This window comes from Hesperophylax consimilis, chromosome 5 (assembly GCF_061612785.1).
Source record: "Hesperophylax consimilis isolate HC1 chromosome 5, BYU_Hcon_1.0, whole genome shotgun sequence".
Taxonomy (NCBI): Eukaryota; Metazoa; Arthropoda; class Insecta; order Trichoptera; family Limnephilidae; genus Hesperophylax; species Hesperophylax consimilis.
The window spans coordinates 38,434,589-38,506,677 of record NC_142840.1 but is presented as its reverse complement, the minus strand read 5'-3'; the positions used below and the strand labels follow the sequence as shown (position 1 = coordinate 38,506,677).

At 35.5% G+C, this 72,089-nt stretch overlaps 1 protein-coding gene across 1 annotated transcript; it reads right to left on the bottom strand.

Annotated features, from left to right (window-relative positions):
• Window positions 1-43,466: 43,466 nt before the first annotated feature.
• Window positions 43,467-69,392, bottom strand: LOC149423930 (uncharacterized). Its single transcript, XM_089632195.1, has 4 exons — window positions 68,535-69,392; window positions 62,108-62,285; window positions 45,937-46,015; window positions 43,467-44,189 (listed from the first exon to the last, which is right to left on the bottom strand). The coding sequence occupies exons 1-4, from the start codon at window positions 69,137-69,139 to the stop codon at window positions 44,119-44,121; spliced, it is 933 nt and encodes a 310-aa protein (XP_089488321.1). The 5' UTR covers window positions 69,140-69,392; the 3' UTR covers window positions 43,467-44,118.
• Between the last annotated feature and the right edge of the window lie 2,697 nt (window positions 69,393-72,089).

Below are 72,089 nucleotides of genomic sequence, written 5' to 3'. Positions count from 1 at the left end.
TGAATTGAATTGTCTATAGCGAATTTCATGTACTTGTAATTAATTGTCTCATTATATTAGCACATTATCAACTGCAGCAACCGGAAACGTTTGGGCGAGCAAACAAGGTAGGAAAAGGTAGTTAAAATCAGGGTAGTCGGTCATTGTCTTATTTTCAAACCATACAGAATGTAACACGCCTCATCTAAAAAGAACCAAAGTTACCACAACCAATTAAAAGGATCCTTCAATGAATTAATCCCTGTCGAAACAAAAAATTGACACAACGTGACATATTGATTCGTTAAGAAGATCTATCTGGCTTCTTTCCTTTGGTTTCGATCAAAGGAACGGTGAAAACATTACACAGTATAGTAGATAGGTACTGTCTTTAGTACCCGACATTTTTTCTCTCTCTTTGTTCAATATAGTAGATCGGTACTGTATTTCGTGCCAGATATCTTTTCTCTTTCTTTTTTCGCAATCATCAGTTGAAAACATGATGTAAACATTTTGGGTAAATTTGAATTTAACAGCCAACGAAGGAAATGATAATACATGCTAAAACAGATGCTGCTAATAATTCCATAAACGGAAACTAATGTGCAATTTCATGACGAGTTTTTCTGTTTGAGTAGAACAAAAAATGATTTTGTGCAAAAAGGATATGAGAATTAATCACACTATGGAAAATATCGTTTTCAGGTAGAACTTGTGTTTTTAATGGCATCGTTATTCTTCTAACGGCTACATTAACAGGATCTTAGCTCGACATCTTCAAAGAATTAATACCATACGTCTTCGTGCTCCGGTGAAATTATCGGTAAAATTAAAAATAATGTTTTCCAACATTGGCCCTTGGAAAGCCATTGATAAAATTCTAATCGCCCGCTGTACGTTGGCTGCCACTTTTTTTCATATAACTTACTAGCATTTTTAAAAACGATGTTTTTTTTAATTGGTCTTAAAGACATTCGGTGAAAACGTGGTGAAAAAATTAATCAATTCATGAACGACCGTGTATATGAAAACCTTAATAATAAAAAATTGACATAAAATAATTCACGATATATACATTGTTATCCAGTCAAAGTGGGTTGTTTATCTGTTGTATAAACTGGAAATAATAATAATTTCTCATTGAATTTCAGAATTTTTCCAAATTTAAAATGTTCCATATTTTTCTTTATTTTGAAAATGACGTAAAAACAAATACCTTTTTAGAAACTAGATAAACCTGTTTAGATTTTTGTATGTAAAATATTCTTTAGTATGTAATAAGTGCAATAATTTAAGGAAAACGATATGAGTGATTGACGTATGAATCCATCACTCCCACTGCGGTGCAAGGTTTTGGGTCGAGATTGCCTGGCTGGAGAGGCCAAAGGGTCTCCTTCAACCATCCTCTCCCGAACAACCCGCCACGCGGCTGGTAGTAAACGCATACGCCACCAAGACCTGGAAAAACCTAACCCCGCAAACCTGACCACCCCTGCTAAGTCTCCAAACGAAGCGAACCACTTGGGGTGGGTCACTAGTGTCACTACCAAACTGAACATCACGGACGCTTTAAACTGCCTCGTAAATTCTAGTCCGCCATCAATAGGAAAAGGTCCTCCCACAGCCGCTGTCCTCAAATGATGCACAGGTTATTTTCCTTAAGTAGTTGGCAAATGTGTGAATGCGGTGCGGTACACACTACCGACCATGTGGTCAAAGAATGCCCGCTTAATTCATTCCCGGCGGGATTGATGAGGTCCACAGGGTGACGCATGAAGTCCTAGACTGGCTTACTGGCATAGATGTTCCGCTCTGACCCCCTACCATACGAAATAAGAAGACGGACGCTTTTAAACAAATGCGAGAAATACATTAATTCTCGGGTATTAACAACAATTTTTTTATAAGAATACTTAGCGTTAGATGCTTTTAAAGCCTTATTTATACATCTTTTTATGTGAAAGCATCCCAATTTTTATGTATTTTTTTATTCAAGAAAAAAGAAACTTCTTTGATAAAAAAGTAAGCGAAGCGCTGCGTGAGAACGAACACACTTCCATTTTCCTATTTGGCCTCAAATATATTGAATAGCCCTGACTAGATTCCCAAACTGTACTCTAAATGGGGAAGTATTGGAAATCTATAACATGATGCTTGTTGCTGTTCTATTAATTTGAGTATTTCTCGTTTCTTCGTATTCTGAATAACCGAGAATTTCCAAGTTGATTCTACTAGCGAACTATGTGGATTGAGTAAACCTTTCGTAATAATTTAATATATTATCTTACAGTGTCTGTAAGTGCTTGATGTCTATGATATTAACTGGATTACAGGATGTTCCATTTTAAATACGTAATAAAACTAGTTGTATTGCTCGTCTACTCTCATTGAGTCAATATATTTATCTGCTCTCGAGAACGCTCGTTTTCTAATTTATTTATTTAGAACAAGATTTTTTATGCATAGTGCAAAGGATAACGTATTATTTTGAAACACATTTATAAATTGAAAAAATCTTCCGATAAAAATTATATGCCGCCGACGGGAATTGAAATCGCAGCCTTCTTATCGCCGGTCAGGTGCTCTACTATTTTTTCTAGGATTTTTTTTTCAATTTATATAGGTGTTTCAGGCTAATAAATATTGCTTAAAAATAATATATTTAAACTTTTCGAAAGAAATTCTTTAAATGATATTTAAAACCCTATCAATGTCAGTTGGGTAGTTTATAAGAACTAAGCGCACAAACAGACAGACGCGGATAGCGACTTTATTGTATTCTATTTAGAGATTAACGGCACAAGTTTCATTTACATACTTGATAATTATTGACAGTCCTAGTACAATATAGAAAGAAAAAAGAAAAAAATGATAAGTTTATATAAATAAAAAAACAAAAGAAAAAATTACATACATTAGTACATAGTTAAAGAAAGAAATGAAGAAGCAACAACAACAACAACAACAACAACAACCAAAACCTGTAATGCAGTAACCTCGTTATAATGTGCACTGCTAATTTTTTTCATTAGTATAGCTATGAGCTTTAATAGAGATGTATTAAAAACATCAGGTAACATAGCATAGAGTTACCATTGGAGTGTAATCTATTTATAACAGGACTAGCTAAAGTGTTAACCGACATTGCTCGGGTACTTATAAATGGTTTGGGGTAAAGTTCTGAGGTTGTAAATTCCAGAGTTCCTAACAACTGGGTGCATTTTTAAGGTGGAAATCATTTTATTGTATTGAAATAAGTATTTCTTTCACTTTATCGTGCCATGTCTTCTTGGGGCGTCCCCGACTTCTTCTTCCAGTGAAACTACACTTTAAACACTCCTGGCACTAGTCTATAAGGCACAAAAAATTAACCTTATTTTTATATACTTATATATAATTGTATAAATAGATATAATTATCACAATAATACATACTGGGGAACCTTGATCTAATGGTAGGAATATGAAAGTAAATCAAATATTTTCTGTCAGGGTTATCTTAAATTATAAATCTAATATGGTTAAAATAAATTTAAAAACATCCTGTTATCGTTTTTTTACATTTAATAGAATAACATAAAAAATATTAAAAACCTCGTGTTATTTTTTTTATTTTTATTTAAATGGATAGTCCAAAGATCTACGGTCTGGAAATACGTCCAGAATTTTTTTTTCAATTTTATCACACTAGAACTCACCCACTCATATTATGAGTGGATGAGTAGACTATTTATTTTTGCTATTGGTTTATTTTTAAAAAATACTGTCCTCAACACAGGTTTGTCCTATTGGGGTTAAAATTCTAACGTAAAAACAATGTCTTCAACACAGGCTTGTCCTAGTAGGGTTAAAAATTCTAACGTAAAAACACTGTCTTCAACACAGGCTTGTCCTAGTGGGGTTAAAAATTCTAACGTAAAAACACTGTCCTCAACACCGGCTTGTCCTAGTGGGGTTAATAATTATAACGTAAAAAAAAGGTTCAATATTATACCTACCCTTACCTATGCATGTTATTTAGTACAATGTTTTTTGTTCTTGAATACTTTTCTACATTTTCAACCTTTCCGAATTTTGCTCTCAGAGCCGTAAATCCTTCCAATTTTACACCAAAGCCATCAAAAGCCTGGTTCAGTAATATTTATTTATGTTATTCATTTTATGCCTTAGGATTTTTTTCTACCATCGTGGTACGAAAACACCCAATAGTAGGCAGGAAAATTATTTCTTAGATTTTTCCTTACATTAGTTTATTTTAATAAAATATAAACACAAATGATACTATCTATCAGCCCCAGCTGATTTCCTAATTTAAGCGTCTAATTTACCTTAATCAGTAGTGATATTCTACTTCCCGTTTCTGACAGACTACTGTCACAGACTCTCAGACACTGACTCTCCAAAACTGCTTTCTCCGATACTGACCCTCAATACTCGGGGTATCTGCTCTTTTAAATTAAAAATACCAAGAAACACATTTTTAAAAAGTTGGACTTACTAAGGCTATTTTCTCCCACACCTTGGTTGGCGGGTGTGAAATACATTATTCTTAGACTAACATTAATTTCAAAAGAACGCGTGGAAGACATTGTGATTATAAAATACCAGTCTGTTAAATTATTTTATTTGGGATTTTACATTGTAGATGTAAGGAAAAAATATTTTATTGTGAATGTTAAAAATGGTGCGAAAATAAATCTTACGTCTAAATTATTTGCAATAGGTATTGTCGCATTCATTTTGGAATGAACAGGACTCTCACATTAGTATATGTGGTATAATTTTGACATGATGATTAAAGTAGAATATGAGAAAGAAATAAGAAAAATAAAATTACAATAGACAAAAATACAAGAAACAAGCAAAGGTTCGAGAATAGGGTTGCAATCGGTTTTTAGTTTTTTCCACAAAATTCACCAAGTTAACAATATATTGACATTATTGATATCACCTAAGAATTGATTTTTCATAGTGTGAAACCGCTGTATCGGAAAATTGCGGTGGGATAAGTTATTATGTCGTGTTGTTTTGTGGGTATATGTAAGTCTATAATTTGCACGAGTTCGCAGCAGTCTAATTTAGAGTTCATTATTTTAAATAAGAAAGTAAAATATTACTAGCCTTTCATTCATTTACCATACTAAGATTTTTTATACAATTTGGAAGGCGGGAATGGGTACCGCCGCCCCACGAACCATTCATTGGATAACCAACACCTTTGCATCTGCTCACCAGCTACATGGTGGGCCGGATCGGTAGAGGCCGGTTTAGAGAGACCCCTTGTACTGGACGGGAGTCCGCACAAGACTGTAGATTTAGGCGCCGGGTCCAAACCGTGTCTTCAACCGATGAGATGCTCCTTTACGGCCGATGATGATGATTGTAGTTGATATTGTGATGAAATCTGCCTCCCGCACCCAGGCTTGGTGAATGTTGGGCACTGGGTGTGCTGTTGTCTCTGCTCGCTTCTGGTGTTGGCGGTTTTCCAAAGGAGGGCCGGCTGGTCTTGAAGAGGTAACACCAGAAGATCTTGGAGCAGAAGACTCGGCGAGGTGAGGCAGATGTTGGGCAGGAGTCACTTGTAGATAAATAAAACGCTTGGTTTCGGTGGTAAAGATGAACTGATTTATTTTATATATCATATTGTTACATTCTGCGAGGTGCAGTCCATCTAAGGACTATTTCTCGCGGCCTGAGGGTAAGTCACCTGGGGGATGGTTTTTTTCTGCCCTAATGCTTGGGCTGCCTTGACAACTTGGGGGCTTTAAAATACTATGCTTTTTTGTATTTTATACTATATTTTTTGTATTTGAGACTGAATTTTTTGTCGGTATTAGTTTAGGGTTTAACTAATCGAATACTATCTTTTTTGTATCGGTTGTACTTTGAATATTCTTTTTTTAGAGCCAGCATTAGGGTGGGTAGATGATGGATACTGGGTGGGGGTAGGAAGGGTTCTCGTAGGGGCTAGGTTTACCTAGGCACGAAATGCTAGGGTTCGGGTGGGAAGTTAATTTTTTATAAAATGGTATGGCTAAATCCACCATGTGTTTGCGGAGTGGGGGGATGTTCGAGCCTTTATTAATTATGCTGTTTCGTACGAACCAAGGGCTTTTGGTGTACCGTCTGAGTGAGGCATTCTGGAATTGCTCGAGTCGCTTTGTGTTTCCGCTGGCCCATATAGGGCTAGCGTAGGTAATGATGGGGCGGATTTGGGATTTGTATATGAGGAGTTTATTGGATATTGAAGTTTTTGAGTTTTTGTGTAGTAGTGGTGATAAAGCGCCGGCGGTTTGCCGGGCTTTTGTTAAAGTGTTTTTGATGTGGGGTGACCAAGTTAATCTCCTGTCTAGTGTGACTCCAAGATATTTGGCGGTCTTTTGCCATGGTATGACTTGGCCGTACATCGTGATGGTCCCTCTCTGAGCGGTAGTTCGTCCATTTCTGGAGAAATAGACGGCTACGCTCTTTGAGGGATTGACGTCTATGCGCCAGCGGTCATACCACTCTTGGAGTCTGTTTACGTCTTGCTGAAGGCGATGTGTAACCATCCTGGGCGAACCGTGGGTGACCATGAGGGTTGAGTCGTCGGCGTAGAGCATTACTTTGGAGTTTGGGTTGTCTGGGAGGGGGATATCATGAGTGTAAATGTTGAAGAGGGTGGGGGACAGCAGGGAGCCTTGGGGTACTCCTGCTGTCATGAAACGTGGGGATGAGATTGCATCACGGTATCGCACTTGAAAAGTGCGGTGCCGAAGAAATGATTTTAATACACCAAGCAGTTGGGGATCTATGTCTGTTTGGTGGAGTTTGAGAAGTAGGCCGTTTATCCATACTTTATCGAAGGCTTTGGCTATATCCAGGAAAATGGCGCCTGTGACCCGTAGTAGTTGGTGGAGGGTTGAGTGCTGGGCTCTGAACCCGTGCTGTTCGTCGGGTAGTGTGGATTTTTCATTAATGTGCTTGATGAGCCTAGTGAGGAGGATTTTTTCATAAATTTTCCCAATGTTGGAGAGGAGGCTGATTGGACGGTGGTTTTCGCAGAAAAGTGGATCTTTGCCCGGTTTGGGGAGTACTATGACGTGCGCGTGTTTCCAACTTTTGGGGAAATAGCGCAGTCTGAAAGCTGTATTAATAAGGTTGACTATGGCTAAGATGCCTTTTTGGGGGAGGGCTTTAAGAGCGAAGTTTGTGATTTCATCCGGGCCGGGGGCTTTTTTGTTTTTGCGGCCTTTTATGGCGCTGCGTACCTCGGCCGGGGTAGTGAAGTGGATGTTGTCAGGGGGGAGGGTGTCAAAAATGTGGTTTACGTTGCGGTTGACGTCGGCGATGTGGTCGGGATCTGCGTGTTTGTAACTGGGGCTAAACTGTTTTTCTAAACTGTCTGCGAAAGATTCGGCTTTGTCGAGTGCGTCAAAAACTAGTCCGTTTTCACCGTGTATTGGGTGGTTTGGGGTCGGTGTAGATTTGAGTTGTCTTGATAAGCGCCAGAGGGAGCCGTCCTTTGGGTTAATTTCTTGTATTTTTTTGTTCCAGGATAAGTTTGTGATTTCGGAGAGTCTTTGTCTAATTTGTTTTTGTAGTCTATTAATGGCAGTCTTTATTCTAGGGTCTGGAGTTCTAGTGAAGCGTCGTTTGAGAAAGTTTTTGTTGGAGATAAGGTCGGCTATGTCTTTTGGTAAGTCGTCGGTCGGGCTGTAGGGGAGGCGTACGGGTAAAGGTTTGGATGCGTCATTTATGGCGGTGCGTATTTTGAGGGCTAGATTGTCAACCGCAGAGTCAAGTTCGTCGGTGCTATTAATGTTTGATTTTATAGTGATGTTTTCGTCCACTTTCTGCATAAAGGCCGTCCAATCAGTTTTTTGTTTGGCTTTTGAGGGGGGGGGGTTGGTGAATTTATGTAGGGTTAACAGCACGGGGTTGTGGTCGGAGGAGAGTTCGTTAATGGTTTGTATGCTGTACGCCCAGGATGATTTGTGTATGAGGGCGATATCTAGTACGTCTGGGGTGTGGCCGTGTGACGGGAAATGTGTGGGAGTCACGGGGCCGGCGACTACTAGATCGGGATGGGAAGCGGCGAATTTGTGAAGGATTCTTCCGTTTTTGTTGGTGCGCCTACTATTCCAGGCGGAGTGCTTCGAGTTGAAGTCTCCGGCTAGAATAGTAGGGGTGGGGCCATCAAGAAGCAACTCAAGGTCTTTAGGATCAATTACTTTTTGTGGGGGGTTGTATATTGAGTTGATTCTTAATGGCCCGGAAGATTTTGTGAAGATGGTAATGGAGGTGCTCTCTAGTGTAGAGAGGGTAGGTGTAGTATTGTGTTGGTGTGTGATTTTATTGTTCACGTAGATGGCTGTGCCACCACCTCGTGAGTGTAACCGGTCATTTTTGTACAGTGTGAAGTTGGCGATTTTTGGTGCTTGTGCGGCTGTGAAGTGTGTTTCGTTTATGAGTAGTATGTCTAATTTGTGTGTGTTGGTGAATAGGCGAGCTTCGAGCAGGTTTTTGTCGAAACCATTGGCATTCCAGAATGCCAAACGGAGCGCATGGGGCGGGGTGGTGGTGTTAGCCATAATTTAATTTGAAAAAAGGGCAATAATCTGGGGGGTTGCAGAGAGCAGTATACTAATGTAATCTGATGGATTTTGAGCTGAGAGAAATTTTGGTAAGAGGTCGGCGAGGAGTTCGCCGATTTTTTGTAAGTTTAATTTTTTGAGGAAATCTGTAAATGAAAAGGGTGCTGAGTTTATTGGGGGGGGGGTGTTTGAAGAACCTGAGGGGTTGCGGGTGGGGGGCGGGTTCATGGACTGGGCGTAGGAGATGGAGGGGTTTGTGGGGTTGGATGTGAAGGTGACTTGTGGGTTTACCTCAGGTCGGCGAGCGTAGCGGGTGGAAGGTGCGGGGCGCTTTGGGCAGCCCTGGTAGTTGGCGGGGTGGGGTCCGCCGCAGTTTGTGCATGTTGCGTCTCCGTCCTCGCGATTGTGGGGGCAGGTGGCTGAGAGGTGGTTTTCAGGGCACTTGACGCAGCGGGGGGGCAGGTGACAGCCTCTCGCAGAGTGCCCGAAAAGCTGGCAGCGGTGGCACTGGGAGGGGGCGGTTTTCGGATTTAAGTATTCCACCTTGATTCGCAGCTGGAAGAGGGTTTCCAGCTCAAATATTTTTCTTCCGACTTCTCCGTGGTTTAACTGGACGAGAACCAAGGGGGCCGCCACTCTGTTGGGTCCTGAGCGCATGCGGGTGACGCTGATGACAGGGAGGTTGAGCTCTTCTAGCTCCTCTTGTATTTCCTCCGTGGAGGTGGACGGGGGTATCCCGCGCAGGACTGCTTTCGTCGTCTTATCTTCATAGAGTTGGAAAGTGTGGAAGGGCACTTGGGCTTCTTCGAGAAGGCGGGTGGCTGTGCGAAAGCTTGTGGAGTCTTCTGTATTTAAAACGTAGCCAGTAGGGATTGCCTTTGAATTGGCGACTTTCACACCGGCTGCCTGAAGTTTTTGGCGCATTTGGTTCCAGTTGGTAGTGGTTCTGATGATGATTGGAGGGATTTTTGCCTTGAAAACTTTCGGGGCGGCCGCGGCGGTGGGGTCTGCGTCTGTGGTTTTTGAGCCTGCTGTAGTGATTGTATCGCTAGTCGTTGAGGCTGAGGGCGAGAGGACTTCAAATCGGTTTTGAGAGCAGGATGCGACGGGAGAGATGGGGCGCGGAGAGTTTGCCTTCCTCCTTTTGTTGTTAGTTTTCCCGTAGGGAGTGATCCAGGGTGGCGGCGGAAAGTTTGGATCAGGTTCGTAATCCTCCTGGGTGGTGACGGGCGAGGCCTGGGACGGGAATAGGGAAGCTACGTCCCCGATGTTGAAGTCGTCTGTATTTTTTTGGTAGATTGACGAGTTGGCGGTGGAGCGGGGGTCTTGTTGCGAGTAAGTAGTTTTTGTAACCCTTGTATTTGGCATTGAATTGAGGTACTCGATGAGACTCTCTCTTGATGGGTTGAGTTTTCTCAAGTCGGCCATTGTCTCTTCCATTATATTGAATTGTTGTTTATTTCACTTTTAAAGAAGAATAGTAATTCATGTAGCAACTAGAAATTTACACTTTCTCTGATGACTCACTTTTGGAAATAATAAAAAACATGTAACAATAATAATTCCTTTGAAAATTTCACTATAAAACTGTTTTGTGGCACGGCCGCCGGGCGGATGGCCGCGCGGTCGATTTTGTTTGGTTTCACTTTTTAATTGTTTGTATGGCACTTTATTGTTTTGACACTAACTCACATGCCCTGAGGAACATGTAGACGGGCACAAATACTTAAACTCTGCGTTTAAAGCGGCTCAAACCACGAGAAAACTGTTGTTGAGCTGTAAGTTGTCAACTGTGTGTGTTGTCTGCAGTCGCTAAACTCCTGATTTATTTTGAATTATGGGGCTGCTTATATTTAATTAGCCTGACTCGTGCCCGACATTGGGCTAGGAGCCCAAAAGTGGTGGGGGGTTGTACCCGCGCCAACAATGCGTTTATAGCCTCCGACAAAATGTTGCATATTCATTTTGTCGATAGCAATGGTGATAGTAGTCGCTTAAATTTGCGAGTTAGAAAAGATTTTGAGCGCTTACATGAATGACAATTACATAGTTTAAATGCATAGTAGTTATAGGAATGTGTATCTTGACAACTAGATTTTTTGTTTGTCAAGATACGACAAAAAATAAGAAATGTTTGTAAAATAAATGTGTAAAAATGATCTCAAGCGATCAAATTTGTAAAACATGTTAAGTTAGTATTTTTCCGAGGTCCCCCGTAACATAGCGCTCAGAAAGAGATAAGATTCACTATGCTACGAGGTTCCTGGATTTTTGTACACGCAAAAAGGGTCAAAAATATTGTTCAAAAATGGGTTTACATATGGGTGAAAAACAGCTTTTTTAATATCTCCTCAGCGGTAGTATATCGAAAATAGTGTTTATTTGACTACCGCCGAGGGGATGAACAAGTAAAATACATACATTTGTAACATTTAAAAATTGATTTTTCCTAGTAATTTTTACATAGAAAAAATGCTGGACATTGATCCACGCGGCAGGTAAGCCGGCGACGCGGTATCGATGCCGTTCGTAGACAAAGTTTTCAAGCGGCCTGGGCCGAAAATTGGACAAAATGGCCAGTGGCGGGGAGTGGTGATTTTGCCAGTGGCGTGGGGTAGGCACATTTTATAAAAGTAAAACAATTTTTATGAAATTAAATAATGTGGTCAACTACGTCCGTTACACCCCTGGACTTCTCCATCCGGACTCTCTCTAACCATTCACTTACACCGCAGTAGTAAGAATATTTTCATACATACACCACTCCTGGACCCACCAACCCCCATATTCGTACCTACCCCTCACACTATTTTCTTTCCCAGAACTTCCTCTACTTTCTTCCCTTAAAATGCCCTCTATAAACAGCATTTTCAAATATGATTTAAGATTTTCACGGCCAAAAGTATTTTCGTTATTTGTTTTTGGGGTTTTATGCCGTGTTGCGCTAACTCCTTCTTTAGCCAACGTTTCGGACAGCATTGCAGTGTCCATCATCAGGGCAGATGTGTTATTTGAATCATTATCAAATAACACATCTGCCCTGGTGATGAACACTGCAATGCTGTCCGAAACGTTGGCTAAAGAAGGAGTTAGCGCAACACGGCATAACACCTCAAAAACAAATAACATAAAAAAACCATTTTCAAAGATGATATAGGTACCTGTGTGGAGTTAATGTACAAAATTAATTTATACTGGTGGACAAAAACAGTAAAATTTCATGTTTTTTTTTCTTATTTTACACAATGTTTTTTATTATACTGTGCATTTAGCACGTGATTTAAACGAGACACCCTGTGATGTAAAATATGGACCTATTCAGACGGCGACGCTGCAAACGAGGAATTTCAATTTCCGCCTGAGATAGATGACCCTACAAAAAGCACCCGGTGTTTTCCGTACAGACGGGTAGACCGGAGACAAACAAAACTGTTACAAAAACTATCTGAGAATAGACTGAACTAATGAATTCAAATACCAAAGGAGTCAAGTCTATGTACATAATTTATTAAGAATAAGTCAAGTCAATGTAGATAGTTTATTAAAAATAAGTCAAGTTTTTCCCAATAAAAGTGATTAATTTACAAATAGTTCTTAATCTACTTTTTGAAGCTTTTGGTCATTTGTCTTTTTTATATGAGTACCGCAAAAGTGTTCCAATTGCTTCCATCTGTCTGGAGCTAACGAGGCTATGACATCCCCAATTATTAGGGTATGTTGTATATTTTGAGGCTGAAGGTAGTTTGTAGGGGTGACCAGATAAATCATCACAATGATAATTCATCACATCTTTAAAAAGTCATATAAAGTCATGGAAAGTGATGAAACAAAAACTTTACTAACTGGGTTATGTAGGTTAGGTTAGGTTAAAAAATTTCGTTTCTAATGACTTTATATCACTTTTTAAAAGTGTGTTGAATTGTCACTGTGTTGAGTTATCATGGAACCATTTGTAGGAAGAGGTGGGGAAGTACCTGGCTATTCAGATCTGGTCGCCAAACTCAGCTAAAGTTATTTGAAGCCGCGATTCGATTCTGAATGGTGGCCTTTCATCAGAGCGATACCATCTAGAACAATAAAAAAATGAATGAAATATTTTTACTTGCGCACGCCGGGATTCAATCTACAGCCTCCGTATTCGTAACCACTCAACCACGAAGGCATCATTCAAAATTTAATTCTCTTTTTTAAGAACGATTAGATACTTGATGACCGGATTCGCCAGAATTTAAGCGCTCGTTTTTTTCTAAGCGGATATTTAAAATTCCTGAATAAAAACAACATGGCCTCTTCTCTTATTTTTGAAGTAATAATTGATACGTTAAAGCCAAAGATAATAGAAGAACGAGATGTGCTATGAGCAGTTCGTACTGAGTGGAATTGTTTTGCCGAGTGTCGCCGGTTTTGTTCACCAATACTACTGCACACCTTCGCTTGCGCTAAGGTATCCGCACTAATACATAGAACAGATTTCTGTGCGTACACGTCCCGATACCGTTCAAAGTACCCTAATTAGGTAGTACTCCGGCTACGGTCCGGCGGCCAACATATCATATCTCGTTCTTCTAATATCTTTGGTTAAAGCCGTACTTATAACGTTGTGAAGTGAATATGTGTGCATTAACTCTCAAATTCCAGATAAATAAACCTTTGTTAGTTCCGTAGCTCCGATTTCGTTAGGTTGGCTGGTTTCGCTGTTTCAAATAATTTTACAAAAATAGATTACCTGTTTTCATTTTTTCAGATATTGATATGAGTGTGATTAACATTTATTCATTGCTCAAAAAACAAATTCCGGTAGCTCGTTCCACATACGAGCCGGCTTACACAAAAACGAGTCGAAGAAGCGGCCCGTTCTCATGAAGCCAACATCAACTGTGAACTGCGTGTACGTCGAGTTTCACGCACGTGCACCGGTGCACCGGGGATCAATGCTGCTAGTTCCTTATAACACGCTCCATTAAAATTCCTGTATAACAGACTGCCCACATTGCGCATTAGAGATGGCAATCGGTCGGACCACCTTACTTGTTATTTAATATTAGGGATATGTCTTATACATTGACATTAACAACTTGTACTTTTTATTTTATTTTTATTTATTTGGGAAAATTAACAGATTATTTACATATATAAGAATAAACTAAATAATAAAGATAAAATCCAATAACAGATTTTCACTTAAAATTATAATAATAATAAAAAAATATTAAAACAAGAAACTAAGGGTTCTGTACCCGTGGCCTGAGAAATTTACAAAAAAAACAAAATTGTAAATAATAAATAAAAAATAATAACAGATCTAGGAACACAAATAAATTAAAATTTAAAGTTAACTGATATACTATATACTAATAACCAGCTAAATTTCAAAAATTTAAATTTAAATTTAACTGATATACTAATAACCAACTAAAATTCAAAACAAAATGTATTGTAAAATTTCAACACAGCAGCAATCAATAAAAGCACTACACAATAGCAATAATAACAATATAATAAATGTATACCTACAACTAAATTGAACACATGAGTATAAATTGGAAGGTAAGTAACTGGAAAGGATTCAAAGCAATAACATGATAACTTCAAGTAGAATATTTAAAATTATTTAATGTTAGTTATTACATATCTTTTAAAGGATCCTAAATTACTTGAGAATATGTCCATATCATTAAAATTCTTATTAAATATACTACAGGCTCTGAATATAAACGCATTTTGTCTTATATTAGTAGAACATTTATGGAGATGAAAAAGTGATTTTTCTCTAGTTCTAACGCTCGGGACTCTAAAATTAATTTCAGACAAAAGGGGAGAACAATCAATAAAGCCATTGATAATTTTATGGAGATATATTATATCTGCGGAGTCTCTTCTAGTTTTTAATGGCTTAAGTCCATAAAGGTCCATCGAGCTGTTTACGTCAAGGTTTGAATTTAGTTTGAAATTTAAATGATGGACAAATTTTCTTTGGATGGCTTCAATGCGATTTATGTAAATATTATATTGAGGATTCCATATGGGAGAAGCGAATTCAAGATGACTGCGAACATAAGAAAAATACAATATTTTAAGTGTTATGATATTATTAAATTCTGTCCGTCAATAGTACTGCATTACTATTGACGGCCTGGACGGTTCAAGCACCAATTCAGCAAGAAGCAATTAAGGATCGTTTTCACAAAGAGAAATATCTCTCCCATTTTCACAAATAAAAACATCTCTTCCATTTTCACAATGAGAAATATCTCTGCCATTTTCTTATTCTTATTGAAAATGTCTTGGAAATTCTTAATTCAGATTTACAAAAATCTATATATGTATTTACCTGCTTTGTGAGTTCTAGAAAATGATAATTTAACACAAAGTGAATCATCTACATACCTACATCTATAAAAAATGTAATAAGTAGGAAGGTATTTAAAGAAAAAGAGCCATTATTATCTTATTTAAATATATCAGAGCAGACAAAAATAAATACAAAAAAAATTATATATTTAAATCCAAAAGAAACTGTATTTGTGATTCTCTATCAAAATTTTGCGTAGATATTACTTACGCAGATATTGTGTGTACGTGTCAACAGTGGGTATTATTTGTTAAAAATTCAGGTATTTTTCATGTAAATGTATATTATTAAAAATAATAATAGATATTTCGCAATATAAAAACTTTTATTTTTCAATATGTTAATATTTCTCTTTTGTAAAATTTCACAATTTTCGACTTATTTATTAATAAACATAGCTTTTCGCGAATAAATTGAGTTTTCTTAGTATTCATCGCTTTTAACAGTTAATTAAATGTGCATTTGAAGGTTATCATAAAATATAGACCCCGAATAATTACCAACCTTAACCTCCAGAAAAAAGTTTTTGTAGATATTTCTATTTGTGAAAACGCTCCAAATACAAAATAATATCAGAAGCGAAATGAAAGATGAAAATATGGAATACGAATCAATCTGTTTTCATAAATTGGCTTCTCAAATTAGAATCATATTTCACAGATTTAGCATTAATTAAGGAATCCTCCATACGAGGAAAGTCCCCGATTGCCAATCATTGCAGTAATTGGCGCCCACTCCAAAACCAATGTTTTAAATGTCCTCGCCAACATTGTAAATAAAAGAATTTAAACTCTCGCAACTTATCACCTATTTTAATATTACTAGCAGAATGGACACAGTTATTTAAACATCAATGTGAAGGATTTTTTGTTTGATATCAAACATCTGTGAAAAGTCTTATGAAAAACGTAACCGAATGTGCTTTTGTAGTTACCTTTGTTGTCTTTGAATATAATGTAAACGAAATAAATGAAATCGTACCATTTTTTTTTCTTTTAGAGCGAATCTTTTCCTTTTAATAATTGGCACTTTTTTACAACGTAAATATTTTTAAACGTCTTTTTTTATCAACAACCTAGCTTTTAACAAAAATTCTCTGTTTTAGTTTTTCTGAATTTGGCTAAGAAGAATAAAAAAATCTCTTTGAAGATTGGTTTATTTATGGTTCGATATAAAATTAGGTGTGATAGATTAATTTATTTATTCATTGGGTACATCTATATACGTAAGGTTTACAAATATTTTTACCGTGCTTGTCTCAATGGGAATATCCTATGTCGAGTCAGGCTAGTTTGCATATATATTTTTTAATTTAATAATAATTTATAGTTGCTTATTTAAACATGTGTTTACTTACATTGATTTCATTATTAGTACTATAATACGGTAGGTACATTAAATAAAATTGTTCTTCCTTCAAATTCTTAAAGTTCTCAAAAACGAAAATTATTAAGGGAAAATCGTGAAATTATTTAATAAAACACGACTCGTTTGAAACAGAGCAAAAACCTCTCTAAGAATGTTTTAATTGCATTTAAAGATACACTGTGGATTTGTTCATCCCTATAACGTATTAAATTACAGAAAAAACGTGTTGGAAATACTTTTCGGAGCTTACTTTTGGATTTTTTTCTATCGAGGGAATTTCATATAGTTAACGTTCCGGAATAACGAATGTATTAGATATTATCTTCAAAAATAACTTTTTTTTTTGAAACTTTTTTAAATCGTTATAAATTGGGTATTAATTGGGTATTAATTGGGTATTAATTGGGTATTAATTGTGTATTCGTTAATGGCTATTCTAGTTCCGTCGGATGACAGCGAAAAAGACGTTAATTTTAAAGTTAAGGACAATTCCTTAGCCTTAAGTAGAACCGAAATCGCCTCTCAGGTTCCGTAATAGATAGTGATAGGTATTTAACAACGATTGATTAAAGTATATTTATAAAGCACGTCCGTAAACACTAAAATAAAAATAAGCGGTTGTGGCTTAAATTTGTTACTAAGAGCAATCATTGGGCCCCCGCCGATATTATCAAAAGAAGAAGATAGAAAACAAACAGAATATTTAAATTAATACTGCAAACAAATAATTGTAAGGACTAAAAAATATTCTGGGAAAGTCTATTTGAAAGAAAAATAAATTCCTCAAGAAAAAAAAGATTTTTTCGTTACTTCCCCATCAGACTGAAATCGTCTAAAGTTCACGTTAAGAATTTAATTCCGTTTGTCAATTATTACAAACTAGATGCAGTCCACAGCGTTACTCGGGCTTTTCACAGCCTTTTTAAAAATCAGGCATCAGGGGTCGAGGTTTAAGGCTCTCCACTAGCAAGCCGAAGGCCGCGGGTTCAAATCCCGGCGTGCGCAAGTAAATTTTATTTGATATTTTTTTGTTAAATCACAATTTATTAATTTAAAATAATATAAAGTATACGTGGTGCACGTTTCAGAGTGTAAGATACTCTTAGTATCGCCTTGTGTACACCATTCAGAATTGAAACGTTGCTTGACATGGCTTAAGCCGTCTTTGGTGAAGAGATCTGAATATCCAGGTACTCTCCTACTTTCCTCTTCCCCATCTCATTCTCCCCCCTTTTACCTTCAGCCTCACAACATACCCCAATTGCTTCACTGGCTCCAGACGGTTGGAAGCAGTTGGGACTCTTGTGCGGTGTTCACATAAATTAACAAAAAAATTTAAACTTAAATATAATTTAACTAATATTTAGAAGGCCAAGTGTGCAAAAATTTCATCAATCTCGGAATGAAACTATTGATTTTTATAAAAATCAAACAAACGCCGCCCACCACACATAAATACCTAGAGAGTTGCTCGGGGTTAATAATGGTTTGAAGTAAAATTTAGGGTTGTGAATTCTAATAAACTGGGTGTAGTTTCAAGGCGGAAATAATAATATTTTTAATAAATGAAGAAGTAGGTACATTTTGTAGGTATTTGATTCTCTTCATCATGTCATGTCTTCCCGGGGCCTACCCGGCTTCTGCTACCATTAATTTCCACGTCATATAACACTCCTCTTTTCATTCATCTGCTCTCTATACCCAAACAATATAAGAATTCCTTTCTTAATCTTATCCATTTTGCATACATCAGTCTTATACATACCTCTTAAATCATCGCATCTTCGGACCGGTTCTAGAAAATGGATTTTGGTGCAGACGTTATAACAATGAGCTCTATACTCTGTTTAAGGAGCTAAACGTCACAAAGTTCATTAAACTGGGAAGACTTCGGTGGCTAGGTCATGTGGAGAAAATGACCGAGCATCAAGAACCAAAGTCCCTGCTGAGCTCAAGACCGATAGGCAGAAGGAGCCTGGGAAGGCCAAGGTTAAGATGGAGCGACAACGTCCTCAAAGATTTATCTGCCTTGGAGCTTCGAAACTGGAGAGAGCTGGCGCGGGACCGAGATGAGTGGAGGAAGACTCTTGAGGAGGCCAAGACCCACCAGGGGTTGTAGAGCCAAAAGTGATGATGATGATGATACATACCTACGCCTTGCCTTACCATAGTCGGGTGACCTCGACGTCTTCATTCGCTTCTACGATGTACATTCCGCTTACACACGTTTTTTAAATCATCATATACGCCTCGTTTTACCACACACCATTATTTGATTCACTGATTCGTGCCATATTTCTTCGGGTGTCCAGAACTTTCTCTACTTCATGAACTTAGACTTCATAATTCAATATATTTATCAAATAAACAGACGGTGCAATCTCAGACTGTCTAAAATTATGCAAACTTACATTCCAAGAAAAATAATAGGTTTTAAATGTTTATATAAAATATGTAACAAAATAACTTAAAACTGAGAAGCATTTTTACAAAAAGGAATAAATCTACAAAATTCATTTTCTTCGTGGGAGAGTTTGAAGTGAATAAATCATTCGGGTTAATATTTGATGATAAACTTTAAATGCAAATTCACCTAATTAGACATGATGAATAATAAGAAACCTGAAAATCAACTCAAAGCCATCTTTACTTTAAAATAAGTTGAAAATTGCGAGTATGTACACAAGAGAAAGATCTACGTATTTGAAAATAAGATAAATTGAAAAAAAAAGTTTTCACTGAACGAATTATCAGTACATTTTAGATCTTCAATAAAAAAGTGGTGTAATAATAAAGTGTGTTTTTTCGTTTAATATATTTTATTTTCATATAACAAAATGTATGTTTGCTATATCTTCCAAAGTACCTAATTCTACCAAAAAAATATTTTAAAAATCTTTAACATCTACAAAAAATCATTTAGTAATTAATACCTCAACCAAAATTTTTGATAGGGAATAAGAATTATTTTTTATTTTTTCATAACTTTACAGTAATGTAATATTTTTATATTCAGATACATTGAAATATGCTAACAGTAGCTCTTTTTCATTAGTTACTTACTTACCTAGACACTTTTATCACTTTTATATCGATGTAGGTACGTAGATGTTACACTTAGTGAACTTTTATCATTTTCTATTACACATTGTTATAGTACGTGGGGCCCCAATTTCATAGTAAATATTTGAGTAGGTGTCAAATGTTATGGAGTTTGGGCCAATCTACGTTGGTGCCAATATTACAAAGGATTATCGTGCCAAATTGTTTGTAAGAGCTGAAGGCCTCTTATTTATATTTATGAAATGGGCGCAAGGCTTCCTTAAGATGATATCCAGACCTACAGTTTCAGTAGAACTGAGATTTTGTTTGCTGGGAACTGTTTTGCATTGGTTTCTGGGATAATATTGTTAATAAAAGAGTTAGATTTTGAGATGTTAAATATGTTAAACTAATAAAAATTGGGATCAGCTTTAATTTTTTTTATTAGTTGCATTTTCAAAGTTTGTACATGATGGTATAAAGCATAATATAAAGATCAATTTTGTTTCACAGTCCTCTTCACTATTATTTCCTGTTTTGAGGCGGCCTGTAGTTTTTAAACTTTTGTATTTAGTTTCAAGTTGTCTTTACATCGGTTTCATACTGTTTGCAAGTTGAATATCACTTTGTTCTCTCGGCCGTGTTTTTATTTTTGTTTTTAATATATTCATTTCAGTTATTTTTTGTTTGATTTGGTAGAGCATTTTATAATTTCGTAGCATAGAATTTAATATTTTTCTCTCCAAAAAATGTATTCAAACCGGGAGTAACCAATATGTATATGTTGGCTTATTGCCCTGGTTGAGTATTTATGTTCGGCAGTGGAGTATTTAGAAAAATATTTTTTATAAAGTTTTTGTACATTGTAGTCTTGGAAGTTTTCAAACATTTCTTCTGTGGAATTCAAACCAGAAAATTTTAAAATTGTATTTAGTGCTGCTTTTTGGTCTACGTTGAGCCGCTCTGTTGTGAGTGCTCTCCCGTACTCTATTAGTGATTGACACAAAGCGCACTACACTTTTTTAATGTCATTTATGTTGAGGATATTACGGATGTTTCTAAAGAAGAAAATAAAAGAGTATTTTTGTAATGACGTTAATGTGTGAGTTCCATCGGAGATTTTCATCGATTTCGATTCCAAGATATTTGATGCTTTTGGAGTGTGCAATAGTGGGACAGAGGCATGATAAACCTTGATTATGTTGATAGATTCCTTGGCATGTATGTAATTTGAAAATTAAGTCATCCGACGGCTGTTTTCTGGCTGTTATAGACAATGTCAGATATTTTCTTTTATTGACATTGAGTGTGAGGGAATTTATCTTAAGCCAGTTTTTGAAATTACAAAGTTGATTTTCAGGATCTGTGAAGGTTCTATTCAAGTTCCGGCTCTCATATCATTATTAGCCAGTTGTTTCACAAAACTGAAATAATAACAGAACTTGAATAGAATCTTCAAAGAAATTGAATATCAAGTTTTAAATTTTAATAAATCTTTTGATATGCTGGAGGGTGGGGTTGTACCTACTTTGTGAGGCTAGGGGTAGTAGCCGGTCAACACCTCTTGTTAAATGGGTGCATATAAGGATTGGTCATCATCACAGTGGTCGGCTTTGGTTCCGATGTGGAACCTTTGGACGCCAAATCCTGCCGGGGGCAAGATATGCCGAGCTCTGCGGTGAGACATAAGAACCCTTCTCAGGGTGGTGGGCATATGGGGCTTATTCACAAGTAAATCAGAGTAAAAGACAAGTTTCTGTACATATAAGTTGAACTCTATTTCATGATAACAGGGTAAACATTAAGCAAGGGATTTTAAAGGACTTACCCCCTATCAGACCGATTCTATCCTATCTAACTATCTAAACGCGGATGAGTGGAGATGCCTTCCTCCCAGGGGAACGTCTGCTTCGGCGCGGGCGACCGGCCCACCAGCTCCGTCTCTCTTCCAGTCTCCAGCCAGGAAACCAGTCTCCGGTGTCCATCCACCCGATTATTGCGGATCTTTTCAAGGCGCGCGTGTGAATGGCGGTAGGCGGCGTTCACGCACCCAAATACAATACTCATCCGAACGATCTAGTATTCCTCAGCGTACTCAAGGTTTGCATGTACGAAGCGAGAGAGGATTGTCTCTTTAAACGTGGATTACATCCCAAACGGAACACGCGGCCCGGTGCACTTTGGCACTCGTTTAATTCACGCGGGTTTTAAAATTGTCGACCGACATTGCGCGTATTTCGGCGCGGGTTTTTTTTACATTTAACCATTATTCCGCGTATCTCAGGATCGGATGCCTGATTTTACTTTTAAGATTCGTCGCGTACTTGCTCCGAACGGTTTTTTAAATTGCTCCATATAAACTTGGCACCTGACGTTTCAACTGAGTCCTCGCCCAACTGGGCTCCGTTGGAAAGTGTCGAACCTTGCAAGAATAACCCTTTCCCGTTATTTTGCGCCGATTTTATGGCTGTCAAAATAACCATAGACAAAAATCAAAATAATAATTAGTACCTAATTATAATTGTTATGTTTCTAAATATTTTCATAACACTTTTTTCAAAGTTGATTTTCAAGTTCTGTGAAAGTTATATTCAAGTTATTTTTTTTTTTTTTATAGTGAATACCTCACAAGAGTCCCAACTGCTCCCGTCTGGAGCCAGTGAGACTATGGCATCCCCAACTGGGGGGTGTTGTGAGGCTGAAGTAAGTGGGGAAGGGAAATAGGAAGGTGGGGAAGTACCTGGCTATTCAGATCTAGTCACTAAACACGGCTAAAGCCATTTGGAGCAACGTTTCAATTCTGAATGGTGGTCTTACACCAGGGCGATACTGGTAGTATCTTCCACTCTGGAACGTGCCGCAAATATACTATATATTATTTTAATTAATTAATTGTGAAATAACACAAATTAATCAAATAAAATTTATTTGCGCACGCCGGGTTCGAACCCGCGACCTTCGGAATGGCAGTCCAATGCGTTACCACTGGACTATGCCGGCCGTCAAGTTATGCTATTATTTCAGTTTCGTGAAAAAAATGAACAGTTTTATCTGATGGTTTCTTGTTCTTGTCACTGCTTTGGTTAAATCAGAATATTTCCGAACTTTGCCATGAATATTGAAAGAATATTATTGAATTTGTGAAAATCACGGTTCTTTGATGATGGATGGCATGGAATTTAAAACATTGCATTATTTAGTTACTACTGTTTGTAAAACTATCAAATGCAGCGCCAGCATATATTGTTTATCTTTCTACCCGTACAATCCTGTCAATGGCTATACGGGTGGGGATGGGACCATATATTATTATAGATTCTTTTCCGTTCCATTATTTGGTGGCTGACTGATTTGAGTGCCTCGGTTTTGGTAGGCAAATCCAGAAACTTAGAAACTTATTAGATTTTATTGTATTTCTGCTGAACCGAATCTAGATTTTATTCGATTTTAGAATCTAAGAAGAATCCAATATGTAAAATTATTATTTCAAGTTTAGTGCAAGTTGAAATGAAATTTTTGTTTGAAATAATTTAATGAGTAAAATCTCAAATTGTAATATTTAATTATTGAAGACAAAATTAGTGATTCTTAAACGAAAATTTGAAATAGAAAAATCAGAAATAGATACGGTTGCATCCAGCACCGTTCCTTTTTCCAATTTTTCTTTTTCAAATTTTCGTTTGAGAATCGCTAATATTGTGTTCAATAATTGAAAATTAAATAAATACTTTTTTCAATTGGCTCCATACAGGACGCCCTGAGCTATTTCATATTTGGGGATGCTGTGTGGAGGGTTTTTTTAAGGCAAGGAAGTAGATCTGGGAAGGAAAAGGGTATGAGGGGTGGGTAGGAATCTGGGGGCCAGTGTCCAGGATGGACACTGACACACAGGAGGATAAACGTTTGAATTCATATCTCCCACTACAGTGCAAGGCGATGGGTCGAGAGAGTACTGCTGGAGGGGTAAAAAGATCTCCCTCAACCACCAGTCTCTCCAGATCCAGCCTGCCACACAGTAGGTGGGAGACGCATCCGCCGCCTAGAATACCTAGAAATCCTTCATTCCATGAACCCGAGCGACCCTGCTAAGTCACCAAATATAGAGCACCACTCGGAGTGACCTATGGCAGAGGTATTAGTCACATTTAGTACTTGTTTAATCATATCTTCCCTTGACTCTGTGCAGAAATGGGCGGTCCGTTTGATAGATTCCCCTGTCTTAAGCGGATTACAATCTGTAGAGCACAGGCGCCAGATGGAAATGCTGTTCTTGTTCTACCGGTATTTTAATGGAAAATGTTTCGAGGAACTAGCGCCATTGATCCTTTCGGCACCAGTGCATAGTCGCTCACTTAGTCCCTAGGGTCTTCGGGCACGCCCCCAACCTTCCCACATACTTTTTCTTCAGGGCATAATCAGGTAATCCGGCGAAGGGGCGCGGTAGTCGTTCTTTGTGTACGGACAGACCGATCGCCATGCACATTCTCGATGGGACTGCCAGTGGACGGGTGTGATACTCTCCGGTAATATTTATATATGTTTAAATGTAGATTCCTACAATATAAACATGAATGTATATGTGTTTCTTTTCATTTTTTTTCTTTCTCTACAGATGGCCTTGTCTTTAAGCAGTTATTTCGTCCTGTTTTACTTTTAGGCTAATTTTATTTTACTTACCTGTACATATTTTAATATTGTTATTTGTGTTTTGTGTAATATTGTAGGCATCCTGCAGCCTAACTACTATGCAGGGACATTGGAGGTCTAGATTCATTTTATAATAAATGTAGAGTCGTTAAACAAAAAAAAATTAGAGTCCTTGTGAGAACCTGAAGGAGTAACCATCTGTTACCTATACCAGGGCGGGTAAGCGGTGGATAACCTCCAGTGCATAGTCGGGAAATACGTAAAATGCGCGTCTAACATTACAAGGCCTATGTTCACTTATTGCTCTTCTCAAAAAGACCCCCACGAAGAGGCCTTGAGGGAAATTAATTATTGCTTATTACGGTCATTGAGAACCACCATGCTAGGCACATTTCGGTTATAAATATATAACCGAAATATGCATATATATAAAAGATATATTTTAACAAAGTAAAGATAAATACATAATATATTATCACTAAAAAAAGGACGCATAGACTTTTAAAAGAACATAAGATGTACCTACATAATTAAAAAAAAAAAGTATGTACTACTAAGTAAGGAAATAAGAAATAAATAAATTGATGATATTTTAAATGTGTGGGTTACAGTGTTTATAAAAAGTACATTAAAATAATTCAAATTAACAGATCAAGTATGAAATATAGAAGAATTTAAACGAATAAAAAAGTATAGAATTTAAAAATATTTAAAAAAAATTAATATTTCAGATAATCAAATAAGAAAAAAATGGTAAACTGATGATATTTTGTATGTTTGAGTTACGGTGACATAGGTAGATATTATTCGTCAGTTTTTTTTTGTATAGATTATTGTTTGAACTCCAGCTAATAACACAAGAGTGAAAATTATTGTTTATTAGATTGCTATACATATAAAACTTAATGTAACCCAACTTTATCGTACTGTTAATATTAGGCTATTTTTAAATGACAAATGGGCGGTGATTTTATCCGTTCTGTTTCTAACATCCGTAATGAAAACACAACCACGCAATGAAAACTTTGAGATTGGTTTTACTTATTAAAGAAGTGTAATAACTAGGAGTAGGTTCCTGGATTCTACTTTTTGTGTTATTAAATATTATGCAGTCAGCACTGCCATATTATAAATTGTGTATAGTAGAACTACCGAAAAATGAAGAAAAAAAATCATGGCAAAAAACTTTTTAATCGTACTTTCACACACTTGCTAGTTGTTGGCGAAACGGCTGTACACGGTATACGCAATGGCGGCACGGTGCCGGCTCCCGTCAATGAACGTTATACAGGTGTATCGGCACGTACCCGACAAACTTTAACCAGCTATTCCTTAGCACATTTGGAGTAAAAAATGTTATGGGCACTTTGCTGTCCGGTAACATTTTTTTTAATAAAAAATTTACCATTCATATTTTCACCACATGTCACCACTGTTTTATCCTTTGTCACAGTTTGAAAACCCATCTGGCAATATTTTATTCGAGTTTCGTTGAATAATATACGTACGTACCTACATTGGCGCGCTTTTACAATCACAACGAAATGGCATGGCACCATTCGTCTCATTTTTAACTATTATTATTTAGTGTGTATGAAAGAGCGAAGACACTTTTTGAAACACTTGCTAATAACAGCTGTTGAACACGAGAAACAATACCAATGACAGTGACGGAGTGTGGATTATTTTATATTTTTTTTGTTTTCAATTGAAAAAAAATGTTACCGGACAGCAAAGTGCCCATAACATATTTTACTCCAAATGTGCTAAGGAAAAGCTGGTTAAAGTTTGTCGGGTACGTGCCGATACACCCTGTATACAGAGTAGGGGGTTGAAAATAAGTTGTTGAAGAAAGAGTGTCGAAGAGAAGAATCTCAGTCAAATCTGGGTAGTAAAGGACAATTTGAAAAATTGAATTTGAGTTAGTAATAATAAAAAATAAAATTATAAAAAGTTAACTGCAATTCTGGGAACGCGTCCATCCACATTAAATTAAATCCGGATAAAATTTTCGTTTTACTTCTTGACTTCATGCATTGAATCTAAAAGTAGGACGTTTGAGTTCGTTTTCCATTTTCCTTTGAAATATTATCAATATACGTAAATAGAAATTTGTGGAGAAAAATCGTTAATTTAAAACGTTTTTTGTAATAAGTAAATTCGGAAATTCATTTAGTTTCGGAAACATTTCTTTAAAATTGCTGTGCCAACCCTGCTGTTCCCTGGTCCAATTCTCTCTAATCGGAGTATCGTCTACCTGAGCTCGGCAACCATAATCTGCTGCCTCGATTAAGACGAAATGAGAGGCATCGAGGACGTGTGGTGACAAAATGACCCATTTTGTGTCCACCATGATATGTCTTTCATTAAGGGCTCCTTTATGAGGATTCCCGTTGGTATGGGTAGTTTCATCATGGAGTGTATTTGCAGTTACATTGCACCCAGCTACTCCACGACGCGACGTGTCGGCTCGCTGACTTATTTTTTAAAATTGACCATCCAACCTAGGTCTCATAGTAGGTGCAATAAACAGTTTTGTTTGAACCTTAAGAGTTTTCCTATCCTAGCGGGATAAAGGGTAATCATGTAGGTAAAGAATGATCCTCACAATTTGATTTCGTAGGGTTTCTGCAACGCAATTGGTCACCTAGAGAACGGCTTTTGTAGCACAGGTTAAACCTTCTGAAACATCAATTGTATGAAAGTTAACCTAGTTTCAGACTATTTGAAAGCGATGCGTAAACAATTACAAATATCTGAACCATTACATACAAACATTAGATACAAAAAATGGCATGAATGCCATCCCGAATTATATTTAATAATTAGCGTTACATTTTCCATCAAAAGCATCATCTATCCTGGTGATGGAGACTGTAACGCGTCCAAAACGTTGGCTAAAAAAAGGAGTAAGCGCAACATGGCATAATATCCCAAAATAAATCACAAATCATATCCGGCATAAATGCTAATCATCACTTGTTCATTTAATTTTCTCAATGACAGCATCGTTAATATTTAAACCCTCGTGATATTTAGTTTGCTTATTTCGATCACGTTTATTTAATATTACTAAATATAAAGTTTTCCCCAAAGGGAAACTTTTGCTCCAAGTTGAACTAAGACGTTATTAATTTGATGGAGAAATGGCCTCTCTTCACTCAAATTACCTCGCTAATTATCTCCGAGTCTCATTATTATGGCCGGGCTGAAAGAAGAAACGTGTAATTAACATAATTGAAGATAACGGTTAGCGAAAAAATACACGGCAATACCTTTTCTAAATTACTAGAGATTGTCACTCGTATGATACTCGGTTGTTAAATAAAGAACAAGCTTTTGATACCATGTTACTATTATAATTTTAACGTGCTTGCGATAACATGTTATTATCAAACAAGGAATATGCTTCTAAAACACTGAACGGACAGTCCCCAGAAACGTGTTATGAACATTTTTAATATTAAAACACTTTTATGATTATTCCATATCCTGAAGAAATTGTTGTTTCCTTTATTCCTCTCCTTCCGAAAGATACACCTAAGAATAACAAAAGAAACAAAACCTACGCCAGTATACACATATACCTATGTCATTTGTTTTGATTCGTAATATTGTCATCTTATCTCGCTGCTAGGGTAATTATTCAAACAAATAAAATATTAATTATTCAAACAGATAAATTTAAACAAAATCGTGTTAATGAAAAATAACATTAATTGTAATTGTATGGGGTGTACTCCTATAAACTGTAAGTTAATCATTCGATAGAATTTTCAATAAACTAACAGGACTCAAATAAAATCAATATCCTCTAAGTTAAGGCTTCTTTTACATTTCTCAACTTATTTGCAGTGATTTTAACACGATCGAAATAACTTATTTTTTCCATTTACATATACTCCATTTTAAATGACACTTGGCATCAAACAATACCGATTGTATAGAAAACTGATATCAACAATTTGCATAAGATATTTCGAATCGTAGATTCCGACAAGCCAATGTAATTGATCATCTGAACAAGAAAGAATTTGATATATTTACTCAAAGTAAGATAAAATTGACATTGCTTCGGTTGCACTGACACGCCCACAACACACTTTTATCGGTTTATCTCTTCCGTATATCTTATACAGACAAATAATGCTCGTGTTATTATTATGTATGGAACATGTTTTTTAAACTAATTTAATTACATGAAAGAAAAGAAAAACAGATATTTTGCCATCTGAAATTCTTACTGAGAACCTACAATAATGTTTGCTTTTAATTATTTCTATAAGGTGGGGCAAAAGTAATTACATAATGTCAGTGTGCCATATTTTTTGCAAATAGCGTCAAACGTCATTGTGCTTTGACGTTTATGTTGTAGACAGATATTCAATTAGTTGACAATAAACAATGGAGCGATACACACATGAAGAACATTATATTATCGTTACTGTTTATTTGACCAATTTCCGATCTGTTGTTTTAACGCAGCGTTAATTTCACCATGTGCACTAATAATTAGGCGTTTGGCTGAGCGTCCACAAACATCGTTGCGTCGAAAATTCGATGAATCCGAATCCGAATTCGTTCAGTGAACATGTTCCCATACAAAGTGCAAACCGTTCACCAATTGCAGCCTGCTGGCCGTTAAGTGGTAAACCTGGTGCAAGATATATTAAGCCATGGTAAACCTGGTGCAAGAAGAGTAAGCCCATTTCCGCCGAAATGGTTATGTGAATAAATAAATTGTGCATTTCTGGGGAATGGAGAATCCACATGAAAAGCAAGAGCCATTGCATACCTTGAAAGAGAATGTTTGGTGCGGCATTTGCAGTGTCCCTTATTTTTTTACGACGGCACCACCATAACCGTACCTGGTGCGCGCTACAGAAAGATGTTAAATTTATTTGCTGCAAGTTGCTGAATTAGGCATCGAGCATCGTTGGTTCCAACAGGACGAAGCAACCGCTCATTCAGCTCGGGCAACAATCGAGATTTTGAAACACCAATTTCCGGGCCGTGTGATCTCCCGTTTTGGCGATTTGAACTGGCCGGCCAGATCGCCACATCTGGGGCGCCAGATTTCTTCCTTTAGGGCTTTTGAAATCTCGCACAAACCTTGCAAGTCTTGAAACCCAGCATTGAAAAGGAAATCTCCAATTTGGTTCCAGTTGTTGCTCGACTCAGGAGGTGTGCGTCAACTCAGGAGGTGGTCATTTGACCGGTATCATTTTATCAACTTAATGTCATCAATTTTACACCTTCAAATAAACTTTCCATGAACACAGAGCCGATTTTTTTCATTTCTAAGAAAATGACAGCCAATTCACATTATGACCTTACTTTTGCCCCACATTGTATAATAAAAATGTTTTAAATTACCTAAAAACCACACACAAAACAAATAAATCACATATTCACTTTGAGTAAAAAAGTTATATAGGAAATTGTGTTGAGGAAAACCCGAAGAAAACATAAACATTAAACCATGTCAAGGAATAATTTTTTTATGGAACCAATTTAATGAATTCTTATTTAATTAATTATTACGGGTTTATAAAAATATTCTTTGTCAGTTGCAGAATAATGAGACCAATATTTTTCCAAGTCAAGTTTTAAAAACCAATAATCTCCCGAATTCCAATAATTTATTTCCGGTACAAAGAATTATTTTCCTTTCGGCGTATTTAAATTTCAGGTGTGAAATAATCAGAGAGGTTACGTTAAAATTTGATTTAAAATATTTTTGCTATTACATTAACATTGAACATAAAAAATAAAGATAATCTTAAAATTTCCATTATTTTCATGTTCTAACTGTTCCCAAGTTTGGTGCTGGCATCCCAACGTATTTATTTATTTAATGTACATTTGATACAGAAAAAATAACATTTGCGTATTAGGCTAAATAATGTATACATGGATATGTTATATATACAATGATATATAATAATATAATAAGTAGGTACAGTACAGACGTGAATACATTATGGCCCAGTCAACATTAGTTTCAATTTGGGTATGAATTGAGGCTGAAGGTAGGGGGTAGAGAAAGAAGATGTGGAAAAGGAAATACCTGGCTATTCATATCTGGTCAAGAAACACGGCTAAAGCCATTTCAAGTAACGCTCGAATACTGAACGGTGGTCTTTCACCGGGGCGATACCGAGAGTATCTTTCACTCTGGAACGTGTCGTAAATATGCAACATATTACTTTAAATGAATTCATTGAGAAACATCACAAAAGTAGATAAATAAAATTTGCTTGTGCCCGTCAGGATTTGAATCCGAGACCAGAACCCTCGACTACGGAGGCCGAGTTTTATTATCATTATAAACCGTATATCTAAAACATTTTTGTCGGTTCTATGCCCCCTTTCTTTCTATAATCTCATCGCCTCAGGTACCCTATCTTGATATAATTTAAAAGTATGAATTACCACATGGCCACATAATTTCGCATGTAATCTGAAATGAAAAAAATCTTCAACCTTATTAGGAAACCATACAAATATATTTTTTGGCTATCAAAGAAAATCTTTCCCTCGATAGCACACCGCATAAATAAAAACAGATTGAATATTTTTACCATTCTTGAATAATTATTAAAGAAATCGATTTACTTTGATATTAATTCTGGGATGCCGGCAGTATTCTATTCTATGGTGCGTTAAATTGGCAATATTTTATGGAAATTTTACAAATTCTTGTCACATAAATATTTGTGACAAGAGAAGTTCTTGCTTAATTGGGTTTATTTTGTCTATGGTATTTTTTCTCGAACTCTGGCAATATTTTGAAGGAAGGAAGTACAGTTTTGTTTATGGTCACTTCCTCCCCGGCCCATTAGGCCGATGGGTCGATGGATCCAGTCACTCGCCTTTTAAGGGGCTTCAATCTGAGTTAATCATGTGAATAGGAGTTATTATTTCTTTAAAAAAAGGGCGCGGGGTGTTTATCCTTTCACGAATAGTTCGTGTTGATTATTATTTCTAGTGGGGATTATGGAATCCCGCTTTTCATCCAGTGTTGGCCGTTGGTCATAGTTGTATACTCGTGTTTCGGAACTGAAACCGTAAATGGATCGGTCCTAGCTATGGCTAGTAGTTGATGGCTGAGTTTTCCCGCGTCGCGAAGGAACGGATTGCTGTTCCCGAAGTCTGTAAGACAAGCCTGGTCGGCTACCACGTGCTGCAGGCCTGATGCCCCTGCAGGCGTCCATTGAGGGAGTTGCTGTCCCGCTGCCACTAAGAAAACGGATTGCTGTCTTGGCTCCGTTGAAGAGTCTGGTCGACTACCACGTGCTGCAGGCCTGATGCCCCTGCAGGCGTCCATTGAAGGAGATGCGTCCTCCTGCTTCCACTAAGAGAAGGATGTCCTGGCCTCCGTCCCGGGTCCGTTCCCCGCTGCCGAGAGCAAGTTTTCGTTCGCCATTCGTTGTCGTTCTTTCGTTTCACGTTAAGTTAGTTTAGTTTAATTCAAGAGTCCATCGGGTATGTGCCTATATTTATTTCTATGATTACATGTTTATCATCTGTACTCCTTTGTAGTTGCTTTTGATGTTTCAATATATTTTCCATTAAGAACTCACTCTTTTATTTATGATCACTTAACTTACTTGACAGGAAATTATTCCCACAATCTTGAGATGAGATCTCAGCTCTACCGTTTCCTTTTAAACATTGGAATGTACCTACCTAAAATTGCATACGTTACATTTGGCGCCCAACGTGGGGCTTTGTACAATGATGTCAAAAAATTTGTTAATAAGTGTAAAACGTGCAAAGCACATAAAATAAATACATCAGCGCCGGCGGGTATTTCTACGAATCCTAAAATAGTCAACAGACCGATGCAAATGTTGTCTATCGATCTTGTTGGTCCTCTTCCACGTAGTTACGCGGGATTTATGTATATTTTATCGGTTGTTGACGTCTTTTCGAAATACACTTGGATTTTTCCGCTAAGAAATGCTACTGCTAAAAGCATTGTAAAAAATGTTGAACAATTCATTTTTCTGGTTCACGGTGTTCCTCAAACCTTTGTGTGTGATAATGGTAAACAATTTATTTCAAAAGAGTTTAAACAATTGTTGTCCGATTATAATGTTCCTATGCCTTTTTATAACGCGTATTACACCCCGCAAAACAATGTAGTCGAGCGATATAACCAAACTGTCGGGACTGCTTTGTCTATCTTGACCGAGTCTGACCATCGTAATTGGTCTAGATTTCTGCCTCAGATACAGTCAACCTTGAATAATTCTGTTAATTTTGCTACAGGCTTCACGCCTTTTTTCCTCATGCACGGCAGGGAACAAATTATTGACGGTAATTTACATAAATTTAATGTTTCTTCTAGTCCCACGGACATACCTTTAGATCAGTCTAGAGCCGATTTTGCAAAGAAGTTGGAAGACTTAGTTCCTATTTATGAACAAGTTTCAAATGCATTAGTACAGGCCTTTAAAAAGAATGCCCAACATTATAATTTACGCCGTAAATCCGTGGTTTATGATATAGGTGATGTCGTTTGGAGGAAGAATTTTGTTCAATCCAGTGGTCCGGATTACTTTTCTCATAAGTTGGCACCAAGATTCGTGCGTAATGTTATAAAAAATAAAGTTTCAGATTTAGTATACACCTTGGCAGATATGCAAGGTAAAATTGTAGGCAACTTTCACGTAAAAGATATTGTTCGGGTAGATTAGTTTTGTTTTTTTTTCTTTAAGGAAGCCAATGTTTTAGTGTGTAGGCCTACCAACCCTTCACATTATGGCATTTGTTTCTTTTGTGACTGTTCTGTTCTCATGATTTGGAGTTTGGTACCTCCATTTCTTGTGCTCAGTACGGACACTAAAATCTAGTTTATCGACGATAAACCGTTTATTTACCCTCGGTAAACTGGAACGTGATCCTTGTGGTCACTGGCGCCCAAATTTTGTTAGATAAGTCTTTCTTTCTTCGTTACTATGTTTTTCTTGTTATTAATAACATACACTAGATTCGGGATTTTGGTTTTGGGATTTTAGTCTCAAATATTTGATTATATTGGTTATGATACACTTAGTTACTTACGTGCACTCACATTGATTTATTTCTTGGTTCCGTCTGTATAACGGATTATGTTGTAATGTTTTTATTTTTAAGTTTAAGCCCTTCTTTCTTTAGTCCACTGGAGGCCCTTTTATCGGCCCATTGAACCTCCAGGGAACTTGAGAATGTATATCTTGGAATTTTGTGTTTCAGAGACTTGAGCTACTTTCTGATGCACAAAAGTTCTGTTAGTTCTTTTATTGTTAGTTTGTATTTCATAAACTTTAAGTATGGTATTGCTTTCCTAAAAGTTCTTTAAATAAGTCTTAGTTCATAAGAAAGTTGTTTTGTCTCTAACAAAGTAAGTACTGCTTTGGCGTGCTTAACTAGGAATTAATTCCTTTGCAATTATCACTTTGCCTCTAATACAGGAAAGTGTGTTTCTGTTTAGTTTTTAAGTCTAAATGTGATAAACATTAGAGTCTTACTGTTAATACCAGTATTAGACTATAAATTAAGTATTACTAGTGTCATTCATTAAATTTTGGATTGATCACCCCTCGAATAGTGTCAACTCACTGAAAGCCATAGTTGATCACACAATTTTGTTTTGTTTGTACAAGAAATGCTGACGTTTTGTCTACACTTGGAGTGTTTTTTTAAGGAATGCCAGCTTGGGTATTGCCTTGGTCTCTTTTCTTTTACAATCAATGTCACTCTGTTGAGTGTTTGCTGCAGATTGTTATATGGATTTTTGTATATCCTAAGGTATGAGCTTAACTTACTAGTTTCTGTTTTGCTTTTTAGTACCAATTGACTTTGGTCATGAACTGATTGATAAATAGATAGGTATTGTGTTATGTAAATCCTATTCTGTCCACCTTGATTGGCAGGTATTTATAGTTTTATAAACCTGACCTGATTTGACTTTCGCAAAAAGAATAATTTGAATATTATTCTTGTTTGACGACTCTGTTACTTATTGGTATTTCTTCGGAATTGTAAATCCTGGTTCAATAACGAACGATAAGAAAAAAAAAATGATGGATAAATAATCCAATACAAACCCCTACTCTGGTCACGTCTAATAGACAGTTTGTAAACTGATTCTATACTACTAATAACACAGAACAGTATTTTCTTGTGTACTAATTTTGCCTACTTTGAACTTCATTGTTCTGAATTGAAAAAATGTATATCTATAAAGATATTTTCATTATCTATGATTGTTTAATTTTAAGTATTGTTTAATTTTAAGTTTTGTCATAAGAATGTTGTCATAAGATTTTTGTCATAAGACTGTTAAACCGGATGGACTTAGTTAGATAGGTTTCTCATTTTGCTATTTAATTATAGCGTAAATTCAGTGTAAGTGAGGGCTGTTTAACCACCCTAAAGTGAAGCCTAATTGGACTTTATTTCCTGTGCAAGGAAAAGTGATCTTGTTTTTTTTCTTTATTATTAAGAAATTTATTTTTAAGAAATTTAGTTTTTAAGAAACTTAATTCTAAGTTGTTATTATAACTACTAATTATTGTTTATGTTTTCATTTTTCTAGACACCTGTTGGACTCATAGTTTAGTTTATTAGTGGTCTTAGTTGTTCATGTTTGAGGGCAAACATTTTGTGGGAAGGGGGGAATTGTCACATAAATATTTGTGACAAGAGAAGTTCTTGCTTAATTGGGTTTATTTTGTCTATGGTATTTTTTCTCGAACTCTGGCAATATTTTGAAGGAAGGAAGTACAGTTTTGTTTATGGTCACTTCCTCCCCGGCCCATTAGGCCGATGGGTCGATGGATCCAGTCACTCGCCTTTTAAGGGGCTTCAATCTGAGTTAATCATGTGAATAGGAGTTATTATTTCTTTAAAAAAAGGGCGCGGGGTGTTTATCCTTTCACGAATAGTTCGTGTTGATTATTATTTCTAGTGGGGATTATGGAATCCCGCTTTTCATCCAGTGTTGGCCGTTGGTCATAGTTGTATACTCGTGTTTCGGAACTGAAACCGTAAATGGATCGGTCCTAGCTATGGCTAGTAGTTGATGGCTGAGTTTTCCCGCGTCGCGAAGGAACGGATTGCTGTTCCCGAAGTCTGTAAGACAAGCCTGGTCGGCTACCACGTGCTGCAGGCCTGATGCCCCTGCAGGCGTCCATTGAGGGAGTTGCTGTCCCGCTGCCACTAAGAAAACGGATTGCTGTCTTGGCTCCGTTGAAGAGTCTGGTCGACTACCACGTGCTGCAGGCCTGATGCCCCTGCAGGCGTCCATTGAAGGAGATGCGTCCTCCTGCTTCCACTAAGAGAAGGATGTCCTGGCCTCCGTCCCGGGTCCGTTCCCCGCTGCCGAGAGCAAGTTTTCGTTCGCCATTCGTTGTCGTTCTTTCGTTTCACGTTAAGTTAGTTTAGTTTAATTCAAGAGTCCATCGGGTATGTGCCTATATTTATTTCTATGATTACATGTTTATCATCTGTACTCCTTTGTAGTTGCTTTTGATGTTTCAATATATTTTCCATTAAGAACTCACTCTTTTATTTATGATCACTTAACTTACTTGACAGGAAATTATTCCCACAATCTTGAGATGAGATCTCAGCTCTACCGTTTCCTTTTAAACATTGGAATGTACCTACCTAAAATTGCATACGTTACATTCTTTTGAGAGTTATTTAAATTTAAATCTACCGGGAATCGAACTTTGAATCCCAGACCCTACCACGCCATTCCGCTCCTAATGCTTCTACGTGCCCCAAGTTTTTCACTTACCCTCTCACGGCGTTACTTTGGGAACCCCTTAAGTATCCTTTAGATAAAAAAAATATAATTATATTATTGTGGCGTGATTATCCTTTATTTATCAATATACTTGAGGTAATCGGGGGTTTTCTGAGATTACGATTCAGTTTATCAGGACATACCTGAGTTATTCAGGCAATGAAAGAAATTCGTATTGAGCTGCTAGGCTGGGTGGGGATTGGCTAGCATCTACTGTAGTCGTAACCGTTCGCGTATGGCCGACATGCTGTCTCTGTCTAATAAAAATATCTTCATTAGAAATTTTGTCTGCTATTACACTTTTGAAATACGTAGGTATTGCTTCCGAGCCTCTGCTTGCGTTTCACAAAATTAATTTTTACTGTCGATTAATGTGAATATGCATTTGAATCGGTTAGTGAATTTATTTACCTCGGAACTCTTGATACGCCGCGAAGGGCGCAAATCTACATAGCCCAGGAAATTAACAGAGTAATAAACCTGTCCGATAGAAGTCATTATGGTCTTAAGCTAGCTTTACACCATTCTTTTTTTCAAACCGATCCCCATATTAGGAAACGTATGAAAAAATTTCGCTTTACAGAATCATTATTTTCATATCTTCGATTTCACACAGAGAGTTGCTATTATAGAAGAAATAATATTTTGGGTACGGTACTAAATCGTCAAAAAACGGCCACACCTTGAACATATCATAAAAGCATGAGAGCTTCCGTGGTAGAGGGGTAAGCCTCTCGACTAGCAAGCCGAAGATCGCGGGTTCAAATCCCGCCATTCGCAAGTAAAATTTATTTGAATAATTTGTGAATATTCACAATTTATTAATTTAAAAATAATACGTAGTATACCTACTTGCGACACGTTCCAGAGTGGAAGATCTCTCAGTATCGTTGAGAAAGATCACCCACAAAATCTATAAAGAAGAACTACCAAGTATCAAGTTACATTATTTCTTTCGCAAGTCCTACAATTATTATAATACCTCTTGATTTTTCACAGGTCTGCGCTAGTCTTTTAATAATTTCTTGTATTTTTTTTAGATTCATTGTTATGTTGGTAGCCTTTTATATTTAAAATCTTTGCTTTGCGAAAACTTACAAGGCCTCTAATAATAATATATAATGAGATGAAGTCGAGCTGAAAACGAAGTTGGGATAAACTAGTTTCTTTGCTGAATTGATAATGACAGATTTCCAATACGCTAAACAAAAAGTCTTTAGGGAACTTTTCGGTTTCCGTAAACCGTTTCCTTATTATAAGTTTATAAATGCATTCACGCGTAGGCCAAACATGTTAGGTTGATGGTTGATGCTTACACATTCCTAGAGTTTTTAATTAATTTTTCAATAAATAAAGATGTCCGAGCTATTGAAATCAGTTTTTTGAGAGGAGCGATATAAATGGGATTGAGTGAAAAGGACGACGATATAAGTCATGCTAGGCATCAAACCGCATTATTGTAATGTCACGGGAGGTGGTTTTTCTTACCTATCTGATTTTGTTTTTTACATTGAAAACGCCGGGTGGGAGGCCGTTTCATGTGCACGTGCCCTGATAATATGTAGAGATGAAATGCGAAAATATAATCATTTTTATGAACACGTATTCCGACTTCGCGATAATACATTCCTTTTTTATTAAAATTTTAACAGGGAACCTATCAATTCATTCGATAAGGGCTTGCAGAATGCAGATGACGAATAATTTGAAGAGATTCTCAATGAATTAGCAACATTTTATATCAGTTCTTTGTACAATGACGCCGCTATAAATAGAGTTTCGTTTTAAAGAGAAATAATGAATGTGTCAACTGCTTTACCATTTACATCGTACTGCAGGACTTCGCGAACTGCGCACGAACTATTTTCAAATCTCCGGATTCGACACGTATCCATAACGGGATCGTACCGAATCATGGTGAAAGCGCTGTTTATTTTTAGAGGAGTTATTAAAGTTTAAAATGCAATTAAAATTTTACTAATTTGGGCGCAATTGTCTCCTTACACTCGGCATCGATTTTAAATAGAGGCGTTTTCACGTTAAAAACTGCATTATTCAAGCTGGTCCTTGTGCGGGAGCAAATGGAACAATCTGCTCTGGGCTTGCCAAGGAGCCAAGGCGCTGATAATACAGCCCTAACACAACCCTTGAGGTTTTTACTAACGCCATGTGCCGATTGATTCTGGGCCGGCCCTGGCTCAACGACATCTAAAAAACAAAATCCGATCGGTGAAAATATGAGTATATTCGCAGATATGTGTAATATAAATGAACTTCAAAGAATTTAAATAATTTTATTAATGTATGTACCTACGATGTCAAATCTGTCCCTCGAGGCACACGGAACAAGTTATTTGGGTTCAAAACTCTTCACAATAAATTTTCATCCCGTTCAACATTATAAAAGTTTGATTATAAAGTTTTTCCTTAGCTTAAATGAGAGTTTTCTTTTTCGTTCAGCTCAACGTTTTTATTGGCAGATAAGAAGTGATAAATAGAATTTGTTCACGAAACAATGACTGCAAATAATACGTTTGATAAATTTTTGCTCATAAGTTAAGTTTTTTATTATTTTTCATATTATAAATATTTAAAATATTTTACTAGCTTTACTACCCGAACTCCTCCAAAATTCGATAATACTTTTTCTTTGAATAAACTGATTTGTGTAATTTTTTTGTTTGCCTTAACTTAAATCGTAAAATAAATTGGCATTAGATTGTTTTGGCTCAGTTATCATCATATCATGGAGTATGTTGCTGCGTGCATCATCTATCTCTCATGATACCTTTACGGGAACACTTAGTTATAATGAATGTATACACACTGCATACGTCGTCTCTCGTTATTCGGCTATATATCTTCCTCTCTTCATATTTCTTCAGACACAGCATTATTGTTAGAAAAAATATTTGTATGGCTTAATTTCACTCAAGACGCCCGCAGATCTCTATAAGTATATCGACTTTTGATATGCGGCCATACGTCCTCTTTGCATACTTTCATTACTAATGAGGAAGTACAGCAATAACCATTTGGGGATCAACTGGCAGAGGGATCAAGATCACCGCGCGACCATGGGTCAACTGTCGAGGGATCAAGATCACCGCGCGACTCGGCATCTCCATGCAGTAACACATATTTAGCTTGTACAGGCAAATCATTATAAAAAGTGCAAGTTTGAAAGTATTTGTGCACGCCAATAGGAGTTCGAAATAGTTTGAAATACCAGTCCCCTCTTACTCCGCAGCAGTCCTACGATACAGTACACCACTACACAAGCATCTATTTAATATGATTTTTGCGTATATAATTTATCAAGGCGTAGGCATTAACGTCAACCAAATCGCTAACCAATCGCTGATATCTGCTGTCCTGGAAGATTATTAACCTTGTCGCTTCGGCCCTAAATCTGAACTGAAAATCGTAAATAATTCCAACCCGATTCCTGGAAGTTTTATGATAGATTCTAGAGCAAGGCTGCCCAACCCCAGGCCCGCGGGCCACAATGTGGCCCGCGAACGAATTATAAGTGGCCCGCGTGAACCATTTTCAAAAAACCCGCTGTTGAACTTACTTTTTAAACAAAAATACACCGGTTTTTGATATAATATTTTTTGCGTCCGAATTGGAATCTTGTAGCCACCCCTCACCCATGGAATTCAAAAAATTGTTGTGGGGAATCACATATGATGTGTTTTTGGGTGCGCGGAATTTTTTCTCAGCGAAGTTCCGTAACAACCCCCCCCCCCCATGGATTTCAAATATTTCGTGGGGAGCACTCATTTTGAATTTTTTTTTGTGGGGAATTATGTTTTATAGAAATTCTCTAACAACCCCCCCCCCCCCCATGAAAATAGGAACCGTCAGGTATTCAGTGGCCCGCCAGTGATTCAAAATCGTCAATTTCGCCCAACTGTTAAAAAGGTTGGGCAGCCTTGTTCTAGAGGGCCTTGACTGACGTTGTCCTGCAGCAGACCTCCTTCTATGTAGACCGCGTCTTATATAATCTTCATTTTATGTAGACTGCCTTTTATCTGCTGTCGCTGTTGTCGGATATTTTATACATTTGACATACATAGAATACATGCGCAAGTCACATCCATCGTAGATATTATTTTGTCATTTCATTTGATCTCAATCATTTCAGCACGTTGTGATTATTGTTCGGTGCGATAGAAAATAAGTAAAAATGCGACCGGTACCGTTCTATATTCTTAAAACTGTCTTGAGGAGTGTCTTTGACGTTTGACAGATTGCCGTACGAATAAGATCCACAGAAAACACTTTCGATATACATTTTTTATCATCTCATATTCAAGTGTAATAAATAAAATGAAAATTTTTAATTGGTAATTTAAAAAAAAATGAATGTTATAAATGAGGTAAATAAAGATTATTAGTCTTAACAATATTTTTGTGACTTAATTATGTAGTGCGATTTGGTGGACAATAATTTTGGCAATATGAATGCATAAAGCTTACGCAACTTAAAAATGAATTATGACACTTTTTTACTATAAAAAAATATATTTCAGATCTCGACAACAGCGCCACCTATCGGGTCCAAAACTATTCTTTGTTTCAGGCTGGAACCAACCATACACATTCACAAAATTTCATTGAAATCGGTTAGGCGGTTTCGGAGATTAGACACGTGATTTTTATATATTAAGAAAAGTACCGCAGCCCGAGTTGGCGCGGACACAAAAACCAACATGTTTCGAGCTTTGCTGTTTGACTTTAGTGTGAAATATTTAAAAACTTCATTTCCAATGAACTTTAGCATTAGAAACTTCTGTGGCTTGACTTCAGTTAACTTGTATATTTATATATATATATCATTGTATGTTATGTAAAAGCTGTTTTTTTCTTTCAAATAAATAAATATTGTAATGTAACGCGTGAAATTACTCACCTTCAATAAACTTTTACTTTTCAAAATTGGAATTATTTGTGGAAACCAAGCGATAAAGCCGGTACCAAAATTATTTTATTTTAATAACATTATTTCTTTATTTAAAATGTGCATATCTTTTGATCAAATTTTTGACGGATCTAAAGCTAAATCTGAATCATTGATGATTTTTAAGGTTTAATAACGGTTTTCATGCGAAAGGTAAATTTCTGATTGTTTCTCTAGTAATTTGTATATGGTCAATGGTCCTGAAACAAATATTTTATACATGCTTTCAGCTTCACGCATCTCAAAATTATAATATACCGTGATTAAAACATTAATTAGGCGTAATTGGGAGAAAAGGCTGCTTCTCTGTGTCATTTCCCAAGGGCTTCATTGTCAGAAGTGTGCGCATATATTGCATATGGAACAACTCCTGTTTGACCGGTCGGTGGCAAATACGTCGGCCTGTGCAGACATCGCGTCGTTGGTATAATTCCTCAACTAGCCGAGTAATCCATCGTTGTACCAACAACATCCTCCACATTTAATAATGGTAGTAGGAGACTTTCAAATATTGTCAGGTTATTCGTTTCCCGGGAGTGTCTCTTTCATATTTCACGAACAAATGTAGATATAATATGTCTCAACGCCATCTAGTGGGAAATTCAGTACTAACAAAGCCTTTCGTACAAAAATAAAGTTGGTTGTTTACAGGAGAAAAAATATAATAAGAAATAATTATTGACCGAAATACCAGCACAGATTGAATTATTTGTCGTATTAGGAATAAGCCGACGTAGCTTAGTGGTTCAGAGCACACCTGTCAGCGGCAGTTATTTTTACTCTGAAGATTTTCAATTTGTATGGATATTTCAGAAGAGTAATTATTGCTTATTGCGAATCCTAAGCGGTGAACGCTAGAACATTTATGAACCTTAGCGTAAAAATCCCGTATCACCCAAAGGGGGTTAATAAGGACCCCATATGGACCTAGGAATGTAACTAGGGACCCTGACGACAGGACTATGAGGAGTCAGCCGCTTTTTTCATGATGCCATGGAAAGTAGAAATTCAGCAAATATTTATAAAAAATAGAAACCTCTGTGATAGAATGCCCAGAACTACTTCAGATAATCCAATTAAGAATGCCTATATGACAAACCAGACAAAACCAGACATTAAACATCCCTCAACGCAACACTAACTCAAAACAAAACACATTAATTTTTACCCCGCTTCGACATTTCAGTGAATTCGACTTATTTAATACAGCTCCTCAAATTTCAAACACAACATCAATAAATAACATTCACACGTATTAAACATATTACTCAGCACATACTAGATCCATCCCCTGTTCCTTTCTTTTTCCCCCTTTTCCTTCCTTCCACCATCCCAACCCCATAGGCTGGTGTAACTCTTTTGTCTTGTATATTGACAAAAAAATAAGATCAGTGATTTGATCAGTTATTTCACCACACATTACACATTGTAAAATATTAAACTGTTGGTTTTCCAAAATAAAAAATATATATCGCGGAGTGATCGTACCATATCATAATATTATCTTTTAACACTTAGATGTTAGTTACTATATTTTTATATCTAACGTTTTAACCAGACATTACAAAAGGCTTATCTTCGCCCAGCAGTCAATCATTAGGTAATGCAAAAGGGTAAAAGAGATGCCATAACTCGAGCTTAACTCAAATACATACATATTATTGTAGCCCTTTCCAGTAAAATTCATTTTCACGTCTCCACTTGCAGCTTGTTTGCGGCGAGGAATTAAAAAAATATCGTGACCCGTGGTCTGCCCGGGGAGGAGGGGAGTAATTTCGTCGGAATTCGATAGATATTATATAATTTCTCTAAAAATAGTGTAATTTTTCTAGAATTACCTAAAATACAGTTTATGTGATGTAAAAAACAAAACTCTAATTTGGGGGTATGTATTACCCCCCTCCGGTGCGGGAAGGTTAACAAATAATAAATAAAATTAACTTATCTATACTTTATTTTTGGAAAAGATCACATCGTTCGTGTTAGCTAGCAATTTAACCTACAAGTTACTTATTTCACAAGGCAAGTGATAATGAAAAAATATTTTATTCTACCTAATCTATTCAAGTTTTTTTCTTTATTCTAAGTTATTAGTTAAGTAGTTTTGGATAATTACATAGTATATAATCGATCAATATTAATATAAAATTCACAAAAATTTAAATAAAAACAATAATTTTGACTAGTCCCTTTTTTAATTATTGGGCTTCGAAACAAATTTTAATAATTAGGCGAAATTAGTAACTTAGCAAAGAATATAATAATATTACGAAGATTTTTTTTCTACAAATCAGACGTCTTTAACACCATCGTGTACCGTTAATACTAATCTATACATTATACATACATGTCGCTCAACTCATTGTTGGCTACTTTAGACCATATTCACATTAAGGGGTTTTTCACGCGAATCAATTTTCACCATTCTGATTTAGTATGGAACCTGAAAGGGTTATATTCACTTGTCTGCTGGTTTCATTTAGCTGACAACTAAATGTGCCTGAGACTTACATAATAAGGTAATTTTTGGAATAACTCAATGAGTAAAACCTCAAAAATTGTAATATTTATTCATTGCAGACAAAATTCGGTTCAAAAGATTCGGTCGCATCTTTTTCTTATTTTTTCTTTTTCAAATTTTCGTTTTAAAGTCACTAATATTAAGTTCAATGATTAAATATTACCATTTGAGGTTTTATTCATTAATTGATACCAAAAATAACAAATACACTCATCCTAGACTTGTAAAAAAATCAATAGATATTGCCCATTAAAATAAAAATTGACATATTTATCCAAGACACTACCTTGATTGCATTTAGTTCGGAAAGAATCTTGCAATCATACGTAAAGATAGCAGCCAATAAAAATACGCTTTCAGAAAATAAAGATTGGGTTGATAGTTCTCAGTCGAAGTACAATAAAGTTAAATATAACCGAAGGGAATTGGGTCGTATTAACTCAATGACAGATTAAAACATCGTCAAGGTTGATGTCCTGGGTTCAATTCCAAGATGGAACCGAGTTATTGTCTTCAATGAAAACATTATGTTACATTCAAACTTGAGTTTCTAACGAACTTCGATTTTAATGACTTCCAAATTTCCATGATTTTTTTAATACTGCATTCGTTCCAATTACAAATATAGAGTTTATTTGCCTGAGGCCTTCAACTCTTCGGTTGCATTAAAACTAATTTTAAAAACGCTGTTGTGACTTTGTATGTATATTCCAAGTTTATTTCAACTGATGTATGAAGGCGCGTTACAAAACCAATCATAAAACCCTCGCAAGTCTCCGCGCAACATTTTGCTTCTTACGTGAATAGGGCTTTGAAGAGTAGACGTTATATTATTTCTTCGAAATGAGTAGGAGCAAATTAAATCTTAGTAGAAATCAGCATCCAGTAAGCCACACTCAGCTGCCACCTGCTCCGCCGACACTGGGTTGAGAAATTCTGAAAACGAAAGAAAACCTTACATTTAATTTATTTACACGCTTATACCGCAATTTTGGGGTGATTATTCATGACAAGTTACGAAATAAATCATAACAAGATTTTTAAACACAATTCTAAATACTAAAAAAAATTATAAAAATTGTCCCGTGTAATCGTAGCTTTACTTTTACGAGTAATGAACGTGTTCGGGTAACAAAATTGCTGCCCTCACATTTCATATCTTAAATAGAACAGCTGTCTGAGTGGGAAGAAATTATAATTATAAAGGCGAGTTTATGTGAACCCTTTGTCAGCCAAAACTACAGTACAAAAATAAGAAATTTATCATAACTTTCTTTTTATTTGGGCACTAATGAATGAAAAAGTCACATTTTTCACAGCCAAAGAAAAAATAAAGAAAGAATAATCACCCCCCAAAGTTTCACGATACGATCTTGGAACACGGCATATATATACAAATACCTACAGTCCCTGGCCAAATTATTAAACACAATTATTTTTTTACACTCACCCCACCAAACGTTCGGAAATATTGCATTTTTCACCAATTTTACTTTGTAAAAGCACGTTTCCATTTTAGTACTTCATAACTTCTTCTTTCACTAAGTTTTATGCTTCACACGTTTTGTCAAAAAAATCTAAGTTAGCGAAGTAATAAAATATACAACGCTCTTCACTGTGTATAAAATATCAGAATATTGTCTTCATTGTTTGTATTCGAAGTATGATACAGTTAAATATGACCGAAGGAGATAGGATCCCATTAGCTCAGTTGATAGAGCGGCGCTCCGGCAAGGTAAGGGTCCCGGGTTCGAATCCTAGATGTGACCGTATCTTTTTCTGACTTTTCTGTTTCAAATTTTCGTTTAGGAATCGCTAATATTGTCTTCAATAAATAAATATTACAATTTAAGGTTTTCCTTATTAAGTTATTCCAAAAAATAAAATAAATAAAATTTGTTCCAAATCCATAAAAGCACTTACTTTAATATTATGAATGATTTCAAGCCAAAATTTGGCATTTTTTCAATTATTTTGCAAACATTTATGACAAAACAATAAAAAAATATATGGTGGGCTGATAAACTGGCCAAGGACTTGTAAATATATATTAGGAGAGCGGTACCTAATTGTCATTAGTACTAATGACTCTTTCTCATTAGTAAAGGTTGTTAGGGGAGTTGCAGATTTTTTTCCTAATTATTTTTCGGATCTATCTGATGATAAATTCTATAAAGGCTAAACGAAGAAAAATTTCTGATAGATTTATTAAGAAATTTCATTTATTTAGAGAATCTCTTCAAATTATTCGTAATTCAGGCCCTTAACGAATGAATTGATTTGTTTCCTGATAAATTTTTGTCAAAATACCAATATTTTCATTGTGTCAGAACACGTGTTCATAAAAACACTTTATCATTTCATCATTATATGTAATCAAGACACACGCAGGCGCATGAAGGTGTGTTACGATACTATAACGAATTTACTAAAAGTTTATCAGGAAATTGCCTGCGATCTCATTTTTAACCTAGTAAATAAATAAATTTGCGATATTTTTAATCAGTAATTTTTCTCCGTGTAGCGTTGCGTCGAGTGGGACAATTATCATCAGATAATTGTAGAAATTCAATTGATTAAGAAAAAAAAATCCAAATATTTACTAGTTAAATTGCTAATAAAATGTTTAAAATAAATTAATTAAAATTTTCTATTCTCTATGGTCGTAATATACTCAACATACCTGTGGAATGGTGCTGGAGTATACTGGCAGCTGCCGCGGCCACCTCTTGTTCCAAGCTCCGAGAAGCCTGAAGTCGTCTCTGAAAACAAAAACCCCAATCAGGACTAAGTTACAGGAGATACTACCATTCAATGAACCTACAATTCCATAAAATAGATCCGGTCGTAATCTATCTAGTCAATGTCTTGGGGCTTTTGTCAACCGGGGAACGAGTGGACCATTCAAACGATGATTACGGATACACAACCGTTAGTAGAGGTACATTGAAACAGAAACAAAGCTCTGTACCAGTGATTCTCAAAGTGGGATCCAGGGGGCGTTGAAGGACAGTGAAGGGGCGACGAGAAAACGATGAAACCGTTAGTAGAGGTACATTGAAACAGAAACAAAGCTCTGTACCAGTGATTCTCAAAGTGGGATCCAGGGGGCGTTGAAGGACAGTGAAGAGGCGATGAGAAAACGATGAAAAAAAATGTTCAACTTATATATTTTAAATCACTTTTCTATACCTTCTTGTCTGTTGCACTTGACTCAAAATATAATCAAAAATAAAACTGCGAATTTTGTGTGGCTGTACCTTTATGCTCACAATCGCATAGTGTGTACTTCTCTTTTTGGGTATAGCCTTTAACCCAAGCTGTACCTAACAGATGGAGCATATTATGTGGGGTCGGCCAAATGGAGCAATTTAAAAAGAATTTTGATTAAATCTTCGAACATAGGATGAAGAAGAACACAAGAAATGCGTTGTGGAAGTGTTTCATGATACAAATATTTGTCCCAAATATTGATTCTCATTTGTCCAATCAGGCTTAAATTTCATCACGTGTTCTTGAAAATCCGAATATTTTTTCATAACTACGAAAATTCTTTCACTGTCTTCATATACAATCAAGGCAAATCGACAAAATATTAAAATTGATGTTTTATTAATAAGACCTGTTTTTATCGTGAGGGAAAAAACCTATGTCTCTCCGTTTAGTTCTTAGAAAATTGTAATAATTATTTTACAAGAATTTTCTCGGTAGTGTGGGATCAAGTCAAGTCAGTAATAATAGTAGAGATAAGAAAAAATGTATTTATAAAAGGGGGCCGTGAGACAAAAAGTTTGAGAATCTCATTTCTCTATGCTTCCAGGAAAGCGGATACCTCAGGATAGCGTTTCGCTGATCATCTCAGACAAACTTATTGAATCAGGGAATTCTGATAATAGGACACGGGGAATCCCACACCACCTCCGGTGTAATGGTTCTAAGCCACCAGTCAACGAAGGATAATGTCGAGGTCCTTATTCTGAAAGGGTCTTAACGAGCCACGCGCTAGTGAGACACTTTGCGAAGGGATATGCGATAACAAACATGATTACAGAGCTAACGAGATACACTTTACTTATGTACAGTGGCATTTCACAAATTAACATCCGATAGGAAAAATTATTTCACACTCAGAAAACCGTTTGTTCTAACTATGGAGGTAGTATGAAAACTTCGTAAACCTAAGATTTATTATAATCGTACCTATTTACTTGTAATTAGCGTTCAAGCGGCTTTGCCCAGATTTCAACACTTGAAAATGATATTATACTAAAAAGTTTACGTAGGTTAGGTTAATATTTTTGTTGTTTCATCGCTTTTAACGAATTTATATCACTCTCATATTATAATATACTTCAATTTAGGATGCCATAGTCTCGCTGGCTCCAGGCGGTTGGAAGCAGTTGGAACTCTTGTGCGGTATGCACGTAAAAAATGTTCCAATTTTTAAAATGGCAGAAAAAATAATTTTCTGTTAAAAATATTATATTACTGGTAGGTACCTATTTTATCGCGTGTGTGAATTCTTTACATAATCTATTCCAATTTTGAAAGTGACACTTAAACTCGAACAGAAAAATTTGAGTTCAACCAACCAAATATCACTCAGGACTAAAGCACAGATAAACGAAATTAGTATTTTTGGTAGATTGGTTAATCTTACCAAATTTTTGTTCCAAATAAATAGGTTATCTTTAACCAATTTAATTATTATTATTTTTTTGATAAATTAATGTTTTTAAGACAAGATTTTATTTATGTATAGTACAAAGGATAACAATTATTTTTATAAGCAATAATTGTTCGCATGAAACACTCATCCATATTGAAAAAATATCCTGATAAAAAATACATTAGCGTCATGTATTTTTTATCAGGATATTTTTTCAATGTGGATGAGTGTTTCAGGCGAACAATTATTGCTTATAAAAATAATTTAATTATTATTATTTTGTAAAATGTACCTCCTACATTTGTTTAATTTGAAGGAAGCCACTGAAAAGGGAGGTAGATAAAAGATCTAGCCTCTTCTGAAGGTCACCCAAAGAACTTAGCAACTACATAATAATTATTATTTCCAGCTCAGCAAATCCGTCTATAATAAGAGGGTCGCCTAGAGGCCATTGACCGTCAAATTGCCCAAATAGCCCTTGAAACAATAATCATTTATCAAAAAACGTCCAAATAATGTCGGCCCACAATTCAAAAAGTTTCAGGAGTTGATTAATTCAATATTTTTTAAATGCATTTACATTTTTTTAAGATGATCTAAATTCTTTAGGAAGCGACAGCAACAACTTTTTCCTTGTGTCCAGAGGTCGGGTCTTCTTACCCTAAAATAAACTTTAAAAAACCCATCGTACAATTACAATACCCAATGGACAGGAAGAGGAATTGTTTTTTTTGTAATTACGTACAAATACAATTTACTATTTTTTTTTTTTTTTTTTTATTTTATTGAATAAATAGTTAATACATAATATCAAAAACAAGTCCTGCTAAGCCGATTGAATTGGCTTGTCAACAGGTGCTTAAAGTTAGTTTCAAATACATTTTTTAAAGTTATAATTTACATCTTACATCTACAGAATTAACAATTTTTTCATACAATATTTCATACATATTAAAATAAATATTTTTTTTCCGATAGCCAATTTTTCACCATATATTTAACCTTATTCATAGATTTACATTGCTTTATAGTGTCAGGTAATAAATTAAATATCTTCGGTATGTTGTATTCAAACGTTCTCTGTCCGTATTTATTATTAAATTTCGGAACTATTAACCCGTCATTGCGCGTGAATCTAGTACTGTATTTATGTTCTAATTTTTCTTTATGCTGCGGGGTAAATATATACTGAATTATGATTTTTTGCCATAGTATAGCCTTAACAGGTAAAATTTTGGCACTCTGAAACAGCAACGGTGTATTATGTCTCTGTTTAAAAATATTAGGGACGACTAGTAATTTTACAATTGCGTTTTGTACAACTTGGACTTGTTTCAGATTGGTTATACTAGTATTTCCCCATATGGTTAATCCATATCTTATAATAGATTCTGCCATTGACATATAAATTATTTTAAGTGTTTCAATTGATAGGAAAAAATTTAATGTGTACATTCTGCCAGCAATTGATCTGAGTCTTTTACAGGTTTTTTTAATATGTTTGTCCCATTTGAAAAAGCAATCTACTGTAACACCAAGATAGACATATTCTGTAACTAATTCTAAGCTTTCACATTTACAATTAGTCGGGATATTTTTATGGATGCAATTAAAACTATGAGAAATAATATTAGGATTAAATTGAAATCTGGCATTAGGTGATCTTATATGCATAACTTTGGTTTTTTTAGCATTTATTAATAGTCCTGCATCATGTGACCATTTACAAAGTTGATTAAAGTCAATTTGCATGAGTTCAATTGCAATTTTTAGATCTTTATGTGATATGACCAATGCCGTATCATCTGCAAATACAAAATGTTTAACAAAAGAGAAAAGTTTTTTCATTATAGTTACATAAATTATATATAGTGTAGGTCCCAATATGGAACCTTGTGGAACTCCTGCAGATACATTCTTTGTTTTACTAAAAGTATTATTTATTTTGGTACATATTTTTCTATTTCTAAGATAATCTTTAAATAAATTTAACACATTTCCTCTTATTCCAATTTTTTCTAAGGTTTCTAGCAGTTTTTTAGAGTTAATTGTGTCAAAAGCTTTAGAGTTATCGATAAATAACACAATAACATGTAATTTATTATTTAATTGATTATTTATGTAATTGGAAAAATCTTGCAGTAATTTTTCAGTATTTTTTTTTCTTTGAAAGCCATATTGATTTGGATCTATGATAGCGAATTTTTCAATGTAATTATTTAATTTATTTGATAAAAATTTTTCGAGAATTTTTTCTAACGCAGGTAGTATACTAATAGGCCTATAATTTCCCAGTTCAATGTGTTTTCCACCTTTAAATATTGGTCTAGTAATGCTACATTTAAATTCTTGTGGAATTTTTGCTTGCTTTATTATCATATTGATTAAATGAGTAATTATTGGCCCAAGAGTTTTTATATTTCTTTTTAAATCAAACATTCTTATATTGTCAATACCTGTGCTTTTAGAGTTTTTCATTTTTTTAACAATGTTTTCAATATCAGTTATAGTAGCTCTTGGTATAAATAAACTGTGAGGCAGTTCTTCCAGTACAATATTAGTAGCTTTGTGATTGCATTTATGTAACATGTTGCTGATGCTATCCGAGAAGTAATTCACAAAATCATTTGACACAGAATCCTCAGTTCTATCTTTTAACATATATCGTGTTATTGTTTCATCACAATCGTTTTTGGGTTTACGTCCTAAAATATTATTTATCACATCCCAGGTTTTTTTTGTATCATTAAAACAGTTTTTAAATTTATTATTATAGTAGTTAGTTTTATCTTTATTTATAAGTTTATTGACAAGGTTTCGTGATTTTTTGTATTCTGTTTCATATGTTTTGTTTGTTGGTGTACTTTTCCATTTTTTATATTGTTTATCCCTTTTATTTATTTGACATAATAATTCACTGCTTACCCATTCATTTATTGCATAAGGTCGTGTTTTCGGGTTTTGCACTATCGTTTTAGAACTACTCTTGTAAAATTTATTAAATAAAGATTTTATTTTTTCATATAATGAAATACAATCCTTATCCTCTATAAGTTTACTCCAGTTATAATCTCTGATATGTCTATCAATATCCTTTTGTGAGATGATTTGAATATACTTATTTGCAAAGTCTACCTGACGTTTATGACATTTTATATTAATAGCAGTGATAAAATGATCGGCAATATTATTTTCACTGACGCAAGCTGTTATTTTCTTGCCTCTAAATTTGGCAAATATATGGTCAATACACGTGCGAGTAATTTGTCCATTTGATACAGCTTCTCTGGTTACTACATTGATGCATTTAGTTAAATAATGGTTAGTAAGTAAGTTTTCATACGAAGTTACAATATTATCTTGATCATCAAGCAAATTAAGATTTATATCTCCAAGTAAGATAATATTTTCCTTACTATTAATTGTCTCAAGATATGATGATAATTCCGTCAGAAATGAAGATTTACTGAAATTAGGAGGTCTATAGATAGCTATTATATTGACTTTAGTTTTGTCCTGGAGTATGAGCTTTCCTGATATATTTTCAAAATGTATTGATTTTAATGTTTTTAGTCTAAATTCAAATTTGTTTCTTATATACAATATAATTCCTCCTCCTGACTTATCAGTTCTGCAGTAGTTATATGCATTATATCCAGGAATATTGTAAATACACATACTTTCATTTTGTACAGATGTTTCACATAGCATCAGAATGTCAATATGCTTCAAACAATTAATTAAATATATATGCAATACATCCCAATATTTTTGTATAGATCTAATATTTAATTGAATACAAACAAGATTATCAGACGAATTTATGTTTTGTTTTTTTATCCAATCTTCTAAATTATTTACTGTACTACTTTCTATTTCATTATCATTATCTATATAAGAAAAATTATTCTGCGCCATTTAATTCGTGATGGTAATTAATTGTTTTCTTGTTTTGTTTAACAGACATATTTTGAGTATAAATTGAAGAATTTAATGTTAAATATTTAACAAAATAAAAGTGATTGTATTTGAAGCTAATTGGTACAAGTAATTTTTGATAAAGGCTTAATAAATATAAAATAAACTGTATGTTCACATCTAGTGTTATTTCAGAATATTTTTCATATTTAAAAAAAATTTAAAAGCTGTTTTTATAATTATGAATGTGAAATATAGTACACAGTGAAAAAATGCATGTTTAAGTAAACAAAAAAATGTTTTTGAAGGTGACGTTATGATATTACTATTAGAAAAATAATGTAATATAATAATGTTATTTTTGTTAGTTAATTTGTGATTTTTTATAATTTTTATAACGATATTTATGTAATAAAATGTAATAACACTAAATCTATTTTGAGACAGGTTTAATCTTATTTCTAGTCAATATTCTATTTTTTCTTTTGCTAAAAAGCTCATTTTTTTATACACAACACATTTCGTTTTATCGTTTGCAGAATGCCTGATGTCAATATTCCAGTTCATTTTTTTATTTTTTTTATCACAATTTTTACATTTAGGTTCTTTATCTTTGTTAGCACAATATGTAGCTTTGTAACTATTGTACAGTGCGGTTGGTCGCTCTGTAACTATTGTATAGTGCAGTTATTTTCCGTCAGCCTATTTAATAAAATGCTTAATAATACACAAGCCAAACATATCTATATTAAAATGTGCCTTATAGCACCACGAGTATATGTAATAGGCATAAAAATCGTTTAGCAAGCTGAGTCTAGATATGGTCGATTTTAGCACAAAGTGTTGTTTATTTATTTTGTGATTAATTTTATAAGGAGTTAAAAAAATGCGTTCAAGGGAAACTGTCACAGAAGATTTTAGACATAAAACTTTCGTTAGAAAATTATGCGTTCATACTTTTTTTAGTAAAAATTTATGAAAATGGTGATTTTTTTAATGGTCGACCATCTTCCATATTTGAAACCAACTGAAAATTTGCAAAAAAAATTCCCACTACTTTATAGCCAGAAATTTAATAAAATAACCGCCACTTGATTTATCCTCCCTCTATAAAATAGAGCCGAGAGTTCAAGTTATCCGTACCTCCGTAATAGAGCAGGTGACGCGATAATGGCAATAATAATTTTGATTCTCCGCAGCACGCGTCGGGCTATTTAACAAGTCATTTAGGGTGACGGTGGGCGGACTTATCGGGGCATGACCGGCCCGCTCCACCGGACGTATTGATCATCGGAGATTACAGGTAATGTGTCATTTCAACTTTCATTATTACATTATGGACAATCTAGATCCGTTTATGGAAATATTACACCTAATACAACACATATAATTAAACGGTACGTACAGTTACAGAAATGGTCGTCTCTCTTTGTTTGCTATTGACTCGAAACCAATTTATTTTTCTCGTATTATAATATATATCTGACGACCTTCGTTGCTGAATCGTTGCGATCCTTGGCTAAGAATGCGGAGGTCGCGGGTTCAAAGACCCGTATGCATGTAAATTTGGTTTGATTTATTTGTATTATTTCACAATTAATTGATTTAAAATCATATGTAGTATTTTTTCGGCACATTCGCGAGTTGTAACGGCCCCTTAGGGTCAAAAAAACGTATCTCATTTTTCTCTACTTTACAGGAGAGCAAGAAAACATAGTTCTCAATTAATCAGTGTTGTATACTTTTAAACAAACGAAGCATATTAATAATGTCTACTCATTTAGTTAAAGGATGGTATTTTGTGCTTGTGAACATCTTTTAAATATAAAATAGTAATTCATTTTACCATCCGTAACTCAGAATCGATAAAAAATTGAGTTACGTTTTTTTGACTCTAAGGGGCCGAAATTCTCTCAGTACCCTGGTGAATCAGGACCATCATTCAGAGTCTAAACTTTGCCTGAAATTGCTTTAACCGTGTTTGGTGACCAGCCAAGCTGAGCAGCCAGATTCTTCCCCACCCTCCTCCTCACCATCTCATTTCTTTACCCGCTACTTTCAGCTTCACAATATACCCCAATTGACGATGTCTGACTGGCCGCAGACGGCTGGGAGCAGTTGGGACTCTTCTGCGGTACTTCCATCAAACAATTATAATAATTAGTAAGAACGGCTTCGTTTGTCAGGAAGAGTTAAGGTATGGGGAGCAGAAAACATTTTGCAAGTTGGCGATGAACCGATTTGGTAGTTATAATGTTCCTTGTATATGACTTTATTGCACATGCGCATGTTATTTGTTTTAATTTAAATTCACATGGTTCTGATTAACCCGGAGCGGAAGTCTAAGGACGGGTTGTTTCGGAGAATCTGAACAATTCATCAAATTTCAACGTTCCCAGAAAAGAAAACGTATTACCAACGGTGTTGTTTGCAGAGAACACATGAAAAAGACTACATAATTTTTGCATTTGTAAGTACGGATAATATAATATAAACTATTGAATCGCTCGAAGGAGGTGAAATCGAAAAGAAATCAGAATACAGTGAAGTGCTTAGGAAATTGCGATTGGACATGACTCATTTTTTTAAGAGCAGAAGCCGTGAGCTCAAAGCGTATGAGCAATGAGAATGATGTGCTCCCCCGGTACGGCTCCCCCCGCTGCGGCTCCCGGTACGCCACCTCGTACCACGAGCAAAATAAGATGCAAGGTAGTTAGTAGGTGTACGTACATATGTTCAAGTCCAGATATCCAACTCAGACGCCGTTCAAGTCTCTTAACCGTAATAACAGTTAATACAATATAAGTTTAATGGCGCCAGTTTTCTAATTTATCTCCTGATTAAAAATGAGTAACCGTTCAATTGAGCCGTCGTACGGTTTACCGGGAGTCGTACAAATACGGCTCATCAAAAAGAGCTCCTTGACGACCTCCATGATTGAGGAGCAAGGCTTTCGACTGGCAAGCTGGTGGTCGCGGGTTCAAACCCCAGCATGCGCAAATAATTTTTATATTATTTTAAATAATATATAATATATTTACCGCACGTTCTAAAGTGGAAGATAGTTTCAATATCGCCCTGGTGTAAGACCACCAACGTTGCTTGAAATGACTTTGGCCGTGTTTGGCAACCAGATCTGAATAGCCAAGTACTTCCTCACCTTCATTTTCCCAAACTCCTCCTCTACCAACTAAAAGCCTCACAACATACCCAAAATTGGGTATGCCATAGTCTCGCTGGCTCCAGATGAGAGCACTTGGGACGCTTGTGCGGTTTCATATATTTTCTAAAACTCCGCTAAGTGCTTGCCGTTCACTCCTGCACTTTATGGTTCCGACATGATAATCTGCGTTTTTCAAATTAATTTCCGATTGGGACGAACCGGCAGCCGACAATATCGATTACAGATAGAATCCCCACTCTAAGAGAGCTTAATCTAACACAACGTGTAGAGAGTAGGTACTTGAAAGAGCCGGGTTTAACTATAACGCGATGTTGGCTTGCTAATTGAAATAAATTGCGGTCAGGCCAACTTCTATCGGATTAGCTTCACCAAACTACGGTACAAATCTCTCCGGGCGAGAATGAAAGCCGTTAAGGCTACAAATAAAAGCTTTCTTGTAATTTTTAAGTATTCTTTTATCTATTTTTTTCCTGTAACTCAATCTGACCAATTTAAGTATTCTTTTACAGGAATCTATTTTATTTGTAACTCAATCTGATTAATTTAATTAAGAACTAACCGTTGCATTGGGACAATTTGGGAAAATACGTAATTTGAAATTAACTTACAGATAGATAAACTATAGTTCGTACAATTCTTCTGTACTTCGTGTGAACCATTTTGTTCTTACAGACAACTTGCATTAATGTAATACACTTAATCAAACAATCTTAATTTGGGAGGTGGGAATGGGTATCGGTAGAACAAACACCGGTAGAACAAGGACAGTATTTCTTTTCTGGCGCCTGTGCTCTGAAGATTGCAATACGCTTCTTAAGAATCCATCAAACGGGCAGCCCGTTTCTGCACAAAGTCAAAGGAAGATATAATATTAAATAAGTAATAGCGGGGAGGATTTGGAAAAATTGCTGTAAGGAGATCTTTTCACCGCAGTGGGAAGGATGAACGTTCTTTACTCTTGGACACACTGCCCCCTAGATTCCTACCCACCTCTCATACCTTTTCCTTTTATTTTCTTCGGGGACTCCTGTATGGAGCTAATGTAAAAAAACATAAATTTTAAAAACCGGTATTTAATAAAATGTATTTTGACAACCGGTATATAATAAAAAGTGCAATATCAGCACTGCTACAAACATGGCCAACACATAAAAGACATTTTTTAAATTAGAATCACAACCGATTTCGGAGCGTTTTGATTTAGTTTTCTTGTTTTGTATATTCCCGGGTGGTTGGTGACAGCACAAAGATTTTCGTTTTAACATCGCTTTCAAGGCATAAATCAAAATAACATGTATGGAGCACTGCCAGATGATTTTGTTGTATAAAGAGTTAAATAAATAATAAAAACATAAGCACCGGCAGATGGCAAATACTCGTAAAGGAGGTAGAAAAGTGTTTTATCGACAGACCATGAAAACAATACAAACATAGCTGAGACGAGTGATGTTCGTGTTTATGAATATGATTTAACATTCATCGTCTTTCTTAAAACGTCTTCAAATATTTAATAAAAATGTACGTATTCGCTGCTTCATTTTTTTTCCAATTTTGCCGAAGAAAATAAATCACTAACAACAAATTCTCAGGCATCTTATTCCGTTGCTTTTTAGAAGAGATAACAGTAATTTTGATTCTGTGATTCTGTGATTTCGACGAACTTCATTACAATGTTTTTTTTAGTTTTGTTTTTGTTTGAAATCAAATTGATATGATTTCCTAATTAACTAACTAATCATCACGCCATTTCACCACAGGGGTAGGCAGAGGGGATCGACCGCCAAACAACTCGGTTTTGGCACACACTATTATATTATTCTGACTCTTGACATGGCCCAACTCAAGCATCTGATTCACTTGATCGTGCCGTGTCTTCCTCGGGCTTGCCCGACTTCTGCTACCATTCACATTTGCGTCACATATTCTCCTTACACTCTTTTTTTCGTTCATTCGCTCTACAATTATCTTCTTTAAATATCTCTGTCAGCCTTCCCATCTCTCGTAAACATACTTCCTAAATACCCAATCTCACCCACCTGTTCCAGTATTCCTCATTCACAACTATATTGCACCCTGTTTTCGTACTCTCTCTTTTAAGAACCATTACTTTAGACTTATCATACATACTTCGTTCATCCTAGACACGAGAGATTGTAGATCTTCCATACTGTAAGCAATCATCGCCGCATCATCAGCATACAACAGGCAACATATTATCAGATTACTCAAATTCACGCCCAATCCCACCTCTTTCAATCTTTGAATATCATTATCCATCGATAGATTAAATAACAATGGTGACATTACGCAGCCTTGTTTGACACCTTTTGTGAAATCAAACCACCCCGTAAAACCTGCATTCACATTCAACGCTCCCCTCATACAGAGACGCAATTCCCTGAGTGAGATTCATATTCACTACATACTCGGACAACACCTTACATGGCTTTTTCCTGTCGGTTATATGTTTTTTTTTAGATCTACAAAGGCAAGGAAAAGTTTCTGGTTTTTTGCCAGAAACTTCTTAGTGATACTATTATCCAGTTCCACTATTTAGGTTAAAATGTAGTTTATTGGCGTGTATTAAATTATTTATAGTATTGATATCATCTTAAATCGCTAGGTACTTGTATGTTTCATAATACTTCGTTTTGTTCATATTTTTACCAACGTATTTTATTTTATGTTTTACCTTTTATGATTGAAAACGAATTTCCTAAAAAATAAATAATTGATAAAAATTAAAAGATTGATGTTGTTTATTCAAAATCTCTCTCATTGAACTTAGTACTCTATCACACTCAAAAGTCACGAGCCGCCACTGTTCGAAAACCAACATTCTATAAGATTGAGAAGTACATAGTATTCAGATTCGAACCCTTAAGTGACTTTGTCAATAAAACTTACGTAAGTGACGTTGTGGGTCTCCGGGACTCACATTTTTCAACACTACATAAAGTTAAATATATCGGTTATATGTTGTTTTGTTAATTATCAATGAAAATTAATAATAAAAATTGAATAAAAACAGTAGTAGTTTCACTATTAAAACGGAAAAATTTCTTTCACAAAAACATATCCATAAACAATAACTAAATCGACAAAAATATAATAAAAATATAAAAATAGTGATATCTTCATTAATGACAAACTTTTGCCCTAAATGCAACACATCTCGCACGTTCTGGGATTGAATCTTCAATTTATACTTTGTTTTACGGTTCTTCCAATGGTAGCCCTAGTTCGATGGTGTCTATCTTTGGGGTAAAAATCCTATTTATATCCTCGGTCCGGAACCCACGAGGTCACTTAAGAGTTAAGTATATTAGCTATTTTTTTTACTTTGTTACATTGTTCCAGAAACAGATGACAGTAAGAACTCATAAATAAACGTCAAAATATTTACTTCAAAATTCAAAGGTTGGTTTTCCATTTTTTTGTCTAAATGAGTTATGTATGAGTTATTTTTAGTTTTTTCAGTATCTACACAGATGTATAAAGACGGTTGTTCTACAACAATGTGAAACTAAGTTAGGTCAACATAAAATGTCTGATATCCCTACGATGTTCAAAGGAAAAATTTTACTATTTCCTCTCTCCTGAACAATTTAAAAAATGTGGCAACCGACCTTTGACTTCTGAGGTACAGAACTATTGGTATTACATTGTTGGCTAGGAAAACAAACTATGAAGTTTGGGTCAAGTGAAGTCGAGTGAAAACAAGTTCTGGGGGCTGTCGCTAAATATGTTATAGGAATACATAGGGCTCTTGCCACTGCAGTGGATTTTATAAAATTATAGTTGACACATTGGCACAAAAGGTTGGGATAAGGTTAAGTTGGTGATATGGAAATGAATATGGATAGTTTCGAGTTTTTTTAGTAGACGGTGATTGATATTGATTTTGATTGTGGTCAAGATGGAAGATTCTTCATGGATATTAATGGTTTTCAAAATAAATGTACATAATTTAAGGTTTCTAATTTAAAACATTTTAGGCTTTTCTAATATTCGTACGATTTTTTTTAACAATTTACAAATTTTTTTACACAATTTCTTGACTCACGTCTTTAAGATTCCGACTTTATTTTAGGGTAATGTGACTTCTTAATCACAAATCTACAAATTCTAGACACGATACAACGAAAAAGTTTGATGACATCCTTAAGTAACCTTCTACTTAGTCCAAATTGGCAAACTATAAAACCTGTAATCGACCTACGTAAGTGAAGCCTTTGATTTGATTAGATTAACCCAATGAAGTTTCCAGAAGGGCTGCGGGTAGAAGTTAGTTAGTTAATACGATCTCCTACTTTAAGGTCCCAGTGAACAGCTGACATAAAAGTAAATCCTGATCCCGATAAGAACAAAGGCCTCGAAACCCTTCATATTAATTAACAACCCTCCACATAAAATCAAATGATTCTGTACGGGGAACGACACGCGTGTTTAGTTGTATATGAAGCATTATATTCAGTTATTATACTCGTAGTAAGGGTTCAAACGGTATTGTCATTCAAAGGTAAACTTCAGGTGAAACGTTTCTAGTAATTTAGGCATATTGACTACCATCGTGGTGGCGCGGTAAGCTCATGGGCTCTGGGCCAGATTATTGGTTTTTCAATCTGTAGATTATGTTATTATCAACTACTAGCTCAAGTCCTGCTGTTGCCTGTGCTTTACGCAGAGTTTTAAAACTAGATGTAGATTTTTCTTTTTCTCTCACTGTCAAGTGTGCCAATTTTCGTCAAGAATTATCAAAATTCTGCTATAAGAACTAGGAAAATGACAGAATATTTTATTCAATTTTAAATCAATTTTCAATATTCTCTGCGGAGTGCATTGCAATAATAGAATCTGTCAAATACATAATCAAAAAAAAATTAACATTCCCTCGTTCTCTCTGACTCTCTCAGTTCCCTCCAAAAACTTAAATCCAGTCCCCTTCTTCATCCTGATGATCACTTTGTATGCCTTATTCGAGAGATGATAGCCTCCATTCAAAGCTCTGGTAAAACTGTAACTCTGATTTGGATTCCTAGACATGTTGGTGTCATGGGTAATGTTATTGCGGATGCCTTGGCAAAACAAGGAGCGTCCAACCCTGTTGTTACCCTCGTAAACCACATTCTATCTGACATTTTTTCCAACATCAAAGATAGATCCCGCAATGTTTGGTCGGAGTATTGGCACATTGCTAGTCAATCCAAGGGAGCCTGCTATGCCTCAATACAAAGGACTATCCCATCAAAAAATTGGTTTCGCCCTTGAGGTGATTTTTCACAAAAAACGGCGCTCTACAAATTATCCAATTATTATTATTCAAAAATTCCCCCATTCTTCCAAAAAATAAATTTCTTCACTTATTCGAATGAGGATCGGACATTGTTCCGTTCCTTCCCACCTTTTTAAAATTCACGTCCTTGACTCCCCATATTGTACATTCTGTGGTCTAGAAGTGGGAACTTTAGATCACATATTTTTTAGTTGTCCCTCTCTAAACAAATATCCTCTCTTCTATCAAGCCTTATTAAAATTGCCTCCCCTCCATTCAACATCTCATCTCTTATAAGTCTGAACTCGACTCCAATTTTCAAATAATTTTGAAATTTGCCTATTAAAACAAAATTAATATTTAAATTCACCTTTCATTTCTCGATAATTTTAAATGATGGCCAAGAACACCCTTGAAGGGTGAAAGCCAGAAATAATGGAAAAAAAAAACTATTAAAAGGAGATGGAGTGATTTTTCGAAACGGCATTTAGAAAGTGAACTTCCCCTTTAGGTGTGCAAAAATTTTATGAAATAAAATCGTAGATTTGTGTAAAAAACAATGTTATGTTGCCCGCCCTTCACAAATGCTCTGCTTTAAATAATAAAAAAATCACGGGATATTATAATTACAATTTTGAAAATGACAATTATAATATAACATAATAGGGGTAGGTACTACTACCTACAAACCTACATTACCACTAGTGTGAATTCTTCGAACAAGAAGTTCTAATTTTTAAAATGACATATAAATTCAAAGTAAATTTTAAAATAAATTTAAAAATTATTGAACCAGTTTCACATTTCACGCAGGAAAAACTAATGCACAACACAGATAACCGAAATGACTACGTTAGATGATATCATATCAAATATAAATACGGGCTAATCGCCCCGAGTGATACTTTCTTCCAACCAAAATAAATTAGGTTATTTCACATATAAAATTGCAATTATCTACATAAAAGGTAGGTAGGTACCTACCTACACAATTTATTCACTGCGCCTCATTAGAATGAAAGAGAGTGGGAGCTATTGTCAATATCGTCTTGGTGATGATGTGCACCATTCCAATTCGAAAGGCTAAATTTGCCTGACATGCACGGAAAAAATGAGTAATGCTGATTCATTAAAAAAATATTCAAATTATTGGTAATCCTGATAAAAAAGGGACTGCAAGCCACTTCCCGATAAAGTATATCGTTAATGGCTTACGGTGTGTTCGGGGGAAAATGAGTACGACTTTTTATCACTTTGCTGTTAAAAATGTGACTACATGATAATATCCTAATAATGGTGACCGGATAAATCATCAAAATGATAATTCATCACGTCTTTAAAAAGTTATATAAAGTCATGGAAAGTGAAGAAACAAAAACTTTATTAACTGGGTTAAGTAGGTTAGGTTAGGTTAGGTTAGGTTTAAATTATTTTTTTCATCGTTTCTAATGACTTTATATCACTTTTTAAAAGTGTGTTGAATTGTGACTGTGTTGAGTTATTATGGAACCCCTAATAATATATTAGTCAGCCCGAATAAATATGCGGACAAGATGCGAACTTATTATTATTTTTAAGAACACGTGTTCCAACATTCCCATAACATATTCGTTGTGCTGAACTGTTATGAATTTTGTCAATTCATTCGTTATAGTCCTCTAGTACCGTTTTTAAAAGGCAAACGAATAATTTGACCAGATTCTTAATAAATTAACAATATTTCATATCAGTATGTTTTGTCCGTGTGTTTAGTGACAATCTTCTTCTTGACAATCTATTTTATAGAAGATGTATTGAAGTATGCGTACCGCTTCGCAGTTGGCCAGCACCCGGTCCAGGGCTGCGCTGGAGGCCGCGATGGTCCACAGGTGCCCCGCCCCCCGGGCCGCCTTGGCCCCCTTGCGGAAATGCGGGTTTATGGACAGGTTGTGCCGCACCGAGTTCTTCCAGCGATCGTCCGACGGCTTGAAGAACGGAAACCTTTCGCTGGAATCAAATGTTATACATGTATTTAGTTACATGGCTGGTTTTAATGCACTTCACTTTCGTACTTTATTTAAATAAAACCCTTGCTAAGTAAACTATCCTTAATCAAGCAATTCTCATTGGAGAAGCAGTAGACTTAAAATTAGTTTGAAAGAAAATTTTAAATTTTAAAATTGTGGACAGAAGAGACATCTCTGGTCAGTTTTGTATAGATTTTGCTCTGTAGGTGAGTGATAATGAATTACAGTCATCTTTGCATTAATCAGATGGATTCATCCGAATTATATCGTTTGACAAAAGGGGTCGATTTAAGACTAAAGATTAAAATATTTTTGTCACAATAATGTGGCAGTACTTTTGGAATTACAGTGTGCTAATTCATTATTATTCTAAATTCTACTCTCTTGAGAGCTGGTTGACAGATTATAATTTCATAGTGTGAATGCAAATATTATTGTGCCGATTTGCCGTCCGCTGCCGAATTTGAAGATTAAGGAGCTAAACTCAATGCGAGTGATATTTTTTGGTGAGTCTTCGGTTTTTATGTATTTGGTGGCTGGATTATAAGTTGTTACTTCTCCTGCAGAGTCAATTTAATAATCAATTCATTTTTTTCATAGGGAATTAATTTAATTCCTGATGGTCTGTGTGACTACAAGCCAGATCATCACCACTCATTACAATACAATTAATACACATAGCTCTGTTACTACTTTCATCAAGAAACGTATTTTGTATTCTTGTACGTATTTTTACTCTTGTATATACAATTATTGAACTCCTTTGTACAATAGAACTCTCCATGATAATTTGTATTTTACCTTATTTTTTTAATGATTAACTAATGTTTATAAGACTTTTTTGAGGTTTTTATGCATAGCACAAAGGATAATAAATTATTATAAGCATTAATTAGTCGCCTGCAATATCAATAGAAATTGAAAATATATCCAGAGTAAAAATAAATACCGAAAAATAAATAAATGGGAAATAAGCCGACATGGCTCAGTTGTTCAGAGCATCTGAACGGACATCAGAAGGCGCAGGTTCAATTCCCGTCGGCGGCATTTATTTTTACTCGGGAGATATTTTCAATTTCTATTGATACTGAAGGCGACTAATTATTGCTTATTTCTTATATTGTTCACACTCAGCTTATTATGTTATGTATGTTATTGTACTCCTGAACAACTTACCTATAACAATGTTTACATGTAAAAGCCTTCTAGGCGTGATTAAATAAATAAATAAATGTATTGAAGAGGTATGTATAACGCAAGGTCTGCAGACAACAGCGAATGGTCATCCTCCAGTCTTCTCCAGATAGGTTCTTTAATTTTTCTCGTCCTGCAATTCGACACTTTTATCCTGCTCCCCACAAGAGGACCTGAGGAAAATAATTTCCCCCGCGGACTACGTCATCTTTGGGGATGATTTTTGGATGGTCTTTTTAAAGAAAGGAAGGAGAGAAAGTACAGGGAAGGAAAAATCTGTGAGGGGTGGTATAAATGGGGTCAGTGCGTTCAAGAGTTACGGACAAGAATCCATCCCACCCTCTGCGGCCCAAGACAATGGCGGAACCACTTGCGGCTTCCTGTGGCAGGGGTGTTGGTTATCCAATAAATGGCTCCCGGGGTGACGGTACCTATACCTATCGGAATCTATTTGAATATCGAATTTGTTTTTATTCCGCAAATCAAAAAGTATCTTATTTCACCTTTCGTACTACAAAATGTATTTTCTATTTTTACTATTGTGCAAAATGAGATTCTATAATATTTAATTAATTTTGTTTTTTGATTATTATATTTTACCCCACAAATATGTTATATTTTCACACAGCGAGAGATATCTGTAAATGCCAGTAATCACATCACAGTTTTCTAAAGAAAACATAAAGGCACTATTCGGTAATTTATATCGATTGACAACAAGTTTCTCGTTAACTCTTTAAGTTTTGAAGTTCCAAAAAATATATATGTTATTATCAAAAAATATATAAGATAATATCTATACACGTGTTATGCCGAAAAAAATAAGCTCAGAAAATTATTAAAAAAACTTTGGGTATGCGGGGGCTTCATAACCCCTAACAACGCCGCGTTCGTACGTAAGTCAGCAACTATATTGTAATAGAAATAGAACATTCTCGTCCGACTTATACATGCGGGGGCTTCATAACCCCTAACAACGCCGCGTTCGTACGTAAGTCAGCAACTATATTGTAATAGAAATAGAACATTCTCGTCCGACTTATACATGCGGGGGCTTCATAACCCCTAACAACGCCGCGTTCGTACGTAAGTCAGCAACTATATTGTAATAGAAATAGAACATTCTCGTCCGACTTATACATGCGGGGGCTTCATAACCCCTAACAACGCCGCGTTCGTACGTAAGTCAGCAACTATATTGTAATAGAAATAGAACATTCTCGTCCGACTTATACATGCGGGGGCTTCATAACCCCTAACAACGCCGCGTTCGTACGTAAGTCAGCAACTATATTGTAATAGAAATAGAACATTCTCGTCCGACTTATACATGCGGGGGCTTCATAACCCCTAACAACGCCGCGTTCGTACGTAAGTCAGCAACTATATTGTAATAGAAATAGAACATTCTCGTCCGACTTATACATGCGGGGGCTTCATAACCCCTAACAACGCCGCGTTCGTACGTAAGTCAGCAACTATATTGTAATAGAAATAGAACATTCTCGTCCGACTTATACATGCGGGGGCTTCATAACCCCTAACAACGCCGCGTTCGTACGTAAGTCAGCAACTATATTGTAATAGAAATAGAACATTCTCGTCCGACTTATACAAAGACACATATATATGTATATATATTTATTTAATTATGTAGGTAGGTACCTACCTACATAATTTATTCACTGCGCCTCATTAGAATGAAAGAGAGTGGGAGCTATTTTCAATATCATCTTGATGACATGCACCATTCCATGTCGAAAGGCTGAAATTGCCTGACATGCACGGAGAAAAATGAGTAATGCTGATTTATTAAAAATTTATAAAAAATTTTGGTAATCCTGATAAAAAAAAGTATATATACTGCAAACCATGAAATATTTCATTGAAGAAGAAGATAATACTAACAAATCTAAACGAAACATGAAACAGAACAAGACACAGAAAATAAAAATATAACGGTCACAACTCGGATTCGAACCCAGGATCTCTTGTCTCAGCAGGACAGCGTCTTAACCACTCGACCATTGGGACCTAGTTATTAATCGTCATATTTGTAGTAGTTTGCCAAGTACGGCGAGCTTTTGTATTTTGTGAGTAATACGCACAGACCAATATTTTTCAACTCAAATCTCTGTGCGAAGCTGGGTAGTAACCGCTAATATGAAATAAAACTTTGTTGTCTTTAACGTTGACTCTATTCAATTACTTTATTACCCCCGTAAATATAATGAATTTCCACCCCTTAAAAACAATAAATTTCCCGTAGGGGCGAAAGGCTTCTCTACATATTTCTTCGTTTATTTTCTTACCCGCCGCAAATTTTCCCTAAAGCAACTAGGACGATTACATAGACCAATTTATCACTTAGCTGCAAAACTCTGTATTAGTAACTCAATATTACCTACGTAATAATTATAATCATAATACGCGATAATCCACGTTAACACGTAATGATTCTACGACGCTACGATGCTACCTATGTAAGATTACTAACTAACTAACCATCACGCCGTTACACCGCAGGGGTAGGCAGAGAGGATGGACCGCCCAAAAACTCGGTTTTGGCACACACTTCTTTCCTCATTCACATTCATACATCGTCCCATACGTACTCTTCTCTGATTCCGACTCTGATTTACTTGATCGTGCCATGTCTCCCTCGGGCGTCCATACCTACCTGTATAAAAATCTGACAATAATCTAAATACTTATACAACCATCATTGTAAGTGAACGATGTTGCTTGTGCAATGATGGAGGACTTAGCTAGCATAAGAATTGAACCCACGATGCTGACGCCTACGCGGAGGAAATTTAGTATTGCTTATTTATTAAGAATCTCTTTAAATTATTGGTAATCCGGTTAAAAAACGGCATGCCCCAACGAATTAATTAACAGGTTTCCTGATAAACTTTAAGTAAAATACGAATACATTATCACGATATTGGAACACGTGCTCATGAAAATCCGCATATTTTCCGCAGATCAGGCCCAATGCTCGTGTTCCGATGTCGGAACACGTGCATTTTAAAGCATTTTTTATCTGGAAACGCAAAAGAGCACTGCCCCAAATCGTCCGCAGCCAGTGAGACTATGGCATCCCCAATTGGGGTATGTTGTTAGGCTGAAGGTAATGGGGAGGAGAAGGAGATGGGGAAGAAGAAGGTGAGGAAGTACCTAGCTATTCATATCTGGTCACCAAACACGGCCAAATCCATTTCAAGCAACGTTTCAATTCTGATGGGTTGGTGGTCTTACACTAGGGCGATATTTTTAAGTCATATACAAATTATTAGCGCATGCTGAGATTTGAACTTGCGACCAACAGCTTGCTAGTCGAGAGCCTTACCCCTCGACCATGAAAGCCGTTAAATATTAATGCTCATTTTTCTCCGAAAACCCGATGCATTTGCCAACTCAGCCACTAACCGATCCACACAGAAGCCCTTATCACGAGCAGGCATAAGGGAAATAAAGTTTAAGTTTCATGCGGTGGTGTGCGCTGGTATTAGTGGAGTGGGTGGTATAGGTGTAATGGTGGTGTAGTGGTGGTGGTGCTGCCTGGTACGGGCAGCACTGTTTATTGACTACCCTGTTCCTGGTAACCTCGCAACTCCCCCAACTGAGATTGTTAATTTATTTCATCATAAGTCATACCATCAGATATATACGTGTTTATGTTCTCCGCGGAAGGGTTATTAAAAACAATAATCATAGAAATAACGCGATGTATGAATTAAAAATAATCAAAATGTCATTTTCAAATAGGTATTTGTACTATCTATAGTTTTGGGTTTCTGGATGAATGTGACAGAGAATTAAAAACAAATATTGCCCAATTAAGGCGATGCCATACGTAGTAATGCAAAATCATGCGTTTTTGGTTTGAAAATTTGGTCGCCTAGAAATTTTTCAGATGCTTTAATTAAATACTGCGAGTAGAATACATTTTGGCCTTTTTATACGCCCAGAAAAAAATAATGTAAAGCCCTATGAAAACTGCTTAAAAATTCAAAATCTCCTACTTACAAACCCATTTTCGGTTATGATTTTATTGAGTAATGTGGCAAATTAAGTTATTTATAAAATGATCGAAATTTTTTTTAATATTTATGCCTGAACATTCACAAAATAAAATAAAAGGCACTTTTTGGCCATGTTTTTTTCTTGCATAAATCAAAACAGGCGTATGGTGTTAAGCGGGAATTTAAACCTTATCGACATCTACGTAAGGGTTGTTATTGATAGAGGCTCAATTTAAAATATTACACAACGTAGTGCATCGCCTTAATTTATATCGTATATTTTTTGTGTGATCTACAGAGGTAAAAAAATCCTTATAATGTTGGTTAAACCTTCTAATTGATATCTCGTGAAAATATAAAGCTTGTAACACTTATGAAATAAACGAAAAAATTACTGGCACACATTACATTACGCTATTAAATAGTTCAGATCCGTAAGATTGAATTGTACCGAAGGATGTGGGTAGATTAATTTAATCAAACAATTTTCAATTAAGATTCCGATAGGTGAATCTGGCTATATAATAAGGGAGAAGGGTGTATGTGTATCAGATATGAATGATTAATTAAACTGAATTGCTATAGAAACAAAAACTCAAAAAAGATAATATGATTTAAAATTATATCCAACAAAATATTTGCAAATGTGTAATTTGTATTCAAACTAAATTTGAATTTAACATCAAACCACTCTTTAAACACTCCTGGCACAAATAAAAACAAAATTTTAAAAATATATACGATATCAGTTACTACTTTTCGGGTTTTGCGAGCGCAAATATACGCATACTGAATTTTATAAATTAAATATATATATAAGAAGAATTGGGAAATCTAAAATTTCCTTTATGAATAAATATTTACAAAGCACAGAATTAACAATATTATACTAACGAGCTTTCCTGTCACCAGCTTACATTAGGAAATAATAATATTGCACTAAATTAAATCTAATAATAAAACAGTGCAATTAATTTAAGAAGTGTTCTTTACATAATATAACTTACGATATCCAGTTATAAATCCCGGAGACAGTCAGCTGTCCTTTCTCTCTCAAAGCCAACTCAATCAGCTCTGTGTAGGTGTACGGCGGCTTCTTGTCTGGTATAGTCGAAGGGTTGTTAGGGCTTGTTTCCTGGGGACGCTTCGGGCTTTTGGAACCCCCTCCACCTCCAACAAACTTCCCAGATGGGGTCTCCTCGCAATATGAATTGATCAGCTCATCTATCTTGAAGTTCAGAAGCCAGGACAAGTTGGCGCAGTCTTCTGAATATTCTGGTGTGGGGGGTCTTTCGGGGTATTCTGGTACTAGGGGATCAGTGATTGGGTCCACGCTGATCTCTGCTAGAAGTTCCCCTTCCCCATCCCAAGCCTGTGCTTGATCCTGGTCGATCACCTGCTCCGGTTTCCATCCTTCAACTATCACTATATCGTACCAGCCGTTCTCTATGTCCACTTCGTCCACTGGTGTAAGGTCGAAGTGAAAGAACCTCTCTTTAGACTCTTCCTGCCCGTCGAACAATTCGGTAGAAGACTTTTCATACTTGCGAAGTGCCAAATCCGAATCTCGCATCGCGCTATTACCGAAATCGTTTGATTCGAACTTGATCATGTCAGTTGTCACTTGATAGACTATTGTAAATGACGCAAAAGCTACTGTATTTTGTTTTTATTCCAAAGTTTGAAAATGTCAAAAGATACTCGGCATTCAAGTTGTGGATTGTTTGAAAAATGCTCGATTGACGAAAGTAAATAAATAATAATAAACAATAATACCACGTGCGGATTTTATTTATACGGTCACTAAGATACTTATTTGATAGGAATAAACTAATCGGCTTGACGGTAGAGTGCAACTAAATTAGCCGTGGGCCATAGTACTGATAGTACCCTACCAAACCGGTAGCTTGCTACAGTTCCCAGTCGTGGTCCCTCCGCGGAGATGTTCGTACCATCCTGTGTCCGCCCACCCCACCACCCCACTACACGCCACCTGCCACCCCCGGCACCTGACCCGCCGACAGGTTGCAGACACGATATTCAAATTTACTTGGGCAATAAACCGTAATACCGAGCATAAAAATGACAAAATTCGAATAGATATCATAGTAAGGTAGGTACCTAGTGAACTAGCTAGGAACCTAAAGTAACGATTTAATGGGTACGTACCTAGTATGATAATAGTACTTACCTAATTCAATATTATCAAGTAGGGACTAATAAGTAAATTCATAACTAGGGATGTAACGGATAGCAAATTGTGTATTCGGCCTAAATTTCATAATATTCGCCTTAAATTTGGACTAAACGTCAATATTTATGTTGGTATTATTTGTAAACAATTAATGATTAATTATTATATAAGAAAAATTACAAATAAAATATATTAATATAAATATTACCATATATGGTTACGATTTGAGATTTTCCCGGCAAAAAGTATTATGGTGGTTGATTTTTCTACCTCGTTTTTTGGCCAATTTTTCGGACAGCATTACAGTGTCCATCATCAGGGCAGATGTGTATTACTGTACGAAACGTTGGCTTAAGAAGGAGGTAGCGCAACACGTTATAATACACCAAAAATAAACCGCTATATAATGTAACAAATTTGTTTAATAAAAGTTAATGTACATTGTAGGGTAGATAATAGGTAATTTTTTATTTATTATTATAAATGGATACGAGCATTTTGTAAGCAAATTTTTTTATGTATTAACTATTTGATTCTGGAAGGTGCCATAAATTATTTTTATTATTAATGTTTCTCTACTTGTCATGTGATCAAAACATTTTTTTTAATTTTTTCGGTGCGTCGAATATAAAATTACCTTCTTTCATCGAGTTATTATTGATCGGCATTTTTGACGAAATTTTCAAATATTTTATTCAAATACGCCGAAAATACGCGACATCTCTATTCGTTACATTTGGTTTTGCAGTAGCGACTGAGAGACTCCCATGAGATTCGGGAAATTACTAAACTTACACCTCTTGCATTCTGATAAATGGCTAGTTTTCCGTATTCGGGCAGGTAGGTAATAAGCTTATAAAATCTACAAAGCTAATAAAATATCCAACTTATACAAATTGATAAAATTTCTTTCTCTACAAAAAATTCACCCTGTATTTCATTAGAGCGAAAGAGATAACATAGTTTCAAATATTCGCAAGTAGAAACCAATAAAACAAAGCCATAATCTTAACGACGTAAGTGAAGCAGCCGTGCACAAATATATGCGACACGTAACCCTGGTGTATTGGACAGACCTGCAGTTGAATTTGCCCTATTAAATCTCTAAAATAATGTGGGAATCTCAACGACATAAGTGATGAAGTCTTGTGAAAATAATATTCGGTGCGCGGCCCGGCGTAATGGACGGACCTACGGTCGACTTTGGCCTAGCAGACCTAGAAAATGGAGCTTGCGTGGGGTTTATTTTAATAATTTTTGATGAACGTATTACTAAAATCTCGAATTTTTCTAGAGGGATCCCTCGGTAAGTTACTAACCCATCATGTGCTTACCGCAAAATTTTTAGTTGAAAAAACAAAATTGTCATACCGTTTTACATAAAAGAATTTATTTATTGTTTGTGTGTTTAATTCGTAGAACTGCATTTAATTTTTTTTAATTTTTAAGTTCTGCAAGTATTTTTTGGTTTTTGTTATTGTTACAGCTGCTTCGGCTTTCAAGGCCATTTTCAAACTGTTGTTTAGCCACGTTTAGACGACTTATTAATATGATTCTATTTTACCCCTTCCCAATTTTAAAAAAAAATTAAAAAGATAAATAAATTTAAAAAAAATAAAAATAAAATAAAATAATTTAATGTTAAGGTCATGTTTTTATTAATTTTGTATATAAATAACTTACATCCGTAGGAATAACTCAAGAAACATTTGAGATTTTAGTAATATGTTCATCAGAAATAATTCAAATGTTAGCGTCGAGCAAACCCCCATTATTACAATTTTATATCGCCTAAATCTCAGGTTTTGGAGATATACAGAGATATTACTAATGACGTTACAATAATAATATAGACGCGCTGTATAAAGCTCAATGTGGCAAAAAGTAAGTCAATTGAAGTGCTTTCGTTTTCGTAGTTTTAGTCGATAAACACTAGTAAAAGCCAAGTGATAATATTTAATTTGTAAATACATGCAAATTACGCATTATATTAATACCGCAGGCCAGTCACTGCAATAGTCTAATCACTCTGTTTATTCATTACTTGGGGTAAACCCAAGAAAAGAAAGACATATTATACCACCGCGGACTTTTCTGTAGGCCTTTTTAAGATATACAATTCCGTAGTACATTATTTTGATGTATCTCATAAGGTTTAGACAGCGTTATCAATGTAAGTGCACGAAAAAAATTTTTATTACGACTTGATTACAAATTTTCGACTTTTCTCTACTTTCCATAATTTTAATATCCATGTATTATATATAAACATTTCGGAAGAAATTCTCAAAATGATAGTGTAATACTATGTCAAAATCCGTGCTTACTTTAGAAGAACTAAGCGCACAAACAGACAGACGCGGATGGC

Coding starts and splice junctions, on each gene's coding strand:
- LOC149423930 (XM_089632195.1), bottom strand. CDS start 69,139: ATGATCAAGTTCGAATCAAACGATTTCGGTAATAGCGCGATGCGAGAT. Junction 62,286..68,534: donor GGGATTTATAACTGGATATC/GTAAGTTATATT, acceptor ATTTGATTCCAG/CGAAAGGTTTCCGTTCTTCA. Junction 44,190..45,936: donor ACTCCAGCACCATTCCACAG/GTATGTTGAGTA, acceptor TTTCGTTTTCAG/AATTTCTCAACCCAGTGTCG.